We start from the raw sequence: 72089 nt of genomic DNA, 5'->3' as shown, positions 1-72089 counted from the left end.
TTTGCAGTTTTTGGTGTTAAGAAAATACTTTCATTTTAGCTGATTGTTGTGTGTCAACAATTTATTTCAGTTACACAACAATAACAAAAGTTTGCAGTTTTCTTGCTTGGCTAGCAACATTTATGAACAATATATTATAGCAATATTTTCACAATCGTACACATTGATCACATAAATCACAATCGAACACATTGATCCTATGTCTTCTAGTAACTTGAAAGCCTTTAATGTTTACAGTATTTTAAATATAAAGTAATACAAATAGAAAGTAATACTTTCTGCAAATACCCAATCTATGAATTTTTCTAGATCCTGTTCCTGATTCCGCAAAATTCTTATCATTTTCTCAGTTGGGGGTGGCCCGAAATGCCTCTCTTCAGCCTTCTTTCCATGTTCTTTAGCATACGCAATCACACGTAGCTTATATGCTATATTATGGCTTGCCAAGAGATTTAAGAAAATTGAACAGTAGAAATTTCACACACTTAAAAGTCGTTCACAAAAACTGGAAAGTTTAAACGAATCCTGCTGTGATCGTCGATGAAAGCGCATGCGCATTCACTGAACTCTACGTAAATATAATATTCACACATTCCGCAAGGAAACAAGAAAAAATCGCATAACTCTAAATAGAGGAAATTTCCAGAAATGAATGTAATCAAAAACTGAGTATCGACGTATAAGACGCACCCCGTTTTTCAGACCTACTTTCAAAGAAAAAGAGTGCGTCTTATAAGCCAGCAAATATGGTAATTAAAATGAATAGTTATTTCTAGCTTGAAAAAATAGAAATATTAACGAAATAAAAATAGTATATATATATATGTGTGTGTGTGTGTGCGTGTGTAAGGTAATTAATAAGAAAACATTAATATCAATAAAGTATAAAGAATCGGATTTTAATTAACTTTAAAGGACAGACTGCGACCTATAAGCAAAGCGAAATTTTAAGGAAGTATTATCTATTTTCAGTGCTATCCGAATAGTTAGATAATACATTTGTTAGCTGGATCATGGCAAAGTCTAAGAGGGCTATTTGCCTCAAACAAGGGTCCGCAACCTTTTTTTTTTTTTTTTTTTTTTTTTTTTACTAAAAGGACGTATTTCAGAAATGTGATAGTTCGGCAGGCGTCGTGGTTTGGTTATAATAATAACAAAAATAAATATGTAATAATAATGTATATATATATATATATAAATAGTTAATTTGTATAGACTGTAAAAGTTATAATGTTCTAACAATGTTTTTTCGTTACTGCGAAACCATTTATGAAAAAATATTGCTATAATATAATTGTTCATAAATGTTGCTAGCCAGACAAGAAAAGTGCAAATTTCTGTTATTGTTGTGTAACTGAAATAAATTGTTGACACACAACAATCAGCTAAAATGAAAGTATTTTCTTAACACCAAAAACTGCAAAAGCAATACTGCTCGAATCTTTTCGTTATCTCTTAATTTAAAGAGCAGAATGCATACTCTGCTTACAGCTCGAAATACAAATTCATGAAATGACAAGTTTGTACACGAACAGTGGTTACGGATGTAAAGGATAGCACGTCGTGTTTGGGTACGGAATACGAGAATAAGGGGGCAGAAAAAAACTCATTGTATGCTGAATTAAATGTTTCTAGCAGTCGAAAATTCCTTCATCTCCGTCATCTAGATGCCGCTAAGATTCGGTTTTTGTTAAAAGTTTAATTGCGCAATTCGTAAATTTGTTAAAAGGGCGAATATGAAATAAGAATTTATACTAAAATTATTCATTACAATTTCGCGTATTTGTTATCTAAATATCTAAAATTCAGAATTTAGTTATTTGAACGATGGCACCGCGTTGCTGACCCCTAGTCTAAAGAATGCCTTCCTGAAGAATTTTTTTAAGGAAAATTGCTCATAATTCAGTTTATGCATGCAAAGAGTTATGAAACCTCCTATAACACCAGCCTGTGTGTGGTAGTCGTGATATGAATTTGATAATGTGTATTTCCTGATGATTGCATATTTTCCTGCTTTGTTCTGATAATGTGCAGTACTCTGATATGCAGTATACGTACAGTTTTCTTACAGGGGAAAACTGATATTGGGAACTTTGTTCCTTCGTATGAAAGCCTTCATTAGCATATTTAAAAGATATCTGCATTTTACAGAAAAGAGTATTCAAAACGACTTTTCGAATTCCCTTTATGTGTTATCTTATAAATAGATTTCGGTGTTATTGTATCTGCAAACCTGTATTTACAAAAGCTAACTTTGAAACGAATATTAACTAACCGCATCTTGAAATAAACTATGTTTATTATTATTCTTTCTTTTTTCTCCAAACTACATTGTGCGGGCCGCAGTGTCAACGCACATCTTAAATTGTTTCTCACACGTTAATCGATTGTTCCCACAGCGATTTCTGTACACAGGTACAAGTACAACTAGGCGTAGTCCCACTGCACTAACTGTACAGTCCCGCCCCAATTTTGATAGAGAACAACACTTCATTGTACGAGTCTCTCCCCCAGCTTTCTCTACCACCAAGTCACTCGAGAGGACTATCAGCTCACCAGTATTTCGAGATTTCAAGTGCTCCCATGCCGCACAAGCACTATACACTTGCAAATACCCATGTCATCTCCGGAATTCGAACCTGGGCTCATCGGTGTGAAAGCTAGAGTTGCTAGTCATTGTATTGATCAAGGCGGCGATTTCTGTACACTCGAAAAATATGGCAGGCATTTCTCATTTCTTTAAAAAATATTGTGCGTCAAAGCATATCTTAAGCTGGCCCTGGGAGTGTATAGAAATCGGGCCTCTCTACGTTAATGGTTACATGATTAACTAACTACAACAAAGCAAGAAAGGATTAGACGCTTTAGAAGAGATAACTAGAAGAGGATTTTGTAAGTGTTAGGTTACGTTATTTGAATTCAGCAGAGCAGTCGATAGATATCTGCTTAAGCCTTCAAAGAGAACGTCTTAATGGAAACTGACTCGTAGTCACTCTAAACATCCAATCAAACTTCCAAGCAGCCAACTCGCTCACCGAAGGTTTGAACCCGGGTCGAACTGTATGCTGTTGTAGTGCTCAGAAACCGGTTTTTCTACAAATGATTTGAATATACATGATCATGATAGGTTTTATTTAAATAACTGAAGTTTTTCTATGATAGTTTTTTTTTCAGACAGTTTGAATATTATTTGAGCAGCAGTGTAACCTGAAGAGCAGAAAAATGGCAAACTTTTTAAGTTTTAAGACAAAAAAAAAAAAAAAAAAAAAAAAAAGAGAAAGATTAACATTTTATGTTTTTTCTAAATAATGTGAATTTATCACGAAATAGAATTTAGATAGAAAATCCTACATTAACTTCAGACTATATGTGATGCTGGTTTTTTGAAATAAAACTCTCAATGTATATACGAAGAGAAATTTTATATTAGCACAATAAATAGTGTTTTAAACTAACGGTATTAGGCGTTGATGTATCATCCTTAACTAAGGTCTTTGGAAAGAGATGTCCTCTTTTTTAAAACTTTCTGCCGCTTTTCTTAATTTTTTTAAATTATCGTTAAATATAGGCATAAAAGTTTACGGTACTTTTCCGTTTCGCCGGCGCAAATCTCGCCAAGCAGACTTTATTGGCGACAACATACAGTATACACATAAAAAATATTTAAAAATTTTTAGTTCTAAGAAATCTTTTTTTGAAGGCATAAACATTTTAATATCGCTTAAAACTTTATAAAAAGCCAATAAAAGGACAATAAATTTGTAAAAAGACATTAATTTAAGAATTTACTATGCTTTCATGGTTCAACATCCTAATTCCCCGGTTCATATCACGTGACCCCAAGCGATCTTATCTCACGTAAACTACTCTAGAAAAATCTAATGCTCTCAGTAATTAAGTTAAATCTTAATTTCAAGTTAAATTTTAATTTGGAACACAAGTTTAAATGCAAGAAACATTTCAATGCGTACGAATAGCTTACTCAGAAATTATGTAAAACTGCAGTGCTTTACTTCGCTAATGCATTCTTATTAGAATTGATGAATTTAACCCTTGACTTTCCTTTCCTATACTTTCGGCTTCGGGTAAGCGCTGTGATTGCATCCTAATTGACTTAATTACCGAAAATGGCTTTAGACATAAAACTGAACTATCTAATAAAAATTCTATGTAATTATATGCCAGTATTGAAAGAAACAATCAATCTGATAAGAAAAAGCTGCGACTTGTTTCGAAAATGAGGCGTAAAAGGTTAGCAGCGAGAATATTCCGTTTGGCATCGGTTGTACCATTATTGGCGACTTTATCGCTTGCGCCGGCAAAACGGAAAAGTACCAAGTTTACTTTTCACGAGATTTGGTGCTAAAATACTGCAATTCAAAGTAAATTTATTAACTTTGAAAAAAAAAATATATCACTGTATTTCAAAAAAATATATCACCGTAATTTTTAACTGAGTTTAGTCAATTGCTTCCAGAATTGAGGCTATTTCTTAACAGAAAGCAATTAGAACTGCAACAAAATTTAGAAGATGCATACCTCCAAAATGGCTGGAATTGCAACGAAATTGTACCTCTTCTTTACTAAGGTACAAAATAAAAAAGGAAAACTGTTTTTGAAACATTTTGGAGTAGCATCAACTGATAAATTAGCGACTAAATTTTTACCAGTAATTTCATTGAAAAAAAAGAAGTATCACGGATTTGAACGATTTCATTGCAAAAGTGTTCATACCGGAAAAACGAAGCTAGATTAATTACCACGATTAAAATTTTTAATATATTTTACACTCTACATAATTAAACTAAATTTTTTTATCTTTAACTTGAAAATTATTGAGTTTTTGAGTAATTTTACAGCCACGGTTTTGATATTTTATCCTACTGTCAACAACTCTTGCCAAAGATTTAGATTTAGAGTAAATTACAAAGTATTGGCAGTTTATATAGCCGGTTAACTGAGAATGGTAAAGCATGCGAGAGCTACAGTCAGTGTCAAAAGTATTCCTACAGTAATAAAAATTTCAAAATATCTTTTCTATGTTTCAAGAAATGCTTCTAAAATACATTTTACTGTTATATATATCTATTATGAAAATATTTTGGTTCAAGAAACCAAAATTAAAGCCTACGCAGTTTATTTTTCGCATAAAATATGCAAAATTATATTAATTTATACTACAGACTAGTGTCAAAAGTATTCATACGCCTTCTATTGTGATACAAAAAGAAATTGTAAAGAGATGTGATAGCAGTTTACTATTGCAATTAACTATTTTAAAAACATTAAATGTGATTTTCTTTTTATTTTGACGTATTTTGCACTTATGGTTGAAATAAGGGAAACAATGGTAGAAGAAAGATATTTAGCTCTTAAGTTGGTGAAAGAAAAAAGGGAAAAGCTACCGTGAAACTGGGAAAATTCTAGCTTAAGAGTTTTGTTGGAAACCAAAGTATAATGAAAAATTATTATGCAGAACTCTTGTAAATAAACCTCGCAGTGGACGTCCTCAAAAACTAACACCGAAATGTAAAAGATTCATTTTGAGAAAAAATAAGGAAAATAAAACTAAAAAGTTCAATGTATCTGCTCTCAGTACAAAGAAAAGATTATCTTTTTCAAATAAATACCAAAATTTACCTCTAGAACTTTGGAATGAGGTTATATTCAACGATGAATCTAAATTTAATATTTTTGAACTTGATGGAAATTTAAAATATGGTTTAAGAGACAAACACAAAACCCTATTTATCCGCAGTAAAATAAGGTGATGGCAATATACTTACTTGAAGTTGTATGTCTGTTTATGAAATCGGCAAATTAACATTTATCAAAAGTAAAAATGGATAAATTTCAACTCATAGAAATAGATCGGGATAATGGTGAGGCAAGTGTGTTACTTTCTTCAGGTGAATGGCTAGGAGGGGCCCGAAATTACGTGAGAAATTTTAGAAATACATTTCCAAAATAAAAACTGAATTATTTATTAATGATTTTAATATTTAAAATGGGACAAAAAAGTTATTATCACACATTTTATATAATTTTCGACTAGTTTCTTTTTATTTATTAAACGTTCAAACTTATCTAAGGCATCGAATAATAAATCGTTACAATGGGTTGAACTCAATTGTACTTATAGTTGAACTTAGTCATCCTTAATAGTTAAACTTAGTCAGTTTAAAATGGTATTCATGTCTTCGGGTAATTTAGTACTGTAAGAAAAAGAAAGGTAGGTAAAGCATTGCAATCAAAAACTTTCTACATAAAGCTGCCTGTTTAATAGAGAGATTAATCTAATATCGAATGTTTGCGAATGGTTTGGCTGCAAGAATGCTTTTGTTATTTTCTTCAAGGGAAACGTAAATACAAGAGCCTGTTTCTCTTAGAAAATCCCCCACTAAGGCATTCATTTCCTTAGGGAAATATGCCTTGAACGTTTACTATATTGAATTAAACAAACAAACATAATAGAACGATTCTCTCTTTGTTTACGGAAAATGAGAGAAAATATTTTTGAGAAATGTGAATGTTTAGCTTTGAAGATGATTATAACACTAAATCATGACAAGCAGTTAAAAAGAAATATTACTACATCAGCCTATCAAAAATCATTTAATAAAAGATTCAGCTTTTTAGAAAAATGTATTTGCATGCCAGAAATGGAAGAAGTACATATTATAATCTCATAATTAAAATGAAGATATTAAAAATTGTATGAGATTGCTTCCTATTTCCAGTTTCTGTAAGTGGTGAATAATTAATGGCTATTTAGGTTAGGTTAATTTGACCTTGGCGAAGCACACGAGGACTGTCTGCCTGAGAAGAACGATGCTTAAAGATAGAAGAGGGATGCTTAAAGATAGACGAAGGATGCTAGATAGAAAAAGGATGCTTAAAAAGACAAATTTCTAATTTAGCATTTAAATATCCAAGCGATACAAATGCTTCTTATATTTCAACAGGAATATCTAGTTTTAAAAATTATGCTATTTCAATAATTCTAGTGGCTAAACGAAATCAAATCTTTTGTAGATTATTCAAGAATTTACTTTAATCATACTTGTATATGAATTCGGAAAGTGTGTTCAAAATATTTTTAACGTTGGCAGTTACTTTAATTAGGGTAAAAATCTATCTGATCAAATATAAATTAAATTAAAAATCAAGAAATTATGTGCAATTTTAATTGTTTTGAATGTAGTGTTGTAGAGACATTAAGTTTTTTTTTTTTTTTTTTTTTTTTTTTTTTTTTTTTTTTTTTTTTGAAGCAGACGAGATGAAAATTTAGCAATCGCCTTCGCCGGGAATCGAACCACTGGCTTCTGAAATACCGGCTCAGTGTGCTGACCACTACACCACGAAGGCACGCTAGGAAGGCGGGAGAAACACCTTATATACTCCCCCTTTTAAAGGGCTACTAGGGTTTTTAGAGGACCCAATCGCTAAATCTGGGTGCGGAGAATCATCATCCAACAACCCTTTTATTTCGAGCGCACCTGTAGATACATTAGGTATTCTTTTGGAAGCAGGAGAGATGAAAAATTAGCAAATGCCTTCGCCGGGAATCGAACCACGGACCTCTGGAATACCGGCCCAGCGTGAAGAACCACTACACCACGAAGGCACGCTAGGAAGGCGCGAGAAATACCTTATATACCGCCCTTTTAAAGGGGGACTGGGTTTTTTTTAGGGGTCCCAATCGCCAAATCCTGGGTGTGAAGAGTCATCATCCACAACCCTTTTAGTTGGGGCGCCACTGTAGAGATATTAAGATTTTTCGGAAGCAGGCAAGATGAAATATTAGCAAACGCCTTTCCCGGGAATCAATCCACGGACCTCTGGTTACCGGCCCATTGTACAGAACCACTACACCACGAATGCACGATAGGAAAGCGGGAGAAATACCTTATATTACGACTTGTCAATTGCCAATTGAAGAAGAATCTGCCATTAAATTTCTTCAAGAAAAAAGGTATTATCCGTAGTAAAATAGAGTGTTAAATGATAGGTTAAGTTATTTTTTATATAGCAAAGCACACGAGAGCTATTTGGCCTTCGTGGAGAACTTTTCAAGGGAAACTAGCTAGTACTTACATTGCACATGAGGAAAGCCACGAAAACTCCTATGTATCCAATTCGCTCGTCTGGTATTTGAAGTCGAGTCGAATTACAGGATAAAGCCATGTTTTAAATTTTCACCCGGGTTGAACTGCTAGTGTCCGGCGACTTTACCTCTCGACCTCAAGAGGGGTTTTGTTTGGTACGGTTTATTTAATTATGACAAAGCAGTCTAGGGCTATCTACCTAAGGGGGGATACCTTCGTGGAGGACTTTCTAATGGGAACTCTCACGAGTACGCCCAAATCATCCAGCAATAAAATTATGCTGCAGCCGACGTTCACGTCAAAAGAAGAAAGGATTGCGAATCCAGAACTAAATTGATAGAATTACTAACTTCATAAAACTGTATAATATTTTTCTCAAATATTTTATTATTATATTTTCTTTATTTTATTATTTATTTTATTATATTGCAATATTATGTTTTCAAACAACGATGCATCTTGATGATGTAGTTAAGGTTGCCATTACTTTTCAGGCTATATTTCGCACCAACACTTATATTAAATCACGACACTTATATTAGGTCTGTTAACTGGAAAGTTTCTTATTTTGCTACCTGTGCCAATGTAGTTAAAATTTTTGAAAGTCATAGATAATTTTGGGGAATAAAGCATCGAATGTTTTGCCTGGCGGCTCAGCTAGATTATTTTCAAAAGCTAATCAATCAGAACACATTTCCAATACGCCGCAAAGTAAGCATTCCCAATATGCAGTCCAAAGTATTTTCAGTTTCCGAAAGAAGTAAAAATAATTATTCGTATTTAACTCTCTTTTAGTTCTACATTCCAGACAAAACACATGAGGACTATCTATGTTAAAAACCTCGTTTTATGAAGAGTTTTGTAAAACTATCACAACTATTTCTGGGTTACACATGGTTAGAAATACTGAAAAAATTCAATACTTTTCATCAAGAATTCTAAGCCCGGAAGAAATTCCCGGTCTTGAGTGAATTTAATTGCCGAGTTACCAACTTACTTCTAGAGTTTTAAAATTAAGCAGAAAAGCGACTTATTTTGACGTAGAACTTTTGAATAAAACTCTATCGATTTCGAAGTCTTGTTCAGGAACAAAAACTTTGGGTCAGTAACATTTTATTCAAAATCAATGCCAAATTAAAGTTTTCTAATTATACATTATAAAACTTGGAAATCGTATTCTTATTATACATTCGTGTGAAAAAATTAAGAGAATTTGCACATTATGTCGAATTTCTGAAAAACGAATGGACATACTGTAATGAAATTAGATATGAGTATATATTTATAAAAGAGAAAGAAATGTACTATTCAAAAGATATTTTATATACGCAATAATTATCAATAAAACTCATAGTTTAGGGATGTCCAAAATCCACGTTGTGATATTCGAATTGAAAATGAGTCTAATATGGGGTATAATTCCCTCCTCACAGCCGGACAGGTCACACAGCGTGACGGCATACTGGACCATGGAGGTTGGACAGGAGGGAGCTGAGGAGTCCCTGTGGCAGTCGATCCCTCTCTTACACCAAAGCAGTTTTAAACTGCGCAGTGGTTCTTGGAGGGTAATGGCGAGATGAAATTATCCTCCCAAAAGTGTCTTAGACATGTACTGTTAATGTCAGGTGATCTGGCTGGCCAGTCCATGCAAAGAATATCCTCATTTTCTAGGTAATTGACGACTCATAATTGTGCTTTATGAGTATTTGGACAAACGGTGTCGTCATTCACAGGAACTCAGGACCAATTGCACCCTTTTTTTTTTTTTTTTTTTTTTTTAAAGTCGAATATAGAGCTGTAAGATCTCTTTTCTATACCTCATAGCAGTCAGGGGGTCTTATTTTACATGATACCTTATAAAATTTACCCAACTCTTGCGAGAAATACGGTGAATGTCGTGAAGGAAGAATAGCTCAAAAATCGCCGAAAACCCATACTACGCTTATATCCTCTCCACAATCACAGCTTTGTAGACACGCATGTATACGCTTGTTTACATAAATAACTTCATGCGGTAATTTTATGTTTATTCCATTTTACAGACCGCAGGTTGCATCTAAATTTTCGTTCACGTACATAAAGCAATTAAGTTTTATCTCTCTAAACAATTAAAATTTCGTAGATTTTTGTAAATGATCCCAATTTAAGGAAGCAAAATTTTCCTTTCTACGTTTACGGAACAATGAGAATTTCCTGTCACGATTATAGATGCAGAAGGTTGTGAGTTCTGCAACCACAGATCCAATTCTATTTTTACGCGGTTTTAATGTTTCGATGGTGGGTGGGTGAATTAATGCTTGGTGCATAACTGATTTTCAGGTTTTTTTTTTTTTTTTTTCGTATTAACGTGAATACGAACAAGTTTTCCCTAGAAAGTCCTCAACGAAGGAAAATGCGATATGCCTAATACGTCTTTTGCTGATAGTCCTCTAGAGATTTGTCATATCTCAATAACGTAACATAAACGATTTTCATCCAAAAACAATCAGTTAACCTCACTTATAAATTGGCCAGCAGCGGCCGAGTGGTAAAATCACTGAACACCGGTAGTTCCGACCTGGATTCGAATCCAGGCGAACGAGTTGGCTGCATGAGAGTTTTTTTAGGGGGGGCTTCCCCATGTCTAACGAGCCAGTTTCCCTTATAAAATCCTCCACGAAAGGCATCCCTGCCCTTAGGTGAATGTGCTGCCCTAGAGTAAGGTATATTTTAATTTTATAACAGTTACTTTAATTTCGAAACCCTTTCCTATCAATTCTTGTTTCCACTTACAACTCCTTACCAGAATGAGATTTTAGAATCGCGTTGAATGCAAATGAGTAGAAGAAGTATTTAAGGAAGGTTCAACTAACTTCGACAGAGAGTACTAGGAGTCCTTAGTAGCGCGTGTTTTTCTTCTGGCTAAGTCACTCTTGAAGCTGTTACGATCGGCCGTATTATACGTGCCTACTGATATTCGCGAGCTAATTTAATTTAAGGACCAAATACGTTAGATAATTGTGTCTAGCTTCGACTAAGTCTCGTCTAGTTAATTATAGTTTAGTTTCTCATCTTCTTATTCTGAGCTAAAGCCCTAAGCTCGAGAAGGGGCCGACTGTTATTCTTATTTGAGTGAATATAAGGGTAATTTAACCCTTCGTGAGCGTATGTCTTAGTTGATCTGAACTACACTAGGAGTCACTACATATTTCACTAGGTTCATCAACGTTTTATCACAGATAAAGGGCGAGGGACCCTTCACCATAATAAACTAAACCAAACCGATCTCTCATAAGCTTTGTTCCAAATCTGTTGTTTATGCCTAACTAATGATAGTTCTTTATTTCTAAGAATATTAACTTTTTATAGTTGTAAGAAAAGACATGTTTGTTCATTTCTCATTGAGTTTAAGTCTTGCGTTCATGAATGAGAAATTATGTAGATAGTTTAAAAGAATTTAACAACTGTGTATGTCCTTATCGGTTCTAAGAACGAACGTTTCTGCAGATTTTGAGTAAGCCTTGACCATGCTTAAATGTCTCTGTATTCACATGTAAGAGTGATCTCTTGACATTTTCCAATTTTTAGCGCCACTCGTGCATGTCCTCTTTTTAAAGGGCATTAAATTTTCAGTAGCCTAAATGATGAATTCCAGCTATTGGGAATATTATCACATCTGGAAATAAGGACATTAAACTATCAATAGCCTTAATGGTGAATTCCACCTATTGGGAATATAATCACATGTGGAAATCAATCTCTCAAAAAATATATTTTCATCAGTTTTGGGAATTGAACAATGCTATAAATCAAATATTGATGCAGTAAAGCAATTAAAATTCACGTACTAATCATCCTTCTGTCCTACCGATAACAAATTAATTAATGCATATCAGCATATAAGGCCAGATGTTCTATAAAAGAAGGAATTTTAATGAGGCAAATGATTGGTATGACTTTTCAGAAGAATATCCGTAACACCGATTTAGCAAGCTGACTGTTTTAGCAATCCAGTGACGCTGTTTAGTTCTGCGGAATGATTCCGCAAAACTTAAGAAAATGCATTCCTGTATTCTCTTTCACAGCTGAAGAAATGTCGTTCAAAATCAGCTGCATCACATTTTTCAGTTTAAAAATGCATCAATTAACGAAGCACAATAATGGAATAAAGTTTACAGATAGAGGCTTAAATTGCTGATAATTACCAACAAAACAAAATCACTTACTGTGACTCACTTTTAATGGATAATTAAATTAGGCGTCAGCAAGCACTTGGGAAGTTACGTAAGCAGACTTACGAAATCATTTATCTTAAAGTTGATTAAGACTTTTCTCCATAATTTCATAAGAAAAACCTGTATCTGACATTCCGACTAAAAAAAAGAAGAAACTTCCTGGAAATGAAGTCTGAAAAATAATTGAGAGTTTAGCAATATGTTATTTGCCTAAAAGAATGTTTTTGAATATCAAATTAGACGGATTTACAACACCGTCTAATTTCTATTTCATGTACAAGTGTTTGTATACATTCAAAGCATGATAATTACCTCGATTCACAAGGCTCCGAGCCTAGACACCAGCTTTCAGATAGCCTGGAGTTCGAACTACGACACCTCATAACCGTGGTTTCCTCTTACCAAAAGGAGTAAAATGAGTATTTATGGGGCCCTCAAAGATTTGCCCCGTGTACAATAACAATAAGCCTAACCATTACCTAAGTTGTTTTTTCTCGGGTGTAATGTGATTATCAAACAGTTTCCCTTAGAAGATCCTCCACGAAGGCATCCCTCCTTTTATACAAATGTCCGCAAAAGGCCGAGTGGATAAAACCGTTTGACACTGGTAGTTTGATTTAAACTCACATCCCGGGGAACGGACTGGCTGTGTGGGCTTTTTCATGCGTCCCGATGTGTAACGTGAATACAAATTTGCTTGCCAAAGACTTCCACGAACGCATCAAAACTCATAGGATAAGCTTCTTTAAACACTTATTGAATTAAGCTAGGCTTTTAACTCACCAGCAGCCGGGCTATAAGACTGCTAAATATTTGTAGTTCCCCTTGGATTAAAATTCCGGCAAACAGGTAGGCTGGAAGGTTTTTTTTTTTTTTTTTTTTTTTTTTTTTTTTTTTTTTTTTTCCCCGTCTTCCCCGTGTATAATGTAAACATGAACCAGTTTCCCTTAAAAACTCCTCCACAAAGGCATTCCTTATATGTAGACGGTTTTCGATCTGATTTGCCTTACTCGGTTAACCTAACTTAGCCTTTTAAACACATAGCCTCGAGAATTTGCCATAATTAAACATAGATTACTAAAGTACTAAAATTTTCAGCTTCTGTTGTGGGGTTCACGTTCCACGAAATCCACAATCTCTGTATATACGGGTAGATTTTGTGAGAATTTAATGATTTTTTATTAAAATTTGAGAGATTTAAAAGGTTTGTGTTGCAAATCTGCAAGCGCGAGATAGTTATGTTTCAAAATTAGTCAGAAAACTCAAAGCTCTAAAAAAGATGTGTTACCACTTGTCAAAATACTATCTATTTGTCATTCTGATTTAATAAACAAAGTCAGCGATTTAAAATAAATGTGTTACCACTGCTCTTGTAGAGTCATTAGATTTTTTGTCGAGCATGATAACCACTACACCACGAAGGCATGCTAAGAAGGCGGGAGAAATACCTTATATACTCCCCCTTTTAAAGGGACTTTAGGAAAACCAGTCGCCAAATCCTGGTGGTAGAGAATCATCATGCACAACCTTTTTTTTAGTTTGGGCGCCACTGTAGATACATTTGGTTATTTTTGAAAGCTGGAGAGAGAAAAAATGAGCAATGTCTTCGCCGAGACTCGAACCACGGACTTCTCGAATACGAGTCGAGCGTGCTCACCACTACACCGCGAAGGCATGCTAAGAAGGCGGGAGAAATATCTTATACCTTAATTTAAAAAACTTTTATCTCCTCGCGGCGGTGTGTTTAGTTCTGCAAAGCATAAGCTATTTAGTTTCATTCATTTAATTTCTTTATTTTTTTCTTTAACTTTTCTTTATTTAATTTTTTTTTCAAATTTATTTTGTTATTAATTAATAAATTAAGTTATCTAAAAGCACTAAACACAGATTCATTTCAATTATTATTAACTACTAGCTGGACTCATGAAATAACACCAGCTAGATTCATTAAAATCATGTATAGTATGTATATAAAGAAGAGTGTTTGTTTGTGTATACCTGTGTATGTAATTCATGCAAATCTACAGTTTTATTGCGTTGCACGTTTAATCTGCGAAGCAAGAGAAAGATCACTGTATACATAAGATTTCAGAAAAGGAGTTTATATTAGAAAGTAGCGCTCACGACACCCATCTTGCCTACTCGTCATCCACCATAGAGACGCGTCTTCTCTGTTGCTTTCCGGCTATCAGTTCTTAATAAAAACCGTTTAATGTCGCTGTGTTCGTTTAGCCTTTAAAAAGTGTAGAACTTTCCAGAACAGTATAGAATTTAAGTGCAGTCTCTATCAATAATTTTGCAGATATTTCGAAAATGGTGAAAAAAAATCGGCCAAAGTGGATTCGGATTTTCCGAAAATAATAATAATAATAAATATAAAAAAAAAAAAAAAAAAAAAACAGATACCAGTTCTTAGTAAAACAATCACATGGTTCCGTGTTCTGCAGTTTCATTCCAACTTGGTAAAATTTTGAACAAATCACCTTGAACCAAACTAAGAAAAAAGTCACGAGATTTCGAAAAAAAACCTACCCCGATCCCCTTAAATGAAGCCTCTTCGTACTGCTTAACGCCCGAGCAACCCCGGCTATTAATAATAAAGTTGAAAAGCCAAAAAATGTTGCGTTAGCAGGGAGCAGACTGGTAAACTTCAAGCTCAACGAGAGTACAAAAAACCTTAATAAACCCTCTAGTGCGAAATGAAAATATAAATCCTCCCAGATTTTCTTTTAATTGGCTGACTGTTTGATTACGAGAAAACACACAATGACGGCCTACCTAAAAAAAGTCGCCTTCCTAGAGGACTTTCAAGGGAAATGGGTTCGTATTTTACGTTATAGAGGTAAATACCACGAAAATCCATGAGCCTTTTCGTGAGAATCGAACTTGAGACAAATTACCACTCTCAGCGATCTTATGTACTCCACCATTGGTGGGGTCTAGCGTTCTATGATATTGTTAGCTTTACCTGTGGTTGATGATTCCGTCAGCCATGGCTAGCTGAGAATAAGATTAAAAGAGGTATAATAACCTCAGACTTGCAGCAATCGATATAAATTAAAATAGAGTTTCTCATACTAGGGACCGCACATAAATTATTGGGAGCTGCAAAATTTGAAAATTTGATTTTTTGTGGAAAACTGAGAGATAAGAATTTTTATTTATGCTAATAGCATTATGTAATCCTTTATGTTGCTTAAATATCATGAACTTTCTAAGTCCTATTCACTGCTTTAAATGGTTCAAAATTTGCATCTTTTTTTGATGAACTCATAGAATGGATTAAAAATAAAGTTCAGGTTCCGAAATTGAATTTTTGTTTAACACGGATTTCGCAAAACGAAATTTATAGGTTTGTTCGTCATTGCTTAATATATTATTTACTTTTTAAACATCATGAAATGACCTGTTTGCTCATTTCTCGTTAAGTCTAAAATTTGCGTTCATGATCGAGACTTTATGTGGATAATTTACATGATAGAATTTAACACTATATGCTCTTATCAACTACATAACAGACGTTTATGCAAATTTAGAGCTCTTGATTGCGCTATAAAATGTCTCTGTATTCATTACGTGGGTGTAATCTCGATGGTCTCCAACCTTTGGCGCAACTCGTGCGTGTCAAAAGTTGGAGACCTTTGAGATTACTGCTACGTGTACCAAATCATCATTCAGCGATTACTAATTTAAAACAATCGGTATTAATTTATCTATCGCTGAATGATGAATTCCAGTAACTGTAAATATAAGTCACATCTGGAAAATATCAGCCTTTCAAAAAATAAATTCTAATAATTCTCCGGAATTGAACGAGAGCGACTGAATGAAGCAAGGGCTGTCTTCACGAAGGTCATTTAAACAAAGTAGTCGATACTAATACACGTAGAGAAACCTCAAAAGTAACATACAGCCAACCTCTTCTCAGTTGATCCTTCCGATATTATCTGTCACTGAGAATAGTAGCTTGCATAAACTACTAGTCTTCCGCAGCTGTAGGCACTTAGACGGACTGAAAAAAAGGCTTTATTAATGTCAATGTCATTATTCATTTTTAACGTTCGAAACACTGAAAATGAATATAAAATTATAACATCGGGGCTATAGCTATTCCTGTGTTTTTCGAAAAAAATCATCCCATCTTTATCAACGTATTTTTAGTGAAAGGAGGTTACAAATTCTTGGCGGGATCTGTGGTCTTCCGAAAAAAATTAAGTTCTTCGTATTGTCCACACTGTAGCTTAGTGAGCATACAAAGACAAAATTAATTGGTAAAACAATGGCATTTTCTGAGGTTTGTGAAGGCAGTCCATCAGATCACAATAATATCAGTCAGTAAAAGTCAAATTACTTTAATCTCGTAGTTAAGTAGAAATAAATTATCCGTATTTGGTTATCGGCTCCGGATAACTAATTTGGTGACACCCGCTAAGCGTCGAAAGCAGATGCTGAGTTCGGGTCCCATCCGAGACTCTGGTCGTTATGAGTTTGAAATCAGATGCGTTTTCAAACTTTCTATTCTCGGGCTTTCACATTCTCTATAGTATATTCTTGCAAGGTACGGTAAAGAGTTTTCTATTAACTGCAATCTTTACTGTTGCTAAAAATCTCACGACTAGGTATTAGGTAATCAACTGAGGTACGTTAAAATTCAAGCATATGTAGAATAATTTTCTTCTTAAGAAAAAAGGCCTTTCATTTATTTCGCAAAATAAATAAGGAAAGGAAAAATAACATTCCTGAAACTCTTAGCCAAGTGTGAACATGTACTTTGGATAATAAAAATAAGAGAGCTTCTGTCTGAAATGGATTTAAACGATCTCTTTACCAACAGGATGCGACTGTAACATTTCTATTAACTATTTAATTACTTACCATTAATATTAATTACTTATCTATTCTTCATATTTTACTTCTTTTTAAGCATTAATTGCTTTATTCATTTATTGGTCCACCTGTTTGACGCCCTTCTGTAGGGCTCCGGCAGTTTTAATTATAGAATATTAAGCCCTTATTTCTGTAAAGATTTTATTTTGTATTATTTATACTTAGATTCGAAATTCCCATGCATTACTATGTCATCTTAAACTCCTTCATTGTTCTCCAATATTAATGCTGCTGTGCTGCCATCTATTGGCTCCAAAAACAACAATCAGAGCTATACACAATTTCACTGTAGCTTGTAGTAGCTTGAATTTATGCAGAAATTTTAAATAACGATAAATATCGTTTTATTTGTTTCTTGTTGTTTTTGGAATGGCAACAAAAAGATATTCAATTTTTTTTTTCTAAGACTTGTTTATAGTTGCTATGAACTTTAACCCAGATATGTTGAGAACATCTGGGATATCGTAACAAGTAATTCCACTACGAAATATTCAGACTCCAAAACAAGGCTTCTGGATTCATTTATAGAAAGTGAAAGTACTGGAAATAAAAAAACTTCTTACAGGAATCGATTTAGGCAACTTCAAACCAAGTCAATTATTACAAAAATTAAAATCTGTTGTAACATCGGATGTGTCCGAAAATTTAATCTAAACGTTATGTTTGGAGAAATTGCCGGATTCTATGCATAATATAATACTTGTTAGTGACGAAGAATTACCCAAGCTGGCTATCATGGCTGATAAAATTTCAGATATGACACCTTCTAACGAGATTTGTGGTGTATCAACAGCTAGCAATTACTCGAATACAGAACTGTTAATGAAAATTCAATCTCTTGAACAGCGAATTGCCGAAATGACTGTTCATCATATATCGAGACCACGATTTAGGAACAACTCTCAGTCCTGCAGATGATCTCGCAGTACTTCTAGGAAAAGATTTAATCCTAAAGGAAAATATTGTTTTTATCATTTATGATTAATATCGTTTTATTTGTTTTTTATTGTTTTCGGAATGGCAACAAAAAGATTATTCAATTTTGTTGTTCTAAGAATTGTTTATAGTTGCTAAGAACTTTAATAAAGATTATTTTCGAATAAAAAAATATGGATTTTAAAGTTATTTAAATAAATGGAGGTCTTATTATAAAGATCAATTTGGAGTCAGAAGCCTATAAATCATTCATGTGATAATAATTCCTTGGGCCAACAGTAATTATTATATGTTCAGATATCGACAAACTACGGCCCACCGCATGTTTTTTAATCCGGTCCGCGGGATGCTATTTTTTACATGAAAAATAAATCAAATTACGTTTTATTATGCAACGGCCAAAGTTGAGATGAAAAGCTGAGAATAAATGACTACCACTGGCTCTACTATTGTATTTCTCTCATTTGTCGTTGTTTTTAAAAGTATTTCCCAACAGGCGAATGTTTGTTATTTTTCATGGGCTTGTTTTGCATAACTTTTGTATTATTTATTTATTTACATTTCTTAAAAATTTTCTTTTCTTTTAACTTTGCAAAATTTTGCTTATATGTACTTGTGTAGTTACATTCTTTTCACCCTTACTAGCACAGACATTTACATTACAGTTTTCCTAGATTTTACAGTTTGTACTTGTATATTATAAGTTCACTTCCCCGCACTGTCGTGCCTTCTCTGTTAGTTTTTATGCTTTTGCCAACTCCAACTCCCGCTGACCGTCGCGATTATTTTGCGTTATGCACGGCATGTTCCGACTGTCGAAAGTCGTTGCCTCAACGGGCACTTCAAGTAATTGGATTCCAAATATAAGTCCCGGCAGACAAAGTCGCAAGCTTGTTTGTTGCAAGTTTTTATGGTCACCTTCGTCTTCCTTTCGGATGGCACGATCATGACTGCCTTATACGTTAGGCTCCCACAAGGCAATAGCTTACTGAGCCAGAAGTCTGGTCTGCACAGTTATTGCCGAAATATCTCGCTATGCGTAATTTGTCCGGCTCGTGAAAATAAAGCCCAGTGGGCACGTGACATTAAGATTTCTTGACAGTTTGATAAAGGTCTGAGGTGGTAACAGGGGGCGACCATGTGTCGCAAAGTCTTCGAAAAGCAAGAGCAACGAGAAGCGCGAGATTCAGGAGCTGTGAGGATACTGAACTGTATGTTTGTGTTGTTGAATAAATAGCAGAAACACATCAGACAAGTGATTCAAAAACATGATAAATATAATACAAAGGTGGATAACATAAAAAAATACAAGCTATATACAATTACAACACATTAGATACAATAAATAGGATATTATTCAAAATACAAATTAAGGTAAATACAAAATGTAATGCAGAATACAAAAACTTATGTACAAGCAGTGGAGCAGTTTATGTAGGAAAATTTAAGTTCCGAGTGAGGTGGGCCGCAAGCGGTCTGTACATAGAATCCTCCTCAAGAATAATATAATTGAATACATTTAGATCATTCTTGTGGCTACAGTCCTGTGCTTTCTTGAAAAAATTTATGTTAGCTTTGTGCAAATACTCTTCTACAGTATCTAACTTTAAATCTCTGTGCAGGGTCTGATTTGAAACATAGTAGTGGGCGTTGGTAATCATATGCAGTAGCTTATTTTGTGTCACTTGCAGTTTGTTTAAATCCTTCTTGTGAACTTAGGCCCAGGCTGGAGACCGCATAGGCAAAGATGGGCCGTATAATAAAGATATAGTAGATGTACCTTTTGCGCTTTAAGTCTAGCTTAGAGGTCAAAGAGAGAAGTGGAGTGAGACTTTGAATAATTCCCACTGTCTTGCCTCTGATGTGATTGACATGCTCCTTCCATTGAAAATTGGAGCTGTATTTGAGCCCTAAGTAGTGAGCCAGAAACGTCGCGCTTTGCGTGATATCGCGGCGATATCTGCGCAGAGCAGAACAGAATGCCTGTGCATTGCGCACCGCGCAAGCACATTGACAGTTTTGCCATAGCGGTGAGAGTTGTATCGTCTGTCAAGGTACTCTGCGATATTTTGTTCTTTTTATTTTATTCATTACCTACCGTTAACATGTCATTTCTAAAATCAAATAAGAAGAGAAAAGTATACCTCGAATGTCATGATTTTAAAATAGAAAATGGAATTCCAATTATTTTTTCATAGAATTAAATGATAACGTTTTATGCTTAATATGCAATGACGTAATAGCTGTGCGAAATGAGTACAGTATACATCGTAATTACCAAACTAAGCACGCGACACGATATCCAAACCTCACAGAAAACCAACGTTCATTAAAACTGGAAAGTTTAAAATAGAATGGGTCATCACAATGCAATTTATTCGTAAAAAAAATAGCTCATTTAATAGCTACGAAAGGAAAACCATTTACTGATGGTGAATTAATTAAATCATGTTTGCTTGTTGCAGCTGAAGAATTGTACCCAAAACAAAATAGATATGTTCGATAGATATGTTTCTGTCAGTCTTTCGGCGAGAACAATTATTAGAAGACCTTGAGGATATCGAGAGCCGCATCGAGATAATTAAAAGACTAAAAAATTTCAAACGGTTTTCAGTGGCTCTTGATTGAGTCGACAGATATTACTAATACTGCCCAATTGCTGGTGTTTAATCGAGGGGCAATGCTGAACTTTAAGTGATTGAAGAGTTAACTTCAATGAATAGTCTGCGTGGAATAACTGCGGGTGAAGATTTCTTCAAAGAAGTCGAAAAACCGCAAACGCAGTACAATTTATAATGGAATCAGTTAAAAATGTGTCACAATTGATGGTGGAAATAATATGTGGAACGGAGAAAGGAATAGTTAGACAACTTTTTAAGGTTTGTGAAGATGCTAAATGTTTAAAACTTTTGATAATTCGTTGTATTATACACCAGCAAGCTTATAAGGTTCGATTCCCGGCGAAGGCGTTTGCTAATTTTTCATCTCGCCTGCTTCCAATTAACCTAATGTCTCTACAAACTCTTTGTCGGAATTACCTCAATCTGTAGCGTGTTATGAACCATTTGTAATAGTAGTGAACTTCATTCGCTCTCGTTGACTTAACCGTCGCCAGTTTCGTGAATTTTTATTAGAAACGAAAGCTGAATATCCTGACTTGCCTTATCATACAGCTGTTCGATGGCTCAGCTACAAGAAAGTTCCGTTGAGATTCTTCAAATTTAAAGATGTCATAGATACATTTCTTAATTCGTAAAATTGGCCACCTTTATTATCAAACAACAAATGGCTATGAAAAGTAGCATTTGTCACAGATGTCGTGGGATATGCCAAAGAATTCAGTTTAGAATTACAGGAGAAAACAGTACTCATGTGTAAAATATATTCTATAGTAAAGGCATATCGCCGAAAATTTAAAATGATTGAAACGCAAATAACATTAAACAAATTTGCCCATTTTTATGCTGTAAAAATTTTCAAAAACTGCCGAATGTCCGCGTAGGATATGTTTCATGAACTTATACTAAAGTTGCGCCTTTTGTGGATCTTGATGCAAGTGAAAAACGTATTTCCATGTTTCAATAGCTATTTCATTGTATAATTCAGGAGCTTCCATCAGACCTTCAGTTGTAAGTGGCAGATTTGAAAAATGATGATATGTTAAAAATGATGTTTAAAGAAAAGGATTTAACTCAATTTATAAATATCTTTCGTAAAACAAATACGCTCAATTGAAATCATATGCACGGAAATTGATATCCGTGTTTGAGAGTACTTACCATAGCGAAAAGACATTTTCGAAAATCAAGTATGTAAAATAGCAATTCAGATCATTTTTAAAGCATAGCATTTGCAAACAACTTTAATGGTAGGAAGTACTAATTTCGGACCCCAGTATGATGAAATCTTACCTCAGGGGGGAAGAAAAAAGTTCTTCGCGTTAGAAATTTTAATCTATTTAATTATGTTAAAATACTATTAAAATTTTAACATTAATTTAACATGTACACTGCGGGAAAAAAATGGAACAGTTCTATATCTCCCGTTCTACTGGACCGATTGACAAAATTCAAATTGCGCTTTTCATGTCGCGAAGGCGCGACTTGGGATATATATTAGATTTAGGTACTTTTCCGTTTTGCTGGTGCGAACGATAAAGTTGCCAATAATGGTACAACTGATGCCAAATGGAATATCTTCACTGGTAACCTTTTACGCCTCATTTTCAAAACAAGTCGCAACCATTTCTTATCAGATTGATTGTTTCTTTCAATATCGGCATACAATTACATAGAATTTTTACAAGATAGTTAAATTTTATGCTATAAGACGATTCGCGGTAATTAAGTCAATTAGAATGCAATGACACCGCTCACTCGATAGCGAAAATATAAAAAAGGCAAAATTAAGAGTTAAATTCATTCATTCTTAATTCTAGCGAAGTAAAGCACTACGGTTTCACGCAATTTCTGAGTAAACTATTCGTACGAATTGAAATAATTCTTGTATTTAAACTTGTATTCCAAATTGAAATTTAACTTGAAATTAATGTAGATAATTAGTGAGAGAATTAGATTTTCGTAGTGTAGTTTACGTGAGATGAGACCACTTGGAGTCACGTGGTACGAGCCGGCGAATCAGGATGTTGAACCATGAAAGCATAGTAAATTCTTATATTAACGTCTTTTTACAAATTTATTGTCTTTATTTATTGGCAGTTTGCAAAATTTTAAACTATATTAAAATGTTTTTGCCTTCGGAATAAAAAATTCTTAGAGCTAACATTCGTTAACATTTTTTATGTGTATACTGTATGCTGTCGCCAACAAAGTCTGCTTGGCGAGATTTGCGCTGGCGAAAAGGAAAAGTACCTAGATTTATATTGTTACGAAATGTACAGGCGCCGTGAGATAGTTTTTCCGCAAAGCAGGTTTAGGGTTGCCATAAAATAGCAGGGGAAGGCAGGGTTGCCACATTTTGAGAGAAATCGCCCATTTGGCGACAAAATTGACGATATACCATGGACGGATGGAGAAACTTCTGGAACGAATTCTTATCAGTTTAGCCCAGAATGTTCTCGAACACAAGCCGAAAGCTATATAAACTTTGCTAGCCCGCAACAGAGAGAGTGCCTCGTTGAGAGAGCGAGTCAGAAAGTGCCTCGTTGAGAGAGCTATTCAGAGAGTGCCTCGTTGAGAGGGCGAGTCAGACAGTGCCTCATCTAGAGTTGCGAATTAGTCAGTAACACGTTGGTGTCTCGTCTAGCAGGTCAATCCCTTCGGAGTCGATCGACTTGACAGCCGGGCAGCGAGTGCCGAGTGGGTCGTCGAGTGCACCGAAAGAGTCTCGTAGTGTATCGCGCTTAGTGCATCGTCGAGAGAGCGTGTTGAGCTCCGGGAACGACTGAACCGAAGAGTCGGCAGCTGTGCTCTGTGTGTCGTCGAGTGCATTGTGAGTTGTAGCGGGGAAAGTTTCGAGAGTACGTGGAGTTCCGAGAACGACCAAGCAGAGTCGAGAGCTGTACTCTAGTGCTTTGCCGTTAAGCTGTCTCCACCGTGATAGCCTGATAACCTGGAGGCTGTGTCGCTGATCGTGTCAGCGTGTTTATAGTAGATCTTCGACGACTGTAAATGCGTTTTGGAGCTGTCCTGATTAATATTGGTAAATAAAGTGTGTTTCGATACTTCATGAAGTATCGTCGTTATTCACTCCAAATCTACGAACCTCGTACGAACGTGAAGGGAAAAAATCCCGTAACAACTGGTGTTAGAAAAGAAAAACGTAACAATATATAGCACTATTTCTAACATAGGTATTTTGACACAAAATCGGACTTTTTCTGAAATAACATACCAATTTTTTTACATATTTCGATCCTACTACGCAAATTATGTCTAATTATTAAATTTTGTAAAATTTGGTGTGATACTTACGGAGAAATTCAAAAATTTATATTGGCGCTTTTTCTTCAGTTTGCGCCAAGAATAGTTCACTTGGCGAACTTTTTAACATATGACAACCTTTTTTCCTTTTCCTTTTTACATTGTGCGTAAGAGGATAAAAAGTCACTTGGTTCTTTCCTTCAAACAATGTTCTTTATATTATACTTTTATGTTATTATTTCAAATATTTTTTTTTTCGAATTTCATTTTAATTGTTTAAGTTGCATGGTTTCTTTCAAATAACTGTTTTAAAAATTTCTATTTACTCATTAGAACTGCGTAGTTTAAATAAAAGGTGCATCTTTTATTATTTTTTTTTCAAATAGTTTTCTTTATACTATATTTTAGTCATAGTTCATATTTTGTGTGATTTTTTAATTTTTAGACTTTTATTTTAATTTTTTTGTGTTGCATTGTCTCCTCAGATAATTGTTTTAAAATTTCCTATTCATTCATTCGAACTACGCATTTTAAATAGATTTTTTAATATAAATTTTCCAAAATTTGATTTTATTTATTTGAATTGCAAATCAGTTCTTGAGAGACTTTATTAATGAGAATTAAGCAATAGAGGAAAATATTATAATGATGTTTGTAGAAGTCTGTGACTGTAAATTTTGTGCAAGAAACTGTCTCAAAAAAACTTTTGAAAATCATTTGTTTCAGGCTTGCTCGTTCGTCACTCAAGAAATTGTTCGTTACCAGAGACTTTTTTTTTCAAGCAATTTCTTTGTAAGTCGATTCGTCTATAATTAGAGGCATTCCTGATTCGAGGTTCCACTGCACTTTAAATGCAATACTTTTTGTTAGAACTAACTATAAGTTTCCTTCCCGAGTAATTGATGTAGGTTAACTTGATGTAGCTTTTAAATGGTAATTTGCATATGAAAGCCTACATAGTTTTTCATGAAAGTATTTTTAAGAGGGATTAAAAGCTCTCTGATACTACAGTAGTGGCGTAGCAGGGGGGGACAATGGGGATATCGGTCCCAGGGTACAGCGTCCAAGTTACGCCAAACTGATGATACAAAACTTTAGAATGAAAGGTTTTCCATTTTTGGCAAACAGTAGAGGGTGCGATATCTTCAGGCTCTTCCCGGGCGCTGAAAATCCTAACTACGGTTCTGTTCAATGTTAAGTGCTTTCAAGAACGTGAAAATGGTACGTTTTAACGTGGAAATGGAAAAGCATTCCTAAAAAAGAAAAACTAAAACAAGAAGAAAAAAGTAGAATTACCGGTTAATTAATCAGATTGTTAGAAAATAAATTTAAATATTCTAGAAGTACTTTTATATTTCTAGAAATTATTACTGACTGTGATATTTTAATGCTTCTTTTGTCAGGAATTAAAAATTGTTTCCTCACAACTATACTAATTGCACTTAACTACGTAGTTTTGTTTTATTAGTCTAATTCTAAATATTAAATGATGTCTTCAATTTCTTCAAAATAAAAGATGACAAGCTATTTTCTGTCCTTCTATTTAAATGTCGAGATGGGGATTTTATGAGGGAAAAAAGGGATATGGGGAAAAACGATTTTGGTACACTCTGGTTAGATCCAGATATCACCAGTCCTCAACCGGTTTAGTTGCCCTTTTTCCCCAGACGGGGACATCTTATATCTACTTTTAAGTATTATTGTTCAGAATTCAGCGGTATTCCTCATATTTTTTGTTAAATTCATGAAAGTGTAATACTTATTCATTTGTGTTATTATCATATTCAGTAAGTAATATTCTGTTATTCTGAAGTCATTTTGCACACCGTTCTTACAATTTATCGATTTGCGGTAGTACAATATTCTTAGCTCTGGTTGTGTGAACGTTAGGCATAATAATGAATAAAATACAAACAAACATATGTGAAATTTAAAAGTTAAGAAAAGTTGTCATTTAATTAAGTAGCATAAACTAACGTTAGTAGGGTTGGAATTTACTTTGTTTGATGCATTTCATTTTGTACTAGATCTGCAGATTATTTTTTCGTAAACCCTTATCTTTCACAAATCAGCTGGGAAATCGTTGGTTGCATTTTTATTTTGTCTATATACAGCAGAAGGTATTTCCGTTTTATCTGACTTCCAATACGAATGTAGTGATAACTAATGAAATGGCATGCATTTAATGGTAATTTTGCTGAATGCGTTGTTTATAGTTTACCCCTCTCCTCCAATCATTTCAACAATAGTTTTGTAACTTGAGTTTGCGGAATGCAATTGTCCCCCCCCCCATCATTTCAACAGTAGATTTGTAGATTGAGCATTTCATTCTATTCAATTCTTTTCAATAAATAGAGAAAATATTAAAATCTCTGTGCCTTTCATGTCATACAAACAACTGTCAGATTCATTTTTTAATCTTCTTTTCCCCTACATGTTTATTAAAAATGTTAAATGACTAATTCAATTTAATACTTTTACATGTAACAGTTAAAGATCTATAGTACTTATCCTATTGCTGCTTATCTCAATTTATTTTGTAAAAACACTGCTGTGTGTGTCTTCATTATGTGTGGATGTTTAACTCTTCATGCATAACTTTATAGATCATAAGTAGTTGTGTAGTTGTGATAAAATCTGATTAGAAAACTATCTATTTAAACTCGTAATTTTATTTCAGACATTGAGCATGCCAAGTTTGCTAATTATATGCATAAATTGTAGTTTTGTGTAATTTTCAGAAGTGACAGAAGTTAAAGAGGGCTAATGTTTGTTGATTAAAAGAATTTCAGACAAATGCCTAAGATATTAAACAGTAGAGAGATATGCTTTAGTATTGATAGTATATATTAGTTATATGTAACATACTGTAGGCATGAAACTGGTGCAAGTAAAACCTTGCATTTAATTTTATATGAAACTTTTATGAAGAAATTTAGGTAATTATATTCAGACTACTTAGTTTACATTGTTTAACTGTAAGTTTCTTATGGTAATATCTGCAAGTCTTGCAGTTATCATTTATCATTGGCTTCATCATCTATACTTATTTAATCCCAATAAAAATTTGTCAGCTACATGTGGTTTAATGCTTTCCTTGTGTATATGGATATGTAACTGATCTCACTATTGTAATTATGTCGTAGTATATCATTATAGCAGCACTTGAATATGTAGAAATGCAAGTGAAAGAATGTTTCTCAGAAAAGTCAAACATGTGCAGAATTTGCTGTATTTTAGTCCTTATTTTTTTAAATAAGATTGGTTTGGTTTGGTTTATTTAATTATGGCAAAGCACACTAGGGCTATCTGCCTAAAGGGAGGGATGCCTTTGTGGAGGACTTTCCAAGGGAAACTGGCTCGTGTACACGTAACACATGGGAAAAACCACAAAAACGCCCATGCAGCCAGCCCGTTTGCGGGATTCGAACCTCAGACCGAACTACCAGTGTTCAGCGACTTTACCGCTCGACACTGGTGGGCTTTTAAATAAGAAGTATAACAATTATTTGTAGGTCTTTACATTGAAGGCAGTTTATGAAGATCAGCTATAATAAAATAATAGTAATTTAAACAATGCATAGTGAAATGTAAAATTGTAAAAATATTCATAAATAAGTAATAAAATATATTATTATTTTAAGTGATAAATTAGTAAATGATTAAATTAATGATGGTAGATTATGATGAGAAAGATAAAATTGTCAAACTCGTATAGCATTGTTTCCTTTTTTCCACTTCAAACTTTAAGCCTTTTTTGGTAACACTGGTACATTCTGTAAAATTGTTCCATTCCTGAAGTGATATGTGAATAGTTTTCTATGGTGGTTTAAGATTTTTAACTCTTGCCAGGAAAAGTGAGACATACATGCAGCAGTTGGTTATCATTGTCACTCTTACTAACTGCTATAAGAAATGTAGCATGAGTGACAGAACTTTTCTTTTTGCCTAAGTGCAGCAGGAGTTACTATGTCTTTCAAATAAAGTACCAGAGATGGCTTCATCCAGGTTTGGGTTAAATTTAAGCCTTGCTAGGTTAAGATTGCAGTAAGAAAAAGTTAGCTGGCTGATTGAAGAAATAGCTTGTAATTTTTGTAATTTTTTTTTAATTTACAGGCTTTTTTCATAGATATCAATTACTAGGAAGTTATTTGAAAAATGTGTAATTTTATGAATATTAATTTTAGAGTTTGTGAAGTTCTTGCATTAATTGATGATCGGGATTTTTTGCTTATCGGATGAGTGTTTTAAGCCCTTGATCTGTAATAGTTATTCCAAAATGTTCAATAAAGGAACTGAGAACCTTGATGTTTCTTCTTCTGTTTTGAGTAAACGAGTTTGCTGATGGTGTATATCTTCTTTGCTGAAATCTCAGATTCATCAAAATTCACAACAGTGATCTAATATTTTGAAGACATTTCAGTTACAACCACATTTTACAGCATTTTACAAAATATACTATGAACTCAAAAAGTCTACGTGGCTACAATTAGAAATCAAAACTTAGAGTTTGTTAAATTTATAGTCACAGAGGTAGGAGAACATTTGCAATATGCTCATGATCTGAGATTTATAACTGAAACCGAATAATTTTTCAAAGTCATAGGTTTATTCACTGTGTCTTATTCAAGGGACGCTCAAGTCATGATTTTTGAATGACAACCTCATTACTTTCAAAGCGTTCAGGATCACTTGAAGCATTCGCATAAGGAGTTGAACTACAATCATTGGTCACTACATTGGGATCGCCGTTCTTTAACAGTTTGTTATTGACTTGTAACGGATATAATTTCTGGACAGGTCTCCATAAGTCCAATGTTTGGTCTTGACTTTTGCCGCACATACTTTTCCGTCTTTACCAGGATACATTTTGACCACTTTGGCTAAGCACTAGTTGTTTCTTTTCACGTTATCTCCAAGAAGGATAATATTGCCTTCCATCAAATTGTATTCTTTTGAGGTCGTGTTATATTCTCTCAACTGCTCTAAATATTTAATTCTAAATTGTTTTTCGAGTTGTTCTGATTCTTTGTCTATATGCATAACGCTTTTTAGCCTTGATTGAATCGATTAGATATAAATCTGGAACTCTCGCTTTTTTTATTTCTTGCAAAAACATTATAGGAATTAACTCCTGTAATTCTTGCAGCGAAGTCGCTCAAACGCCTGCTTCCTTTTTCTACCAGGTGCTTTCCTCCATCGCATGAAAGCATGATTTATTGGTTTTGGGAATTGTTAAATGACATTCCAATCATTCTTTTGAAGCGACCAAAAATAGCTGTATTATTTAAATGCACCTTGTCTCTTTGTTTAGTGTCAGTGTTTAGCTATTGATGCTCACATGCAATCCTATCCTGCGGAGAAACTGCACACAGTGGTTCAAACCTATGAATGATCCCTGAGAGAAAACTAATTGCTTTGCTTATTGTATATGATGTAGAATTCTACTTGGCATGGGGAAAAGAAATCCATTCTAACAAAAATTTGTATATACAGCTGTTTTAGATGTTGGAGGGTAACAGAATTTGGCCTCGACCGATGCAAAAGAGTTAAGGGTATAAGGTCATTGCTATCTTCAGACATGAAGGTCAAGGGTCTATTATTCATGATATTTTCAACATCGCAGAGTACTGTGTATAGGTCTTCATAATCTAGATCAGCGTTTCCTGAAACAACCTCAGTATGTTTTGAACATGCATGTTAGATGCTCCCCAAAGCTATCCCACCATGTGTTACTTCTAGTAATTTCAAACCCAATTTCTCAGCCACAGATTTGCTTACATAGCTCTTCTGACATCCTGAGTCTACTATTATAATGCATACCAAATATTCTTTCCTGGTTTTTGGTATATTAACAATCAAAGGATGTAAGTACACTTATTTTGTGCAAGTATTTGATGAAACAGCATGTTCATTTATTTCGTTTTCACATCTAGCTTCTGTTGTATTAAGGCAATTATTTTGAGTTGAGATGGCGCTAAATTTCTTTGCTAAAATCTCATTCATCAGAATTCACAACCGTGATGAAGTATTTTGAAAACGTTTAATAAAGCAATAAAGTTACAAGCACATTTTACAAAATCTATGCGATAGAGTTTGTTACAGTCACAGTTATAGAGGTAGAACATTCACAGTAACAATTATTGCCCTTGAATATTTAATTCCAGTATGATTGGAAGTGTAATGTCCTGGTTAATCTTTGGATTATGATAACTTGGCAATTTTACGGCAAAAATTTGGCAACCGACCCTGCTACAGCAACCTGCTAGTTTATGATTAGGTGCGAAATTGGGAGAAAGGGCAGAATCGCCCACTGCTTGCCGCATTTTTAATAATTGCACATATACGGTATCCATGTACACGTCGACCTATTTACACTTAAAAAAACATCCCATAATTGCAAAAAAATGGCATTGCGCACACTCTTGACTTTATCCATGTACACTACTAAAGTCCTACCTAGTAACCTTCATCGCCTTACCAAAATGTCGCCAAACTACCTGTTACCATATTCCAAAGATTAGCCAATGTCCTTACAGCATATTAAATTACAGAGTGTTTTATAAAATGCTGTTTCCATATTTAGTTTGAAAAGCAACTTGGTTTAACCCCTTGGGTACGGATTTATTTCAGAAAATATTTGCATGTGGAACGGATATAATTTTTGGTTGCTTGGAGTAGAATGTAAAAGCAGTACATTTTACATAAGAATTTATTTATTTCTAAAATATTGATGACATATGTAGTATTAAGATGTCTTCAAGTAATTAGGATTGCAAAACAAAAATAAATTAATAACAACAAAATAAAACTAAATAAAATAAATTCAAGCTATAACAGAAAACCAATTACTAATAATTATGCAGAGTGTAATATTTTTCAAAGCGAGTAAGTAAATGCAAGTGCTACTTTGCATTGTTTGCACTGCCACGTAGTCTCTTTCCTAATATTATGCTTATAACAAACATGGCGCCTTTTTCCAGGGTGTTGCTTTGACTTAGTTGACGGAATATTCTCAGGAAAGTGTGCCCAATTTTTCGCTGCCAAACGAAATGGTGTATCGCTACTTGACGGGTGTCCACGACGTTTACAATTTGGCAATGACAATTGCTCCAGCAATTCTGCGGCAATAGCTAAGCGAAAGGAAGTAATGCCTGCCTTGGTTGTACAGTTGATTTTAGAATATAAAACATGAGCATTATAAAATGCCATATCTATTAGATAAAAAAATGTTTTCTTATAACCCTTTACACATTTTCTCATAACTGGGAAGCACACTAGCATGCCGGTTTTATAATATTTCCGCTATCACCACCTTCATTTTTTCTCCTTTTGCCTGTGTTTATCAAATAAGCATTTGAATGTTTCGTGCTAAGTATGTGAATCATCCACTCCTAGGGAAAACAAGTGAATGACGTCTCTTAGACGTCAAATGTACCCAAGAGTTTAATTTTTAGTTTGACGTCTTAGACACGTCATCCGCTCCTAGGGGGAAAAAAGTGAATGACGTGTCTCAGACGTCAGATGTATCCAAGGGGTTAATAATGGGTAGAGATGCAACACAAAAGGAAAATGATCTGACTTTTCCAAAGTCGATCCAGAGCAACTATTCTGGTAGTATTAAAAAAAGAACTTTTTGTTTGAAATATTATTATTTTAAACTGTTAACGTAAAAATTCTGTCAAGCATTCTCTCAATGCTATTATTCAAAATAGCATTTGGATTCTCAAAAACAATTGCTTTCCAAATGATTTTACTTGATAGTTTGAGAGATTTGAAATTTTCTTCAGTAGTTTCTCATCTATCAGTTAGTAGAACTCTTCATACTGTTTCAGTAATATAACATTTTGTGATTATCATGTAGATTTAGTTTTTAATTGCTTTTGTATTATCTATTACTGAAATATTTACTTTTGTTGTTGCATATATTCCCAGTAAGTACGGTGGAATAAAGTAAAATTTCATCACCAAAAGAATGCTTCTTTATCTGACCCATGTTGATATGCGATTTTTCATTATACTATGCAAAACAAAATATGCAGCAACATTGCTACATCTTGTATGAATGCTTCAGCAAATATTCCGTCTTATGAATAGACTCAGGGAATAGTAACTAAAGTAGGCAGCTCATGCGTTAAAGCTCATTCATTTCATAATATGTTAAAAATCTAACATCAGGACAGTTTGCAGAATGTTAATCATAAAGTTAACACCTTATTTGCTTTTCAAAACAAAATAGGTTTTTAAAACTTAGGATTCTATTTTAAATTGCTTTATAAATCATTGCAAAAACAAGTAATAATTAAATTAAACAGTTTGATGTTTCCCAGTGTTTTTAAATCCTTACATAGATTTTTGGGGGGGGGGTGTTGACAAGAATAATAGAATTAGTATAGAATATATAGAAGTATTGTTTTGTATACAATAAGAAGAAAAAAGAACAAAATAGAAAAATTTTGGAACTTTTTTTACAAGCAGTAAATTTTTAGAGACAGAGTTGTCCAGATATTTTCATCAATTTACATCCCAAATATAAACATGAACTTTGTTCAGGTGGTTGTGTCCGGGGCATATACATTTTTTTCTCTCTGCCTTTTCTAATATAAAATCCGTCTACTACAGTACAAAGTCCAAAATCCGGACTTGTCGAGACTTCAGTGATTCCAGATTTGAGATTTTTCTGGATAATAGATCATTAGTTTAAATCTAGTAAGATGGTATGTAGAAATTATAAAATTAAAAATATGAAATTGTGATTCATGAAATAATGAAGTATTTATGATCTAAAGAGTATCAAAATTTACCCCCCCCCCCCCGAAAAAAAGCTTAATATTTATTTGTTTATCTTATTAAACATTTCTTTCAATGAAGTTGTTTAAAGTTGCTTCATTTTTTGTGCTAATACTTTCTCTTTAATTCTTTAGACAGACATAATCTCATGTTTAGTTATATTCTTGAAGTCCTGTATCTGCTGTTTCGAGAATTCCGACTAACTTGTCAATCGAAATTGTCTCGTTTTCAGTAACTTCTGTGCCACTTTCTTCACTATCAGTAGCGGTATTTTCTGGATTTAGAACCATACTACAGATTTCGCCATTCATGATATAGAAACTTCTTTTATATCAACTTCATTTATTACCACTTCTCCACATTTCTTTACAGAGTCCATTAATTGGAAAATTTCATCTTTGTTTTGCGATATCTAAAAACCTTTAAAATTAGCGGCTATCATCATCAAGTTTAGCTATCCTTCACTATACATATTTGGCTATGCATCGTGAGCTTGGCGACTAACGACAAGTTGTTCCGTTAAATTTCATCTTGCTTCTATCACGCACTAAGACAATTAAGCCTGAATTGTGTTAGTTTAGTTATTTATTATAGTTACTTTATTACTGACAACTTTATTATAGTTGTTTATGTCTATTTCGGGCACATGCTTAAGGGTTATCAGAGTTCTGAATAAATAAATTCCCACATATACTTAAGCCTTATTGAGGGCCGGCGCTAGATATCCCCACCTGATACAGTCTCTATTCTTAATTCAAATAGCTTTAAATGTAATCTTTGAGTCTATGAGTATCATCAACAAAATCTATTTTTAGCATGTGGAAAGAAATTTTTGATAAATTATAAATTTTTTCTCGTCAACATTTTTTAGCGCATTTAACTTAAATCTGTAATCATCGCCAAGTGTAATGTCAACATAAAAGATTACCATACTCCTTTATTATTCAATTACTAACATAAAAAAAAATTGTTTAGGCATCGCTACATGAGTCATTAGTTGTCATGTTTTGATAAACATGCGGTGATGAAAGGAAAGTAAATAATTAATGATTCGTCAGATTGGCGTCAGATCAACGATGTATCTATGTGGAATGTTTCGGTCCGAGATGTGTGCCGAGCAGATATGCAGCAACCGAGCCAAATTACTCATTGTACAAATTTATGCTAAAATGATTGTTTCTTCAGTAACAAGGTATTTTATTTAGTGTCTAAGTAAAATTAAGAATCGGGACTCTCCAGATGTTTTATTATGCTTGGAGGGGGGAATCAAATGTGCATGCATGAAAGCATGTTTGTAGGTGGTTTGGAGTTTTAGATTTTAGATCATTCCAGATATTGGACATCAGGATTTCAACTTTTTACTGTATAAGTTATTTGTGCATGAAAGTAATAGTCTCTGATATATACTCAGAGAAAGGGAAAAAGTTTGATACATTTAATATTTCATGTAATATGTATGTTGTATCTTGTAAACTTTTGATTTTATATGAAGTATAATAATAAAAATGTTAGCCGTCATACATGATGCTAAATGTCTTGTGTTATTCTTAGACTAGACTCCCAAAAATGAACTCCTGCTTGTTAGCTTGTTTTATTATATCATCATGTATCATACTCGAAGCAGTTGGCCATCTTCATGATGAACTTCTTCATGACTCGGATCATGAAGTAGTGTATAGAGTACCCCGCGGCATCCATGGAAAGAAAAAAGGTAAATTACAGTTTTTTTGTCTTGTAACTCGGATTAAAGAAGTTTTCTCAATTTAATATTTTATCTGTGTTTACATCTAGTACTGTTTCTTTTTACTGAATATCTTAACATAAAAAGTAATTTTTGGTAATTTTTGTACTTAAAATGCTAAAGTGGTGTAAGTTTTTAATTACTTACATTTGATCTGAAGCAAGAGAAATATATTAGAGATGGGCAGAATCGCTCCTTTAAGATATTAGATCGGAACCATTCACTGACTGAAGTGAATGTTTTTTTTTAATGATTCACTGCTAGTGATGTATGTGATTGGAACAAGTGTGAATCAAGAGCAGTATGCAAAAATGAGAGGAAAAGCGGAAAGAATCAAACAAGGAGTGGAATCAACTCAATCAAACCACTCACTCCCTAAACTAATTTCTTTCAACTGTACTTGAGATTCCCCCAAAACACCTTTCTACATGGAACTGGCAATAAAATTTGGGAATAAAAAATGCTAAAAAGTTTTAAAATAATAAAAACTAAAACTCGTATTTGTTAATGATTACGTTATTTTATTACAGTAATTGATACTTTATTACTACTACAAATTACAGTGTAAAAATAAGTTTTTAGATTGGAGGCAGATCCCAAAGGACAAGAAATTGTCTGCTGACAATACCGGCATTTGCTTTTATCTAATTTGACAAAATGATACCAAATATCACCTGACGTTCATCTATGCAGTAGGGTCGACATTTTGTTCTGCAGCCTTGAAAAAATAAATTAGATGGGAAAATTTATGAAAAAATTCAAATTAGCCAAAATATTATAACCACCTTTTCATTCTGTGAATGTGCTCACAGGAATGGTATTAAAGGCATATACAACATGGAAATGTTAGTTCATGTCTGCCAGGGACACTAAGTAAATGTATCACTTACTTATGCATGCAGCAGGGAAGTCTGCTAATTTAAATGACTTTGATAAAGGCCAGTTTAGGATACTGTGAGGGTTGAAATGTGTATGTTTGAAATGACACTGCTTATCAAGTGTTCATGAATTATTATTAGTATTAATGAAAAATGGAAGAAGGTGGTAAAACCGATAGTAGAGGCAGCCAAGGCATTGAATGGTCATACCTAATTAGCAAATAGACCCAATTCGCAGCTGAATGTGGCACATATTAATGTTTGTATGAGCATACAGTTCATTGGACTCCATTGGGGGATACTCTTGTGCCATTATTAATCCAACATCATCCATGTTTGTAACTACAGTAGTTTATCACAGTGCAAGAAACATACATTTATGCAGATGCTTCTTTATTTTGTTTCTTTAAATATAATATAGGGCTTTAATATTTGGTGGCAACAATTTGAAAAGTGACCTGACATTTCAATGCAAAATGCCAAAAATAAATTAATAGTCCTTCTGGGCAAATTGCCCCTTTGAACTAAAAAAAAAAAAAAAAAATGTGTTCATTATCATACAAAACATTGATGAAGCTCAGAAATAAGAATATGTATGTTTAAAATAAGCAACTTTAAACTTAAATTTACATAGCGGTATGAACTTCAAAGCAGAAAATTTGCCTTTGAATAATAATAATAAATGTCTAATAATAATGCCTAAACTGTAATAATGAATTGCATCTAGTTAAATGCTAAGGAGTTTGCGACACAGTGCACTTCCACAGTATGCGATAAGAACAGCGCATGCAGATAGAGAAAAATTTGGGGCTGCGTTTTCTCGTTGTCGAACAATATGAGCAAAATGGTTTTTTTTTTTCCCCTTTCACCTTGGAAAATGCATTATTTTGCTGATGATGCTTGTATTTAAACAGTATGCAGAAGCAGAAAGGCAACGTGATAGTACGTAGTTAGTTTTGTTTTAAATTTTTTATTCTAAATAAAATCGACACTACAATGCTAAGCTGCATATTTAAAGTAATTAATAAAAATTTTACTGTTAGAGTAAGTTAAAAAATAGTAATTCCTTTTTCACGGTTTCAAATTTATAGGCATGCATCACATACCCTTGCCATCTATCCTTACATTATATTTAGTGAGTGAGGTGTACTTGCATTTTTTTACTCAAATTGTTAATTCAAGCTCTATAGATATCTGCAGTTGAATTTCATATCTACATTTAATTTGTTTGTGTTTTCCCATACGTTGAAAAAGATTTTTCACTTGAAATACATTGTTCCGAATAGCATTAAAATGTTTATAGCTGTGATACACTTTTGGGTGTTCCGTGTGAATCTGCAACCAAAAATTTAAGAGCTGCTCTTGCTGAAATTTAGATTTTAGCATCAAATCTTTTCCTATGTCAATAATTTGTTTCCTTTCCTTCATTTATTTACAAACCTTGTGATTTATCGTAGCATTTAAGCAGAATTTTTTTTGGGGGGGGGAGTCGTACTTAATTTTTTATTCTGGGAAATATTCTCTTATGATCTTCAATTGAAAAAAAGTGCTGTATTGTATAATTATATAGTAATTGATTGGAAGAAGAAAACAAGCAAGTGCTGACACGGTGTGAGTTGCCTTTAGATACTCATGGTCACACAAACTCCATAGTGAACTTGAATTTATTTTGCATACACATTGACTGAACAATCGAAAAACCAGAGCTATTCGTGCACATACATTACTGATGTCATGTTACGGACATCAGCTGTCCACACAGAAAGTTTCTGATTAATGTTCAAAGATAAACTAAATGTATCTTTTTATTTTTTAATTAATAAACATTAGTCTTTTTTTTTTAAGTCCAAAAGGGCAATTTGCCCAGAAATATTAATTTTGTTGTAGCATTTTGCGGTGATAAGTGTTGTTTCACTTCAAATCGTTGCCACCAAATATTATTGCCCTGTATTGTATTCAAAGAAATTAAATAATGAAGAATCTGCATGTATATTTCTCGCATTGTGAAAAATAACAGTACCTAGAGCCACCAAAATTTGAATAACATAATCTTCCATAGAGTATAAGCAAGTGGAAGCGCTAATTTGAATTTGAAATTTGTTTTATTATCGATTTCATATTTTTTAACATTTATCAAATTTTTAATTAACAGACTGAACGATTTCAAAGCGAGCAATGGCAACACTGTGCGGGGAAGGAAAAAAAAAACATTTTTATCTCCAGCACGCAAGACTCTGTATCAGAAACTCATAGTGAAGATATGTTCATTTTAAAATTATTTTGTGATGTTGCTGTTGAGCTGAATTTTGTGGTTTGAGTACGTAGAACATGATATTTAATAAATAAATGTAACACACAAAACGTTTTAAAAAAAACCCTTTGGACGTAATTTAAAATCTGATACCTTTCAGATTTTTTTATTTTATTAAACTTTTTTTTTTACTTATGGAGAACGGTTTGAAACCCGCTGATCTGATGATCTAAAAGATAGCATGACCTGTGCAAATTTCATATAATCTTTGTCTACAAAGTTTTACTGAATTCACTTTGTGGGAGATTGCAGCTGTTTTATATCCCAAAGGTAGATAGATATATGGTATTAGCAGAGTGTTCATAAAATGTTTTGGGTGATCAGTATATATTCTAGAAATGGTGATACTATTAAAAGTACTTTATTCTACTAATGATATGTGTAGGAGTCAATATAATTCGATCTATATTTTACTAACACTTCACGGCTATCCTGACTTTGTTCATATAAGTCAAATTTTAATACTCTAAGATTACAAAACAAACTGAGATGCGAGGGAGAAAAATATCTTTTAATCAGTTATAGTTATTTGTGTGTATATATCGGGAGGCTAAACTTGCCAGGAGCCACAACTAGATTTCCAAAAAGCACAAATCCATATTTACATTATTTTAAAAGTAGCAAAACAGGTTCCAAATGGAAAGAAACATTTGATTCTAAACGATCATTTAGTTTCAGTTAGCCTAATTTAGCATGTTGTGACTTTCCTTAGACAGCAAGTTGTTTTAGTTTATGGCACTTCATGCATATATTTAATTTGCATAAGAGCCATGCTATGTCCACTCCTGGTATATATATCTTAAAACTTCCTTGGAATAATTTTTCTGTAAGTATATTGAAATAATTATGTTCAGAATCAGGAAGAAATACTTATAAATCTGCTGATCGTGATTTGAGAAAGCTATAAATTCCTTATTTTTAATGTTAGACGTCGCGAAGTCATCCACGAAGGCATCCCTCCCCTTAGGCAGATAGCCCTGTGCTCTGCCATAATTAAATAAACCAAAACCAAAAAACCAACCTTATTTTTAATCAGTATCTTAGTTGATATGTTTTCAAAGTGAGGAAGGATATTCGCTCTTATATAATTTCTTTTTCAATATAGATGGAGAATGCAGATACAAGAAAGGTCCATGGAGTGACTGTGATGCTTCATCAAATATGCAGAGGAAAACACTTAATTTGAAAAGGGGTGATACTTCTTGCGAACAAACAAAAGTTATTACTAGGAAATGCAAAAAAGGTGAACTATCTGTTTGAATCTCATTAATGTTTGCTTTAGTGATTTTACAAATTTCCATTTGGTTCTTGGATTAGCTGGTACTGGTCGATATACCACCTATTGATGTACAGTCTGTTGGCAGTAAAATATATTTTTGTTGTCAGCAAATTGATTAAACATATTTTTGTTTCTTGTGGATATTATTTTGCGACTGCATTCAAAATCACATCAATTTGTTATTATGTAAAGCTGTTTCTGTCTTCATATCTGCTGTGCTGAATAAGAGGCCAGGTGACCTTCCTGAAGCCAATTCCCAATTCTTATTCTGAAGTTCTGTCAGCAGCTGTTGATACAGCATTTCCATTTTATATCTTCTGTCATGTACAATTTTAGTAAGGGGAACACTTGCAGCTTTTTGGCAAAATACTATGTGCCTGAAAGTAATGAATTGCTTCTGCTTCATTTCTAGGTAAATCTGGTGAACACATGATGCAATCCCCATGGCCAAAAAGAATAAATAAAAACAAGAAAAATGAAAAAATTGCATCTTACTAGAAGAATTTAATGACCACCTGTGGCCGAGCAGTAAGACTGTTGAGCACTTATTGCAACTTGGGTTTAACTCCTGGAAAACAAGTTAGTTTTCCTTAAAGAATCATCCATGAATACTCAGGGTTCGTACGGTCCTTAAGAGTCCTTAGATTTTTTTTGGAATCAATTTTTGGTCCTTAAAGATCCTTAATTTTGGCCAAAATCAGAAGAAGGTCCTTAATTTTAATCATCCGAAATTTCTGTCTGTGTTTACGATTTCCATTTTGAGTGTGAATTATCATTTTGGAGGAATATTTTTGGTGATTCACTGACACACATGTTTACTTTTGAATTTGTTCAATGGGTTATAATTTATTTCTAATATAAATGATGGGATACTCAAGTTTCTAAGAAGTGAAACATAAGCATTTTGGAATTCATTTTTCCTAATGAAGAGCTCTTAAACAAATTTTTGCTTTTGGGAATGTGAATTCTTTTATTAAACAGTTCTAAATTTGGCGATTTTAAGATCAGTTTTTATAGAAAATTTTTAATTCAGAGATCTGAGAATTTTTCTAAGATTTTTTTTAAACATCGTGACAGTGATAAATTTCATTAAAATAATAGAATATAATGAAATTATATTTAAAAAATAACATTAAAATAAAACATTTTTATTTTTCACTGTCATATTATAAATTTTCATTTTGGCAACTTATTATACAATATTTTGAATCTGAAAAATAAACAATGTATAATGCTATAAAGCACAATTAATGAAACAGTTCTTAGCAAAAGCAAAATTATCTATGTAATTAATTAATAATGTCTTCTTTTTAATTTCATAGTAAAAGTTTTTCCCATGTAATTGTGTCAGAATGTGCATCAGTTTTCTGTATAAAATTAATTTTACACTTTTTCCCCTTCCTTTTTTTTCCCAAAATATTTCTGGCTTTTTGCTGTTACAGAATTGGTAGGGATAATTTTTATTGAGTATTTTAGACATTACAGCTTGGAAAGTTTAGAAGGATTTGAAGGCAAGTTTTATAGACCTACAATTCTAGAATATTCGAGAAATATGTGACAAAATGAAAAATGTGTCCATAGTATCAACACATAATGGACGTATTTTACAGAAAGTTTGCGATGAATTTCTTACTTTTTGGAGAATGTCTGGAAGAACAATGAAAACATAATATTTGAATGTTTTACTCCTGATACTAGAATCTTTTTTTTAACATGTTTAACTTCCTCTTTATTTTCTCTACTTTTCACTAGACACAAGAATGGAAAATATCAAAAATGCTTCTAATCTTATCACATGATTAAGCCTCAATGCCTGCAGAGGCATTATAGAAATGGATTTTTTAATTAATAAAGAAACTGAAAACTTAAAATTTAAAACATTTATCTAATATGTCTTAATGCATCATACACAGAGTTGGTGCCAGCCATTTTCCTACCTAATGCAATCTCTGTAGATCATAAATTCTGCTGCATAGTGCCTTTCTAAATTCTGCTTCCAGTGCCTGCTCTAAATTCTAAAAGTTTTGCCATTTCTAGATTTTGTTGTTCTGTATGTAACTAAATTCTAAAAATTCTGCCACACCAGCTCTGTAACCGCCCTTTACCATATCTATTTCATCTTTCTTCTAAATGTTCATATTACTACAATAAAATTAGCCACTTTTTCTATACATTCTAAATGCATTCAGTGTTTTTTAGGATAACAGAAATCTTTAATTAAATCCAAAAATTCTAAAAATGAAAAGGAAATGTGTTGAAGAAAGAAACTGAATACATAAAGAAAATTATTCAAATTTATTATGTAAATTACCCAGTTGTTAATGATTTCAGTCTTTACTATAATTTCCCATTTCTATTTCCTCATATGATAGAATTACTGAACCAGATTAAATTGTATAATCTTTGACTACTAGACCACATTTTTAGTTTGAATTTGGCTGTTCTTGTTTAATTACGTGACCGTGAGCTGTAATTGATTTTGTTAGCATCAGAATATGCCTTTATGTTCTGAGTACTTTTTAAATAAGAGGCTTATTTAAACCTTTGCCTGATATTGTAGTTACTTTCAGACATAGTAATAATTTGCTTCAAGTCTGTCAGGGGTGTTTGGGACTATTTAACATTTACCAGATCAAGTAATTCCTCATAGGTACATTGTGGAGAGGTTGACAAGTTAGGAGATAAAGCTTGCAGAAACTAGTGAGAGCATTGGTTTGCAAATTGAGACTCTCTAATTGTTAGAAAAGATACTTAAAGAGAAGGATAACTAGCCAAAATGTTTGGGAGGGCTTCAAATTAAAATGATGGATAAATATTTTGTTGAGTGTTATTGTTACAAAACATAAATGTTTTGTAGCTTTTAATGTGTAATCATCTTATTGTTTAAGAATCAATGTCCTAAATTACATGTATTTTAAACTGTGAAATTTTATTAGATTTTAATAGGGCTTTTTTTAACAAATATTGTTAAAAAATAAAATTTAATAGTGTCCTTGTAAATCCATAATGACTAAGGTTATCTAATTATTTATAACTGCTTACCCTTAAAAATTATCTCTTCATATTAAAGCGAGTTATTGCCTTTCATTAACACTCACTGTGGTCACAGGATAAAACACAAAAATATAAAAATTCAAGTAAAACTTATTCTTTGCATGTAGTGAAACTTAAAATGATAAACAACATATAACATAATGGCTTATTGGAACCTTAAAGTATATTAACTGGGTTACAACCCCTGGAACTCTACACAAAGCTATTACACTAACAGCATTAAACAGAACCTAACTATAACATTCAATACTTGCCAACCGTGCCTACATCAGGCCTTTCAGGTTTGTTCTAATCGGCTGGTCTCTCTCTAGACAAGCAACAGTGGTGACAACATTCAGTCTTTTGTTATGCTGATTATGATCTTACTTCTCATTTTAACATATGGCATTTGACATAAAATCTATTTGCTATTTGCTAAACCTCTAGACTGATCAAGTATGCGACAAAATGAGAGTAAAAGAATCAGCATAAAGCTAACTGTTAATAAAATGTAAATGTCACTTCTTTCAAATATGTCCAACTATTATAAGTGTAGAATATTTAATGCTACTTGATAAATTGCATAAAGTTTATTTTGTTCTCAAACTTATTAATAATTATATTAATTCATGTTTAGTAATAATGCATACTATTTAGGGATCTAGTTTCTTTTTAGAATGGTATTACAAAAGTGAAATTCAGGCATAGATAATATTTTTAATTGAATTTATTCAGTTCCCATTTGCTCATAGGTCCTTAATTTTTTTCTTTAATGGTCCTCAAAAATACTTAATTTCCGTCTGCAGAAATGTGTACGAACCCTGATCCCTTAAGAAGATAAGCCTTAGTTGTTCTTGACATTTTCTTGCTTATCTTTGTCAACAAGAGTATGTTAACTGATGTGAGAATGCAGATTTAAATATAATTTTTTATAATAATGTATTGCAAAGCATATGCTTTCAGTTAACCTTCAATGGAAATTGTAATACTTTCTCATTAAAATTTAGTAAATTTAAAGAGTTACATATACATATTTCTGTCTAGAGATTCTTCAAGAATTGTGCTGTTTTGTAAAATCGGGGAGTTACTAAAAGTCCTCTTGCACCACTTGGAAAGCAATATTATACAGTGTTTCAAGCATGTGATATGCAGAATTAAAGGCTAATTTGGTAAATGGTGCTTGATAAAATTACTAATTAAAAATTATATACAGGTAATTATATAAGCTAATTTTTAAAGTCTAAAGCAGTTGCTGTGTGGAGGGGAAAAAAGGACCAGCAGCTCTGTATCTCACATACTAGTTGGCTTAAATGGATTTAAAATGCATTTCTCGTGTCTTTGAAAGGTTAATAAAGTTATATATTCAGTTAATGACTAGCACTGCATGAACTGAACTTTTCTAAAATGATTTGCTTTTTGTTTTCATAGTTCAATTCTGTATATAAAATTAGCCCAAAGTTGCGAGTTTTATAAAAATTACATGAGCACTTTTTTAGAATAGTCCTCAGAATTTTTTCTTTGTTTTAATATACACTGTGTAGCATCATTTTATTTCCCTTTATTTATATTTTAAAAAATAATAATCTTGGATTATGTGTACATTTTAGAAAAAAAATTCTTATTTCTCATATAAAATTATGCTTGTCATTTTAGAGTATTTAATTGATTAGGTATTTTTTATGAAAACTTGAGTTTTTTATTTAAAAGATTCATGTATATGTATTAAAGCATTTAAAATAGTTGGCAATGAATTCAGACTGGTATAAAATCAAAAATGATAATGAAGAAGAGCTGTGTGATATGCTCCGTGGCATGTATTCCAGCTTAGCTAGAGTAGCTGTGAACTTATAGAAAATCAGTACTGTTAATGGGTACTCGTCAGTCAATTATAAACAAATCTGTTGATGAATAATCCCCTCCTGATGTGTATACGTATTTGTACTGTATTTGTAATACAGTCAAAAGTCGTTAATCCGGACTCGTCGGGACTTCGGCGATTCCGGATTATAGATCATCAAATTAAATCTGGTAAAATGGCATGCAGAAATTATAAAATTAAAAATGTGAAACCGTAATTTACAAAATAAAGAACAATTTTGATCTTAAGGGTATCAAAATTTACAAAAAAAAAAGCTTAATGTTTATTTGTTTACTTTATTAAACATTTCTTTCAATGTAAGTTGTTTAAGTTGCTTTGTTTTTTATGTGATAATACATTCTCTTTAATTCTATAAACAGACAATTTCTTGTTCAGTTACAAAGTTCCGCTGTTCAAGTCCTATAATTGCTGTGTCGAGAATACCGACTAATTTGTCAATCGAAATTTTTTCGTTTTCAATAACCTCTGTTACTTTCTTCGCTATCGGAAGCGAATTATAATGACGAGGCATTTGATTTAAATCATATCAAAGACGAAATACTACATTGAGTAAGCAATTATAAGCCAAATAAAATAAAAACATCTGCCCTTAAGATAAGGATAGTGCTGACAGATCAACTTCCAATTCATTGCACGCCGCCATGGCGTTAAAGATAAACAAAGTTTAGATAAACAAACGTTAAAGTTTAGATAAACAAAGGATATGCCTTTATCCATTTTTTGCAGCAATTCCACTTTTTGTTTAATGGACTCCGAAAGATACTTTCGCTTTGTATATCCTTTACATATTAGTAAATATATATCGGAAATTCTATTTGACATAATCGAAAGTTCATGCTTACTTTCTATAAAATTGCTGTAACAGTCTGCAAAAAATAATAATCCAGATCCAATTCGAAGATTAAGGAACAACGCAATCTGTAACATTAAATGAAATAGATAATTAGATAATTTTAGCTTAGCTTATCCCGTCCGTTATACATTAAACGCGCATTCGTAAACGTATTTTGCGCACACGCAAATTCGCAGTGGTAAAGGTCTTACGTCTTAGTGGTTCGTCAACGCGACGCATGCGCAGAAAGTTTGTAACTTTGAGGTCCGGATTATAGATCATTCCGGATTATGGGTGTTCGAATTAACGAGTTTTGACTGCACAAATTTATATAACATCATCAATATCGCAATAAAACTAATACAAATTTGTAGTTCATTTGTACTAGTTTTATTGTGATGTATTTGTAGTTAATTTGCAGGAAACAAGAATGTAGTTTTAAGTCATAGAGGATCTGAAACTCAAATTCATGTATGTTGGAAGTTTTAACTACTTGTGATCCAGTTTTAGTTATTTAAATATGTACTGTGTTTTAAAAGTATGCCACCTGAAGTAAGCAATGAATTTATTCATGATAGTATAATTACTAACAATATCATATTAAAAATATCTAATACCTTTTGTTGCAATTTTGTTTGATGAAGTGACCTGTGGCAAATAAAATCTGTGTGATTATGAAAAACATTACCGAAAACCATATTTGCATTTTGCTTTACCTTCATGGATCGAACTGCATTGGCATTATTCTGGCATGCAACTGAATTGTAGAAAATTTATACTGCATAAACATAAGTGATTTTAGGAATTTTACTATTTACTCAACATAAAAGGCATTCTAAAGCATAAAAAATATTCAGATTAAATGTTTCTCAAAGACTTCAATTTTCTTGGAAAAGGCAGAGCATAAAATCTGTGGGCAGCTAAACTGCTGGGATTTGGCTGCAAATAAATTCATAAATAACTGTTAAATAAATTTTTCAATAAATAATTAGTAATAATGGTTATTATGAAATGAATCTGTTCACATATTTTGTATAGCTGAATGATTTAAGGTATTTAACTAGTGAGACTAACTTCCTGATTTTAAAAAACAATAATAGACTGTCAGATGGGGTGTGGTAACCTAGGTATGCTATTGCTCATGATGCCTTATATTATTGAGAACTAGCTTAATTAGCACTCTCCTGATATGTTCAGTTTCACTTATCAGTGAAATTTTAATTATTTACATACATGGGTGTAATTTTTTAAAATATTTAAATACAAAATCAAAAACAAATTTCAGGATTAGAGAATAATTAGTGGTTTCTATGAATGATCCGTGGGAGAGGTAGGTATACCATCAAAGTTTTAAATTTAAAACCAGTATTTATTTTCAGTCTGTAACATTATGTCAGTTTTTGCCTTTGGTTGCTCCCCTCTTCCATTCAAGTTACTGTGTTCCTCTTGTACAGTTTGAAATTGTATTCTTATGAGATAAAAAAAATTAGCTAACTTAGTTGATTCTTAGATTTTGGGTGCGTATTCTCCTCCTCAAATTTTTAATTGTGGTTAATTTTAAAATTTTATGGCATGTGGTAAAGATTTATTTGTGTGCAACTTTTTAGTTGCTTTGTTTACATTCCAAGCAAATATTAGTGGTAGACTCTTGAAAAAAAAACAGACATTTTTTTGGTACCTTCTGATCATCTGCACGCCTCCAAAAAGTTGACAACTCATTAGGGACTAATTTGGGGGCAAGTTAATACCCAAAAGTCAACAACCATTCTGAAAATAGTCACGCAATAAAAATTCCATAAAAGAGCTATGCATCAGTAAAATTTGGAAAGAAAAAAAAACAAAATGTAATAAAATACTCTATTTTCAAAAAATTCTTATGTAATTTTTTTGCACATCGTATTTTTGAAGAAACATAGCACTTCTTCATCAGCTGACAAACTTCACAGTTCCTTACAAGGAAAAAAAATTTACTCATTGCAGCAAAGAGAAACACAAGAAGAAAACCGCACATACCTACTTTGCCACATAAATATATTTTTGTGATATAATGTGTGGCTTTGAGAATGCATTTTCGGGGGTGCAGGTAATCAGAAAGAATCAATTCTTTTGCAGTTAAAAATGGATAGTAAGGAAAAACGAAAGCTTAAAAACTTAAGAACGGAGAAATGTTTTAATAAACCATAAAATGTCAATTCTAGCCCATTTTGCAGCATTATGAATCAAAGTGCATATAGCAAATTTGCCTAGGAGTTTAAGAAAATCGTTACTTTTTGGGGGGAGTTTGTGAGCAGTGTATTTATTTTTTCTTTTTCTTAAAAGCATAAAAATTACTTAAGAAGATACCAAAGAAAATAAAAATGAGGTATCATAATGTATAATTTAATGCTTTTTTGTATGCTGTGTCTCAGTAACTGAGCTTTTTACAGTTTTTATTTATCTTGCTAGGAAGAATTCATAATGAATGTAATTAGCATTAATATTCTGTATATATTGGAAATTAATTTGTAACTTCGAACATTCCAACCACGTTTCATTATACCTAAATATGATGCAAAGCATTATTTTTAGTTCTCACCTCCCACCCTCAAGCAAAGGAGAACATTATTTCTATGTGTCTAGTTTTTTAATTCAGTATTTTATATCTTATTTTAGCTTGCAAGTATGAAAAAGGTGGTTGGAGTGACTGTGAAATTAGTACAAATATGAGAACACGTATTGATAACTTAAAACCAAAAAGTGATTCCTCATGTCAGCCTACAAGAACAATATCAAAAAAGTGCAAAAAAGGTATATTTGAATTTTTATATTATTAGAAAATGCTTGTATTTATGTTTATTTATGTACAAAAGAGAGGTTCCATCTGTAATATTAATATAAACTACCCCAGCATCTATGTTAATTTTTGCAAACCATTCATCACATTTTTAATAGAAAGCTTTTATTTTATGAGACTTCATTTTAGTTGTTTTAACAATTCTGACTTACCTCTTGATTGTTTAATCGCAAAAGGGTTAATTTTTTTAAAGAAATTGAGTATTTAATACGTGATTTTAAAATAACAAAATATATTAAATATGTTTCAAGTAGAAGATTTTACATAGTCCCATATCCCACCCTCCATCTTGTGAGTTGCATTCATCTTTTCATCACCTCATTAATCGGTATCAATCAATGTTTGATTTTAGCTTTATTTTAAAATTTGCGGTTTTTTTGTTTCATAAAATTGTTATCAGTATAATTTTATATTCTTTCATTATTATTATCACTTTGAACGATTATAATTTGATCACATCTGGCACTCTGTAATCTTTTAGAAGTTATGTGTCATGAAAAGCAACTAACTAGCCATCTACAGTCAAGACATGAGCAATTGTTTCTTTGCTATTATTTTGATGTACTTTTGCTATCTGACTATCTTAATAAAGTTGCTTTTCTTGATGACTCTGAGGTGCAATGTCTGGTTTGAGGCTGGACCATCTTTATGGTATCTTGTTGGGTCTCTAAGGGTTCACTCATTGATTAAAGAAATCCATGTGATATATGTTGTTACCCAGGCAGTAACGCATTTTGTAATTCCACCTTGAAAGAATGCACAGATTAGGCTTCTTGATGTTTTCTAATATCCTAACAAAAGAGGTACTAATGAGTGTATTAGAGGGTAGCTTTTTCTTCCACATGTATCAATACATCAGTTATATTTCCGTATTTATATGCAGGAGAAAGTTTACTGATTCATTAATGTATTAAAAGCTTTATAATAATTTTCTAATACCCTGAATTCTGTGTTACTTGATATTGTAACATTAAATGTAAACTTGAAAAGCCATAGGTCCCAAATCCTTTACTGTTGGGTTCTCAGGTATGTAAAGACAAAAGGAAATGATCTAGCAGGCATCACTACAAAGTCTACTTTTGAGTTAACTAGTCAGATTATAATTCTTAGAGATATCAGGGTCGTCAAACAAAAAAATCATGGAACAGATGGGGACATTCGCTTTCATATTAAGTTGAGAAATGTGAAATCTAGAGTAGAATATTGGGAGTCTGCTAGAAACTATGACTTATTAACTCACCTTAAAATCAGTCACTCTTGATTTACGTATTATTACCGTCTGAAAGTTGATCATGAACCTATTTCTTCCATTTGTAAAGTGATTCTGCCTGTACAAAACTTTTTAATTGCTGTATTTAATATCTGTGACCTACCTACTGACCTAGTTGAAAAAAAGGTGAATTCAAATTTATTTCAGTATCTAAAAGGCCTAATTGAATAATTTAATCTGAATTTGTTTTAGTGTGGTTCATTTACTAACTAAGTGATTTATCTTATGTACTGGAATTTTATCTGGTTTTATAATTGCATTCATTCTGAGAATTTCATTAGTCTGTTGAACATAAAATGAGCAAGTTCTGTATACTTTTATAATGTATAATTGAGGTTTTACCTGTTTTTGTACTTTCGTTCTTTTGTTTGTCTGTATATTGAATTCTCATCAAAATATTATGTTTTAATAACAAGCTGAACTCAAATTACCACTTGTTTGGCACATTATGACCCTGTGACAATATGTGCTATTAAATCCAGAATCCAATCCGGTAGAAGCCAGTTTAGAAAGTTCTGTATGAATGTGTATCTTCCTAAGGCCAGTCCTTAAGTATTTTTATGCAATAAATTGTTCACTTCTTGGCAGCGGTTAAGTGGCAGTCTTGGGCTATTTTCTGAAAGCTTTCGAAAGCTTTCATTTGATTCAACTAAAGAATTATTCAGAAAGCCCAAGTGTTTTTTCTTTAACACAATTATCTTTCTATCCTAAAAATAATATATTTTTATTTTTGTTTCTAATTTGAAACATTTTTCTTAATTTATAATTTCTGCTTGTTGTGTGATGCTCCTGATACACAGGCTTTCATAACATTAAAAACTGTAATCATACATCCAATAGTATTAAAGATCAGGTTTTCAATAAGAGTAAAACAGTGTGATAGTAGCATCCATCCTCTTGGGAAAATATTTTATTCCATGACAAGCTCAGAAAATTCTTTCTCTTTTAAATTTTTTCTTTGAATTCTTTCTCTTTTAACGCCTGGCTCTTCAGGTGAGCTGGGAGCTGAAGAGCCAGGCATTCAAAATTTTGTATGATGGACATGTAGTGTTTGCAACTGCCATGTTTCACTGTAATTACAGTAAAAAATTTCTTGATTATCAACTGTCTCCATGTTTCATCAGTGTTTATATTACAGTACGTCAAATCTTTTAAAACACAGGAAAACTTAGATTTGGAAATTCTTATGCTATTATGCATGCTTAGATGAATATATTATGGTAGTGCAGTCAAATACCAAAAATCCGGATTGCCTCTCAGAATATAAACATTCAGTTTATAGGTTTCGGAAACCGTAACATTGAGTACGAAATATGGAAGAAAAAAAATACTTAACCGAATAATGATGTCATAATTACCGAATAATAATGAGTCAAAACGAAAATACCAAATTATTGATGTAAATAAGTTTTAAAAAAATAAGATAAAATAAATAAGTTTTTCCCCCTCTAATCTGCATCGAGGTAAAAAAGCAGACGATTCACTCAACTCTTTGTTCAAGTTCATGATTCACGTTGTTGTATTTTCTGAGCTTTGTTATTTCATTTCACGAGATTGTTTAGCGCTGCCTTTTTTTTATCCGGATATTTTGTGGACAAATTAAGAATATTTTAAATTTCAGCCCTTTTTAATACAATGACAGATAAGAAACGCACTCGTGATTTTACTCCTTGCAACGTTGAAAAACGTAAACTCGTTGCATTGACGGTAACGCAAAAAGTGCAAATTCTGCAAAAGATTGAAGCAGGGGCTACTCCTCGATTTATAGCAGAATGGTATGGAATTGCAACACAATTGTGTATAATATACACAATAAAAAAAAAAATAAAGAAAAACCGTTTAAATTTTACAGCAACAGTGATTCTAACACCCGAATCCAAAAATCTTTGCATGAGGCGAAATCGGCAAACCTCAATGCTGTGTGCATATAATACAATGAATAGTATAATAATTTTATATATGTAATAATAATTTAATGCATATAATAAATTATTGCAATAATGTATATAATAATTTAATTAAATGTATCTAATATGCCTTATTCATTTTGCACTTTTAGTCCGAATATTATGCTTTCTTTTCTGTCCTAAAATCCGCACAACCTCTGGTCCCAAGCTTTGCGGATTTCTGGAATTTAACTGTACTAATATTAAGTTGTGAGGGTACATTTCCATTAAAACCCTGCTGAGCATTTTTGCTTATTTCTTTCTACATGCCTTTGGCTCTATGCTCGATGAACTGGAATGATTAAGAACACAACTAGGAAACATTCTCTGCTTTCTGGATAGAATTGTCCAAAACCCATTGTGAAGGAAATTGAGGACTTTTGGGGGGTGCATGTGGGAATAAGTTTTCATCACTTTCCATAGTTTTCTTGCATCCATTGATTTTTTAAAATTAGGCTAAGACAATGAGAAATTGGCACATACTTCTGTCATGTAATTATTCAACCAACCATTGTGTTTTGATTAACTTAAAATAAGCTTTGGTTAGCAAACGTCAATGTACATTAACATCTGACACTTTAAGTGAATGAATCTTGCAGCAGTAACAAAAGCATTGTGTGTTTCAACAAATTTTGTGTTTGGAACATATTTTTTGCCCAGCAGAAATGAGGGCTGCATAGCCATTTTGGCTTTCAGTTGCATTTTAATGTCATTTCAGATACAGTCTTTTTTTTTTTGTGAACACTAGAAAAGAGGCAGTCGTATTTCTTCCACTTAATCATCTCTCTACAAATCCCAAGTGATGCAGAATCCCCTGAAATCCATTGTGAATAATGATTATCAAGGCAATTATCTACAGGAAAGAAGCTAAATCAAATTGTAACACCTGGCACCAGAAAATAGGCCAGAACAAAGGTGCTGAGTGGTATAGTTTTAACAGAAAAGTACCTGGGCAAGTACATTCATATTACTACAGATTCGTGGAGATATCTTCAAATAAATTGCTCCACTTGAGTGGGAAGAAACTGAGAAGTTATTGCGGTGGATAAGAATACACAACAAAGCTAACATTAAAGAACTCAAGAATGCAGATAAATATAAGGAAAATTCTCCACAACATTCAAGAAATATCTTAATATCACTCACATTGTAAACTTGGCTTATTCTGAACTGCACTAATCTCTGAAATAACTCGGAACAGGACACTGACTACTGGCTGTCAAGAGCTGTATTGATATAATGTTGCATGGCTTTTTGGAAGCTTCAGGAAAAATTTATTCTAGAGCTTCAAAAATGCTCCCCCTCTCCCTTTTTTCCCCCACAGAGGTGCCAAATGTTGCAAAGGCACATCAGGAGAATTTCTGCCTCTACATCAGATTCTACTTGAACTATTTTCACAGTTTAAAAATTGTTGGATTCAGAATCATAAGTTTTACTGTTCTGTTCAAGAAATAAACATAGTTAAATAAATACAGTACATAATGTAACAATACACAAAACAACAATACAATAAAATGAACTCAGATATTTAGAGACAATTCCATTCACATTAAGTATGTATAAATAAAGTGCTTTTGACATAATTTAGCAATATGTCATTTTTTTATTGCAAATTTGACATAATTTACCTTTTTTTGATTGCACAGTTTTTTGAAGGTTATCAATAGTTGCAAATTCATCCTCAGATTCGAGAAAAGCTTTGAATATTCCAGTAGCTTTTTCCTCCTGTTTTGTTAGTAATTATTTGGAAAGATTTGTTTTTCTCAGACTTTGTAATAATCATTCTCAGACAGTTTTCTCATCCTTTACAGATTGTAAGACAGTGATTTATGATCTCTACAACTATTAACATTCTGTGCGTGGCCATGACTAAAATAATGCTTGATCAGGAAATAATGCACTTCAACTGCTGTAGATGCATATTAAAACACTGAACTGCTCTGTATCAGCTCATTGCAGACCTTAAATAAATAACTCATAAGTTAAATTGCACTTCGAGGGAGAGTACTGTGAAACATAGTAGATTAAATTCACATCCAAGACTCTTGTCATAGCATTTGTGACACTGAATCCCTGTAAAGAGTATTTCTAATCGAATTTAAAAATTGGAGAAATGAAAAAGGTCCTTGCAAACCCTTGTGTGTATTCTCAAGTTACAAGCTATAGCAAATAAGAGAATATGGAAAATGACCTTTTTTTTTAATTAAAATACTACTAAAGGATTTTAAATCATTACATTCAAAAACTAAACCTCTTACAAAGTTTTAAAGCACTTACAAGTTGGCTGTAAGTAGGATGGCTAGGGATTGGAGGTTAATCACTTCTACTAAATTCAAGTTAATATGTGTTTAGTAAGGAATAATAACCATTTTACTGCTCTCTGCTATAAGTATGAGACTTCTTTTTTCTGCCTTCAATACTGCGGGTTTGAATTCAGGGGAAAATTTCTGCAGTGAATAATAATGTGAAACTTAATGTATCATGATTGATGAGATTTTGTCTTCTTTAGCTAGTGGGAAAACTAGGACAGTAACATTAGCTTCAGTATAAAAGTTGAAATATTGTTAAATTTTATAATAAAATGTTGATGCTTTTATTATGATATTCTTGGTAATTATAAATGATTCTTAAAGATTGCAAGTGTTTAAAAGACGTAAGTGCTAAATAGTATATTTTTTACAGAATGAATACAAAATAATGTTCAGCTCAAATGTTAAATTTAGATATTAGAAACAAGAACTCGTATGTAAGCATGCTAAAACTTTCTCAAACGAATTGTGAGTGTTCTGAAAATAGGTGGGCAGTTAATGTTTTTGTTTATTCCATGGATATAATTGAAGAAAAGCAAATGTTTTGCTTTACTCAAAAGCCAGAGACTGTGTGGAAAAAATATTTGGCTAGTTTTTATTTAGAAATTTTATTGAGCACTCATTTTCTTATGTTTGAAATTAGTTAAAAATATCTTTTTTTAAATTAAATAAATCAGTAACTTTTTACTAGCATTTCTAAACGGTAATTCCTAGCACAATGTGACATGCCTTAGCACCAAGTTTTGTTAGCCAGCAGTGAGGTTATGTATAAATAAGTATGAAATTCTAAATAAATTATCCATGCTGAACTTTATGTATGAGAAATTTATAAAGAAATGTAATGTGTTTTAGCATTCATTATGACCTGAATTTGCAAACCGGTTTGGCTTTTATTCATACACTTGCTTTGTAATATTTTCAGCCAGCAATTAATGAGGTGTAATCGCTGAGATTGCAGCAGATATGTTTCAGAATGTACTGAAATTTCACCCTATAATTAAGCATTGCATATGCTTAATGTGGCAATTTCAGATTTAATTTAGAATAATGTATCATCTTCAATTGCAGTAATTTAAAGCAAATAATTAGTGTGGGTTAAATTATTAAATTAATTTTATGTATACACGTAAACATACTTTCATAATTTTTTCCTTATTTTTTAAGTATGCAAATACAATAAACAAGCTCTCTGGGGTGAATGTGATCCTGCAACTGGTAAGAAGACCAAAGTTCTAGTTTTAAAAAGTGGAAATCCTCAAGTTTGTGAACCAAATAAAAAGATCACTAAACCATGCCACAAAGGTTCTGGCCATGGTGGTCATAAAGGAGTCAACAAAGGTCGTAAAGGTAATAACATATTGCATTTTCAGTATTATTAAGAAGTCAGAATGTTTTTATTCTTATGTTCTGAGTTGGATGCCATTTTATATGTATTGAGGAAAGTCTTAATATTAATATGACTCAATTTTCTGAAATTCACTTTATGATGGATTAAAGGCTCTAGCTAAAGGCATTCATATTTAGTGCCAAGGTTTACAAACCAATTTTTAATCTGATTTTTCTTGTTCTTCAGGAAGAGAATTTTCAATTATAAGACTAAATGTGACTGCTGTAAAATTTCCTTTAACTACAGAGTCTCATCTTGACATAAGATAAATTATGTATAAATAAAGGATTCTGATAGCTAGATTCCAAATGAACCCTTATGTTAATGAAATTTGATGTAATAAAGTTCTGTTGACATATAAAAAAAAATAAGTGAAGAATTCATGAATGGACAATCAGTTTCTTTTCAAAGAGACAAGATGGAAATTTTTATCATATTCAGATGTAAATGCAAATAATTTTGCTATCAGAATTCTGTGAGTAATTATTTATCAGTGCTACTGATGTCTTCAATTAAAGCATGTTGTAATGCTATTGTTAGTGAATAATTTTCTCAAATTATTAAAAGTTTCTGTTATCTTTTTATACTTTTAGCTGATGATTATGGCGATGAAGATGAGACAAATGGAGATTTGGTCTTGTAAATGCCTGCTGTTTCCTTTTTTATTCATCAAATATCAGTGTTCTTTTTGTACTGTAATTATTGTGACATTAAGTGTTCAGCTAGATAGGTTAACTTTCCAGTAACTTGTAGTTTATGCTGGTATGAATGACTTTCTTCTAAATCTGCCTGTATATTCTGCTAGTCTTTCTAGAGTTATTTTTTTTCTTTTTCTTTTGTATTTTATTCTGTATGTGTAATTTTTAATTGTTCTCCCCCCACACACAAAATCAGTATCTTGAAAATTTATAAATGTTATCTGAAATTTGTTCACATTTTTAATTTAAAAAAATATTTGCAGCAGCTGTTTAAGTGTGAATGTCATATAACGTGTCAAGAATTTCTTTGTTTTGTGTGATTTTTTATTTTGTATTGAATGGTAGTGCATCATAAAATGTACTGACGTGTAGGAAATGTTTACTATGAGAGCAAGAATAATAATTTTAATTTATAGAAAAATGTCTAGTGTTTAAAAAAAAGCATACTTTTGAATGCTGTTTTGTTTTTTAATAAGTTTTTAATTAGTAATGTCCTATGTTTTTAACAGTTGTATGAAACACTTTTTAATCACATAGCTGTTATAGGAAATATTCACAAATGTTTGTAAAAGAAATGATGTGCTTAACACATTTGTTATTCTGATCTCATACATATTTCCTTTTTATCAAATAACCTGCAGTTTCTAAATATTATCTTGAATTACTTCAAAATACTTTAATACTGTTTAATTGTTGCATCTAATGCTCATGTTATTTTTTATTTTCATTTATGCATCTTGTTAAGTAGTTTGTTTTCTGTCATTTTAGACTCAATTGAAATTTAAGCATCCTGCGTTCAATTTTAGTATTGCATTGTGTATCTTAAACTGGACAACAAGAAGAACATAATTAAAGCTATTTCTGATTAGTTGAATTATAAATTTCATTTGAAGAATTTATAGAAATCCATGCATTGGTTTAGAGCAGTGTTTCTTAAACTCATGTGTTTCATGGAACTCGGGTATCTTTGGACGCTCAAGGTTTCAAGGGTACTTTTTTTCATAACATTCAACAAAAGCAACTAAAAAAAGCAAAGAAAATTAACAGCTGTAAATTTTTTTTAAAAAATAGAATAAGAATTAACCCTCACTTCCCCTTTACTAATCTTGATGTATGCAAATACAACAGTCCAACGTGGCAAGTTGCAGTGGCTCCATCAGAACAGTATTTTACTGCAGCTGCACTGAGGAATCAGGTGTATTTCTGGTGGGAGTGACTTCCGAGCTCATTTCTTTATTGATTGCTACACATGTGAAATTCCTCGGTTTCAGGGGAATCTCATATACTTGAATGTGAAAGTGTGTGAGTAGCCAGGCATAATAGTCACTTATTGATGTGTGTCTTATAAAATATGTTTTGATCTTTTTTTTGTGCATATTGATAATCTTTATTGGTTCTTATAACATTACATCACACATACTTTTCCATAAGATTAGAAAAAAACATCTTGGGCATAATGTAAATTATAGGGAAATCCAACCATGATAACAAAGATATATTACATACAAGAAGAATCCACATAGTTATATTCTATCACACGCACCTTCTAACTCGTATATTCTCCTTTCACATCATCCACAGCAGGTGTTAAAGTTTGCTTGGTGAGTCGCTGTTGTTTATTAAATACCATGGTATCCAGAGCAGATGCAGAAGGGCTGTTATGTTCTGCATTTAATGTCTTAAAACCTAAAAATTGTATTTATAGTTTGTGTTTTATGTTCCACTGTTAACAATGTTGCTGATATAAGTAACTGCGTAAACTTCACTCGTCCTTAAAAGATACCTGTCATTCATTGTATTTGTGGTCTTAAAATACTTTTCGATATTTAGATGTGTGGTGACTAGAGAGGTGTCTTAAAAAGAGGCATTCTAAAGTGTACTACTGCAGAACTTGATGCTTCTGTTTTAGGCTCAATAACCAGCTCTTTTGCTAAAGGTAATTAGAGTGATACAAATAAAATATTGCCTCAAAAGAAATTAGGCTACTGAATGCTTCTATAAGTGATCAACTCGGAGTGGTTACTAAAATACTTGGAAATAATGAATGTTATGTGGATGAAAGTTAGATCTCATTAGGGTTCATGTACATTAATACTAATGATCAGTGTATTACATACAGCTAAGTTCTCCCTAATAGCTGTATGGCTCCATCTAAAATGTGTCATTTGGAATCGTTTCATAGTGATGTAAAGAAAAAAGTTGAATTCTTCATTTAAAAGTGTGACAAACTCGTAAAAGTGTGTGGTTCAAACTACAAAAGTGAATGAAAAAGCAACTGAGGCTTTGTACTTAGTCAGCTGTCAGAAAGCTCAATGCCATTGTAAAATCAAGCTTCAAATCGCACAATATTAAAAGATAAACATTTATTTACAACTAATAAAGGGATTTAACATAAAAAAAACATGTTCTAAAAATGCCTAGTTGTGATCTGAATATACACGAAGCTAAAACAGAATTGCAAATTTATAAATACAATTTATGTTGCCAGATTCCTGCACTTGAATAAGTAAAGACTCATAAGTAGCATTTCTAACAGTGGTGAAGCATACTCAGAAAATCTTAGTAAACCTTTTACTGTGGAAATTTTAAAATGTACATTAGATGAAAAAAAAAAAAAGTAGTAGCTAAGTTCTCACCTTTTCAAATGACACAGTAGCTCCACATCAGAGGTTCAGCATATATATTAAATACTGCAACAGATTTGATACTAAATTTGACCAATGAGTCCAACTTTTATCCATAAATTCTAATATTAAATATATCTGCAATAAAGGGAATACCACTCATCTCATTTTAAATTTAATTTAAAAGACCTGTTTGAATATGTTATTTTAAGAACTTTTGGGCTAATTTCAAAATTACTTTTTGAAGCAAATAAATATTATTTAAAGTAATTGTTATTTTTCTTGCAAACAATTCATTTACAGAATGTTGCATTAAAACCATACTTTTGAAGCTAACCAAGGATTCCATGATAAAAGAGGGCATTAGGAAGGGTTCCACTTATCTAAAAGTTTAAGAAATGCTGTTTCGAAGTATCAAATTCTGAGTTAAACTTTTTATTTTTTTAGATCAAAAGATTGTGAGTTATATAAGTTTCTTACAACAATAAGAATTGTAGTTTGTTGCAGTGTTCTCAATAATCTGTTTTTGCAACATGTCACTTGTACTTTTTTGGCAAGATATATGAAAAAAAATTAAGGTGAAAGTTATTGCCACGGATACTTGCAGAACCTCCTGAAATATGTATGTGAATTATGTAGACATTGAAATGTTTGATGAATGATTTGAAAGCACAGCTTTTAGTTTTACTAGTAATTGGTAATTTAATTGCTACCATTCACAATATTTCAGATGTTATTATGTAACAGGTGGTAATTTTTAATTTGGTTATAGAGCTATGTATAATTTTAGTGTGTAATTCTAAAATAATAATGGTATCAATGTGGAATAATTTAGTAACCATTTATCAGAATTAGCTTGCTTCTGGCTGAGAATAGGGACAGAGTAAAACTTGAAATGTTATGAATACTTATTTCATTTTTTATATACCAAGCAGTGTGTGTGTGTGTGTTAAGCTTTCAATTTTTAAATGCAATTTCTACTTAACATAAATCATTAGCATAATATTCACGCAAATGATCATTTATAAGTTCAAGTAAACAGGTGTATACGTTGTATTTTACAGGATACAATTGCTGCTGTTCCAATTTATTGTTGATTTTGTTCATAAATGTCTCATAATTTTTTGTTAATCTTCTTAAGGAACTAATCTTTATGAAAGTATCAGTTTATGTTTCAGCGAGTATTCATATTTAGTTAAGTATTGAGTTTAGTATATGGAAAATGTTTTTCTAAGAACTAATTCCTTAAAGACTGTTGATCTGAGTTGCATTTAGTGCCTGTGAATGTGGTGATTATTTATATGCTGTGATTAAACATGTTCTTTCAAAATGAACCATTTAGGAATGCATCTATCCATTCATGTGCATATTTTTATTGCATTTATATAGACATTTTAATAAAACTTACTTTTTTAGATTAATTTCTTTGATGTTATTAAGGACTTGGCACATAATCCTTTGTTATTTTAAGTGTAATTTAATTCTGAATTGAATGTAAAAATTATGTTTTGGTTTATTCCTGAAGAAATCAACTGAGTTGCTAGATGTCATTGTTAAAACCTAATAGTATCTGTATTGATAAACTCCTGGAAGAGTCGGGAAGATCTCTGATCACTGTAGAACTGAGCTGGCTCAGAAATAAAAACTATTGTCCTGTCTTTCAAGGACACTGCTCAATTTGGAAAATTAAGTTTGTTAGTTGCCATAGGTTTGATTTTTATGGCCATTTAGAGTGATTTAATACTTAATAGCATTGTTTATAATTAAGAAGCTTGTGCATTTGTAGTTTAAAAGAATTGTTTTAGAATTTTTCAGTGTTCTTATGTAGTAGTCGTAACATTTTATTTGGTATGCTTTATGTGTCTTTGATTTTTTAATTCCTTAGAAGACTGTTGTTGGCATACAGATATTTATTGAACTCTGATTTACTTGAAAATATCATTTTAATGAATCAAGCTATAGTTAGGCCTTCTCACAGGGAAAATTCAAAATGCTCACTCGATGGCATGAATGATGGTGAGCAGTCATTATATTCTGTGCTGATCCCTGAATTCAAGCATTTAAGCAAACTATAAACATTTTATTTCGCAAGAAATGTGTTTAAAAATGTTTTGATCATCTTATTTATTAGTATTTCAACATTTTGTTGGCATGTGTTCTATACATCTGAGTAGGCTGTTATAATATTTCAGTCCTATTTAAGCTGCTGTTTCAATATAGTATTAAATATTTTGAATTTTAAAACTCTTTGAGTTTGTAATTTTTTCTCACAAATTTGTGTGGTGACCAAAGAAATTAATGATGTTCTGAGATAAGCAACTGTTGTGTATGCCCCTACCATTGTGTAAAATATAGTTCTTGTAATTGAGTCATTATTCCCCTCTCCCCTCCAAAAAAGTATGTTTCTGACTGTAATCTAAACTTATTTATTGACTTACACAAATTCAGACTTTCAGAATGATATTATTGTTAGTAATATCAACAAGAAAATATGTGCTGGTTTCCTTCAGAAAGCCTTTTGCTTAGGCAGCTAGCACTAGTGTGCTTTGAAAATCTATGTCCGAAAAAATGCAAATCAATGCAAGTGTTAAACACCTGAGTTTAATATTCATCACTTCCCTCAATTCCCTGCAGCATGATTTCTATAGTTCTCTTCGTACTGTTCGCTATCCTTCCCAGTCTCATACTCTGTGACCGGCATTAGCCAATGAATTTTTTTTCCATTATTTAAACACTTATCACAAAATGAATATTCTAATATCATTATCATCTTTTATTGATCATACCAAAATTTTTACCTCATTTATATAATTGTTTACCAAGACGTAATGTAATGTGAATCATCAGTTGCTTAAAATATTTCTTTTGTTTGAGCAGTGGCATGTGATTGATGATGTATGAATTTCAGTTTGTTTCTCACAGTCTCTCTTAGTAATATCCATGAATGAGAACAGACTTCTGATATATATAAAGCATTCATCATTTGCAAAATCTTTTAAAATATTTAATAACTAGTTTTTATTACAAGAAAGAGCAATTATATATATATAAACAGCATTTAAAAGATCTGAAAGTGCTGTATTGTTTTAAATATTAAAGTCTGATTAAAATTACATGGTAAATTCACAAGCGTGTTAAATGCTAGAGTTGCAGTTGGAACTTCTCTTTGATAGCTGATAGATGCAATTTAGGGTCTTGTAGATGGTAATACTGAGATGAAGTTAGCCTTTTCTTGTTTCATTGTTCAGTGGTTTTACATTGAGCTGAATTAAAATAATATAAAAACCCTAAACTAAGTGAAGGAAGAATAAATAAAAACTTAACTCTTCCTCCCCTTTTTAAGATTTAATACTTTTTTTTTTTTTTTTTTCATTAGTGCTACATAATTTACATTTATTACATTGCTGAAAATAACCTTGACTAACTTGATAAATGATGCCCTTTTGACATAAAAGTATAGTTTAGGAAAATATTGCATCACTGCTAGAAATGTTCTCTCTCTCTCTCTCTCTCCTTTTTTTTTTTTTTTTCTTTCTTTCTTTCTTTCTTTCCATGAGTGTGTATTTGCATATCTTTATAATGGCCAGTATTATTTATAAACTATCTAAAGGTTTTATGGGGTAAATAATCTGAAGCATTTTATTCTGTAAATTTTTTTCAATGACTGTTTTCTTTAATAATTTGTTTAAGTAAAATTCAGTGCATTGAAGTTTATGTTTAATAAGAACAGTTAGAAACTGACATTTCACTCCGATATTGCAACTGTGAAAGTGAATGGAATCAGAATTATAAAATGTCTCATACATTATTTGTAGTAGTTGTATTTTAGTTGCATAATTCGCATTATAAAATTCAAGACTTTGTTGGAAATAGATACATAATGGCAGATAAAATTCAAGACTTTGTTGGAAATAGATACATAATGGCAGACATCTTTCTCATTATAATACAAACCATCATTCTTAGACTTTATGACAGCTGTGTGAAGCAGCTGTATGGATAACAGTATTAAAAGTTTCTTGTATAACCATAACTGTTAAAAAATTAGTGTATTGGCTGCTGTTCATGGTTATTTTAATCTTATCCCTCCCAATCTGTGGATCTTAAATGCTTCGTAAGTTATGAATATTATTAAAGAAAACTGTATTTGTGTATCCACGTTCTTGAGTTAGACAAACAAGTTGTCATGAAAGAATAAAAAGAAGTGCAAAAATGTTTCTAATGCTGTATTTTACACAATGATTTTGTGCATTATTTCGAAAGTTAGAAAAATAATCTTTATTTTCTGTATGTCTCTAGTGCCAAATTTTCAATTAATTGGTCGAGTGCCAAATTTGATTAATTTATATTTCTGATGTATTTGGTATTTTCATACAAGTTATTTTTTTAATTATTATTCTTTTGGAATTTTTAATAAAGTCTTGGTTATCTTTCAATTGCTTTGTGTATGAATTTTTAATACTTAAAGAAATCTTAACATAAACTGCATGAGGAGGTATAGTAACTTGCATTAAAAACACAAATGATGCATTATAATTAAATTAACGGTATATAACAATCATCTGATTTTTTCTTTTGGCGTGTGATGATGCACACTCGTATATGTCCTTCTCGTCCCACAATTACTTTTTCAACCACTCCCATATCTCAGAGTAACATTAGTTTAGGTCCTTCTGCTAACAAATTTCCCATTCGAAGGTTATTCTTAGTTGTAATCAGGAAAGCTATAAGTGTTTCTAAGGTGTTTTGTTTTATATGGGCGCAACCCTTCCAACAACAAACGACATGAGCGGGCTGTGCCCAAATAAAAACAAAATTAATTTAGCAGCTTAACAAAAAAAAAAATAAATAAATAAATAGAATAGAATAAAAAACAAGCAGAAAAAATCACATTTAAAGAACGCCCCGGAAAGCTAAGCCTGGGAACCGAGTAACATAAAAATTAGCATAATGCAAAAATAATGAAATTATAAAAACGACCGTGAGAACTCTTCCCTACGGACCTCAAGACATCACAGAATAAAAATAATAAAATCAAAAGAAAATTGGGTTAATAAACTAAACAGAATAACACTGCACATAAAAACACAAAAACATTTAAGCTGTCCCTGCACCTTTGCACACAAAGTCTTTCTCTCCTGTTAAGGGTAGTTTCTATAAATTGAACGCTTTCAGTATGTTAGCTCGATCAATCAGAAATACAGATCACATGTTTATGAGAATTGATGACTTTCATAATGTCTTGTGCAAATTTTACTCCTTTTTTATAATTTTGAATCATTTCTCTTACATTTCCGATTCCATGTAAGGCTCTTACCCCCGGTGAGTGTACAACTTTCAATAAAATGAATGCAGTCACCGTCAGTATCACATTCAAGACATAAATTTACCCCCTGGAGGTGGAATCTCTGTAAGTACATAGGAAAGCGTCCATGCCCTGTTACTAATTGATTATAGTCTTTATCCCAAAATATAGGCATATTCTTATTAATTATTATATTTGGCAAGGCTTCTGATTTTCTAGGAGACACATTCCATTGATCAGACCAGGTTTTATACATGTGATCTTTCATTTTGCTAACTGTAACTTTTTTAGAATCTTTTAGATCATCATCAGAGATCTCATCCCCCAGGGCAGCCTCCTTTGCCAGAGAATCCACCCTCTCATTCCCAATGATACCAATATGGACCTTTACCCAATGAATATTGATTGACATTTTATATTTTAAATTCATATAATCATTTTTAATTTTATTCATGATATCATTTTTATAGTCCAGCCGAGAGAGGGCGACAAGTGCTGAATAGGCATCTCTGTATATATGAACTGTACATTTATAGATCAAAGTGGATTTAATCCATTCCAAGGCTTTATAAATTGTGTATAGCTCTGATTGATAAACTGAATTATGTTTATCCAGTATGTATTTTTGATAATGTATCTCCAAACCATAAAAATATATGACAAACGCACATCCCACACCTCCCTTGAAACCGGACCCATCTGTATAGATTTCATATTCGCTGGTAGGCAATACATTGCAATCAAATAAAATACCATGTCTCTGTCTTGGATGAATCGAATTATTGTCAATTTGGGCAAATGTGTTGCTCTCAACCTGGATTCCATCCAGAATAAGAGCTTTCTATTGAATATTGTAATAGTATTGTAATAAGAATTTATTGTTTATAATGAATGGAGAGAGGGGGAACCCTGGCCAAAATACATGCAACTTCAGATGAAACTGTTCTAGAGCATCTAGTGATAATCAGAAGCCAGCCTCTTTGTATTGAATCAATCTTGGTTCTCAACCTGACAAGCTCCGATACCGTACATAATCTTGGGTATAATAACATTGTCACACACATTTTTCAGAATATCACTCTTGACCTGTAAAGTATTAACATTAAATTGAATACTGTAAAAATTTAAGATCTTGTCGGTTTCTCTATGGATAGTCTTAAAATGTTCTATAAAAGTTAGTTCTTCATTCAGTGTGACACCCAGATATTTAATTGTACTATAAAATTGTATGTTTTTGTCATGAAATTTGAGTTTTGGATTCCTTACTTTTTTCCCTTCTTTTGGGAAAAAAATTCCACAAGTTTTATCCATGTTAAATAAAATATTTTCTTCTTTAGTCCAACTATTTAGAACGCAACCCAATTTCCTGAAATGAGACTCAATCTTATCCAAAGAAACATCATAGGTCTGCGTAACAATAAGTGGAAATATTAGGTATATTTAAATCCTTGAGCAAATTATTTACAATAAGACCCCAGAACAGGGGAGCGCTACAGGAGCCCTGGGGACAACCTTTATTCATGGCATATTTAATGTTGAATTCTTGAAGTTCTCCCTTGTAGACCAAATACCTGTCTCTGAAGTAATCCTTGACTGTGTCAAACATTTGACTTGAAACATCAAGTTTCTTTAATGTGTAAAAAACAGAAGACCATTTTACTGTGTCGAATGCACCCTGGACATCAAACGAGACCAGGGCCACATGATAAAGTATTCATTTATATCTTATTTCTTCAACTACTTTATAAAGTGCAAGATCTGCCCTTACGAAAGCCATATTGGGAGTCTCAGATATAATTTTTGCTATAAATAACGAATTGAAGTCTATTAGTTTTCAGTATTTCAAGTAACTTACCCATAATATTCAGTAAACATATTTGTCTAAATTTATCATTTGTTTTTGGTATAAGAATCAGTTCTCCAGTCTTCCATGCTTTAGGAAATGTATTTAGATTTAGATATTTATTGTAAAGAAATAGCAATAAGGAAGGGCAGGATAAATATAATGTCTTAACAATAGTAACCCCGATCCCGTCCGGCCCCAGGGCAATAGCAATATCAGTTTCAGTGTATGTAAAGTCCTGTTCTTTATTAACCTGGGATTCATGTAGAGTACGTTCAAACTCAGTGTCTCTAAAGTTTTCATCCAAATTCAATGTCTTTTACAAGTCCTCTACAGTGGTCTTCCAATGTAATATCTTCCTGTCTTTTATAGAGGATGGTCTTTTTTTCTCCTTTTCTCTTTGGCAGTTTTGTAGAATTGATCATAATATTCTTGGCTTTGCAGAAATAATCTCTGCCTAAATTCGTACTTTGTCCTTTTTATGGTCTTTTTGTATAATACCAAGTATTTTTTATAATTGCCTTTCCGTGTTAATCTCAAAGACTCTGACAGACCCGGAACCTGACTGCTTTTCCTAAAGGCTCTAACCTGATGTTTCAATTTCTGAAGAGTCGGAGTCCACCACGTAACATCATTATCTTTTCTCCTGGTTTTCACAATTAGTCTTCTTGCCATCTCCCTCTGAATACGCATATTTTTCTAAGGTGTAGCAAACATTGCTCTTTCCTCTTAATCCATGTTAGATTTAAGAGCATAGATTGGTAAAGCTTCAGTCTGGTTAAAAGTTTCTTTGTCTGGCACCTTCTTGGCATTACCAGAATAAATCACCTTCCAGTTCCCTCTTTTCACAATAAAATGTCATAATTTCCAATACTGTATTTGAAACTGTTTCCGCTCATGAGCCGACCCTTTCATCCACCACAAACAAATTTCTGAGTCTGTCCACAAAACAAGCTTGCCTACCAAATCCTGAAACAACACTCTCAATAACTATTTCTCTAACCTAGATGCGACTGGAGCTCCCATCAGTTCAAACCTGAGGAGGGACAACTTTAATGGCAATATCCTATTCTTTGACATTATAAATAGGGACACCTCCCCTTTTACTCTCGCATTTAAAATATGCTACCATTCCCTAAGCAACAACCGACGAATCACAAATTAAATGAATTTCAATTGAATGTATTATCTCTTGCATTACCGGAAAATGATACCTTCGTATTTTCACCTCGCTCAATCCCTTAATCTCCATGCCTGTTTCTCCACTTGTCACTCCCAATCAGTCTGCCCCTCTCTCCCATATTTCTGAATAAACTTCTTAATTCGAACACCAAACGGTAAGAAAAAACCCATCCCAATACCTTAGCTGCTGTATGTACTACTGATATCTTAAGTGTTTTGCAGGAATTCTAAACTAGTGAACAATGATGTAATATCTATTCTCAGTTCATCCTCTTCCAGATTAACTGCAATACCTTTTATTTACTGTTTTTCTCACCCTTATCAACACACAACCCAGCCTGATTTCACAATTCATAGAACTTTTGAGAGTTAGTATTTAATTTCCTTAAATTAAAACTTGCATCACTTAAAATAGATATTGCTTCGGAAGAAAGATTAAAAGCTGACTCAAGATTATCCACTCCGTGACACAAATCATCAGCATACAAAGAGTCGTGAAACATCTCGAAACAGTCTTTATTCGTTTTTGAATATTTTTTAATGTAAAACTTAATTGTGGCACTAAGCAGAAAGGTTGAACAGGAACATCTATGTCCATAAGAGAGTCATCTTCATGAACAGCCACTGTGAACTGGACCAAAAATTCTTAGGATTTTAACACATCACCCTTAAATTTCTGTTATGCAATACGAGGGGATTTTATATTACAAGTACCATTGTTTTCTTTAAATTCTGGAGTAACACCAACAGTTTCGGGTTTATTTGATTTAGCCAAATTCTTTAAGTACATATTTACTCGTGATTTACGCCTAATAGATTCATTGTTTTCCATCTCTGTTTTTAAATCCTGATCTGGACTATTGCAGAGACATCATCCATATTCAACAACTTCTCTCTCTATTAACCACTTGCGCTAAAAAGACGTGCCACGCACGTCAAGATGCTTTTGTCTCAAACCGCGAGCGACGTGAACATCACGTCGATAGGCATTTATCGCAAAAATGGTGTGTATTGGTGTATTGAGAATACGGCAAAGCACACTAGGGCTATCTGCCTAAGGGCAGGGATGCCTTTCGTGGAGGACTTTCTAAGGGAAACTGGCTCGTATACACGTTACACATGGGGAAAACCACGAAAACGCCCATGCAGCCAGCCCGTTCGCGGGATTCGAACCTCGGACCAAACTACCAGTGTTCAGCGATTTTGCCGCTCGGCCGCTGGTGGGCTTATCGCAAAAATGAAAATAACGTGGTGCATACGTCTCGTAACAACGAGATTGTTTATGTTTAGGCAGAGTCGTAGCTAGGGTTTTCAGCGCCCACGGACAACTGAAGATTTCGCGCCCCCTACTGCTAGCCAAGGATGGAAAACATTTAATTATAAAATGTCGTAACATCACTTTGGCGCCACTTGGATTCTGCGCCCGGGGACAGATGCCCCCTTGCCCCCTCTAGCTACGCCCCTGTGTTTAGGAACGTGCACGAACTCAGTTAATACACAATAATTTAATATGTTCATTATAATGTAGATTTTTTGTGGCAACAGTTATGTTTTTTATATATTGCTTTGAGCTTGATAACTCACGGAATGTTATTCTTTTTGTAATGTTTAGAATGCTAAATAAATAAGTTCGTTGTTAATTAAAAAGGTTTTCCCTGCGAAATATATTACCATTCGTTCGAAGTTATTAAATAAGTCAAGAAATTAATTTCAAACGGTTTATTTCTCGAGTTACAGCTCTGGATAGCACTCGCAGACGCGTAAATGAAACACTTTACCGCTTGTTATATTGTAGCGCACGGTACCGCAACCAAGTTTAGTCGTAGCGCAAGTGGTTAAACAGCAAGCGCTTCTTGTAAATTGTTTATATCACACTGCTCTTCAGAAAGATCATTGTTAATTTTCTTAATTAGTTACACTAGCTTTAACGGTACCTCTCATTTTTTGTTCTTAATTTTATCCATAGTAATCATAGCAATAATTTTAAATTAACAAATTACTTATCTCTGATGTGAAAGTGTGACTACATGAAGACATTTTCTCGGATCGCTGCACCAAAAAATATGATATAAAACTTAATCTGCATCTAGCCCGGTTGGGAATCCTTGATAGTTCAGGTAATTAAAACGCAACTTGGTCTCAGGTGCAGAAAATTTAATCTCATCACACTTCAATGACGAGATTGAGATACATTTGATAAATATATTTACAAGTTAAGTAAAAAAGTATTACTTGGCTTTTATTTTTAAAAACTATGCCTCTCACAACCTCTTGGGCCATTTTCCTTAGAAAGTAAACTTAAAAGAACATAATCACGAGAACTAAAATAACTTGCACTCGTGTGAAAAACCCATCGAGTGATGTATCGCCACCTTTTTTTTAAACTATTCCCACGAAACCACCAAACATTGATAGTTTGACCTGTGTCCATTCATATTCAGGCAGAAAGTTGGGTATATGGGTATTTTCTTTCACCATGTGTACTATAAATACATATGGTCTTTCCGTTTTAAAATTTCTCATGATTGCATGCTTCCTCCCAAGCAAATAACTCAGTATGTTTATATAATAATAACTTTACATAAGCTCCTTTTTATTATTAACGTTAGTGAGCGTTACACACCATTTTTATATTGGAGTATAGGGCTGCGTTCAGATCGTTGTATAAATGCCATAACTGGCTTAAACCGAGCTTCGTTGCTTGGTAACCAGACCTTGCTGCTACTTTCAGATCTGATAGAACTACAGGGCGAAGAGGTGGAATTATTACTTTCATTAAAACGAGTATAATATTGGAGATTATGAATTTAACAAATTCATAATCTCCAATATTTATATTCCACCGAACCGTAGACCAATTATGGCTGAAATTGAACATCTTTTGGACCCACGTTATCTCTCTTGTAGGTGGTGATTTTAATGTGAAACATCAATGTTGGAATCTTGGTGCAAGCAACAGAAAAGGTACTGAAATTTTCAATTTGATCCGAGATAAAAATTATATTATACATGCTCCTGATGAACCAACACATTTTGGCTACCATTCCTCCTCCATCATTGACTTTTCTTCTTTTAAATAACCTCAGTTACAATAGTCCAACTTCTGTTATTCCTGCTTTATCTTCTGAACATAATCCTCTCTTGCTTGAAATTAATATGAACTGCTTCCTTCTTGCATTAGGTCGCAGCATTGGAATTACCAATTGGAATAAATATTCTCAAATTCTGACTGAAACTATACCAGGAAATCCTTGCATTAGCAGTAAAGAAGCTTTAGACACGGAAATTCAAAATTTTACCAACAGTATTGTTTTAAGTTCTGCTACCAATAAATTCATCAGTAATCACCATTTTTTCCTCTTCTGAATAATATTAGTGAAAATATTAAATATAAAAATTGCATCCGGAAATTATAGCAATATAGCCCTGGACCACTTAATTTCCCCTTTCTCACTTCTCCAAGAATTGTTGTGGATTTTATCAGCTGTTTAAAAACTAAAGAAGCTGCTGGATGTGATGGCATTTCTTCCAAAGCACTCAAGCATCTTCCAATTAATGCAATTACGTGCTTAACTAAAATAACTAACCCAGTTATCAAGATCTCTTACTTTCCAAAAGAATGGAAACATGCAGTTGTTGTTGTCTTCCCTAAGCCTCATCAAAGTTCTACATTTCCTCAAAATTATAAGCCTGTCAGTTTACTTAATCAAATTTCTAAAATTGCTGAAAAATGTATTCTGTTTTATATTAATCGAATCATGCCTCCTTATACTCCTGATGAACAATTTGGATCCAGACATCTGCACAGCACCCATCATCAGCTTCTCCGCGTTATCACTTACATTACTGATGGATTCAATTGCAAATTTCCTACCGGCGCAATTTTCTTAGATATTGCCAAAGCTGTTGACAGAGTGTGGCACCAAGGACTAATATTCAAATTAATTCGGCTCAATTTTCCGAACCACTTTATTCGACTTATTGCCTCTTACCTCAGAAATCGCACTTTTGCTGTCAAAATTGGATATACCCTCTCTACTACAAGAAATATTACTGCAGGTTTCCCTCAAGGCTCCGTTCTCTCTCCTTTTCTTTACAATATATATACTCAAGACATACCAAAAGAATCTCATATTACTATCGCCTTATTTGCCGACGATACCGCTATCCTAACTCAAGCTTCAATAGTCAAATACTGTACAAATTTTTCTACAAAACTATTTGGATCTTCTTGAAAACTGGATGATGCTGTGGAGAATTGCCGTTAACACTGACAAAACCAAAGCTATTATTTTCAGAAAAGGATAAACAAACTTCCTTCCGCCTAATCCCATCTTCTTTGACGACGAAATTCATCAGCAAATAATATTTTCTCTAAAAAGTGGTCATATGAATGTAAAGCTTTTTAAGATTTTAAGATATTTAAAAATCTCTAGATGTTTAAAAACTGAAAAAAAAATTCTATCTAAAGATCATAAAACAATACGTGAATTAAAATAGAAGAGAAACACGGCAATGTGACAATTAAAATCGCAGTAACAACCTTCTATTTAGCGTACGTATGTTAAAACACTCAATCGATTTCGAGGGCAACTAAAGGTCCCTCCTCATCAGGAGAACGAAATTACTAGAAAGGGGAAAAAGAAGAAAAATAAAGCATTGGCAAAGGAATCTCAGAAACACGTGGTCGTTATCAGCACACACATGGTCGTAACCGAATTTTCAATCAGATTTACACTGGCCGCCTACTTTTACTGAGCCTGGCTATCTGATCAAACCTATAATACATAGACTAAAACGCAAACAAATCAAGGAAGTCAAAAATTTGGGAGCGAAGGGCAACTGCACCTTCACGCATCAAGACTGAACCTCGAATAAAGGGAAAGTATCCTTTCCTTTTTCCACTATTGCCGTGTGTAGCTTGCGGATAGCAAGCTGCATACCGACTGGCATGAATTAATAAGTACACTGCAGGTATACCAAATGCATGAGTCCTGGGAATTAAAGTTGCGAACTATGTTTATTTGCAATCGCAGACCAGGTTCCTGGGCAGCCATACAAGTAGTAATGCATTGCGCACGCGCAATAGCAACGCTTGTCGAGACATGTACCAGAGCTTCGCAAGGACGGTGCAAACTTGTACTATTTCTGCTTGCACGGATTTGTTGAATTCGTCAGTTATAAGCACGAGTGTCAGAGACAAACAATGCATTTGTTTTCAGAATTGTGAGAAGGAAAAAATGAGCAAAAATTTTCAAAAATATAAGTGGGTAATTAGGCACATAAAAATTAAAGTGAAATCTGCTTTAAACTTTGAGAAAAGTGAGTTCCCCCCCCCAATTAAAATATCCTTTTTGTAGATCAGATTGTACAGAGACGCCGATCATATTTACGATTCCGCGTAATTTTTAAAATTCAAAACGGATGAGTCTAAAAATAAGAAAACAGGTAGTTCTGCTAATTCTGTAGCTTCAATTTCGATTTTCGAATTTGGTGTTTTCTTGTTTTCTAATTTTAGCTTCACAACGTCAAACGTTTTTCTGATGGGTGTTTCACTTCCAAATGTAAATGCTGAAATTTTCTGTTCGAAAAATAGGAAGCTTCAACTTATCTGGGATTTCTTTTTTTTTTTTAATGAACGCATACTACCAATGTCAAACACTGCTATTAAAATTAGCTGCGTACTTATTCGGAGTATTACACAACAAGTGTGAAGCCGGATGCTTTTAATTTTATCCCATGAGAATACAGACAGAATTTGAGACTTTTAAAATTTTCTTTTTTTCTTTTAGCTTCTTCTCAGCCCGAAAACAAATAGAACGATTATGTTTGCGTAGCATTCCGAACAAACAACATCGCTTTTACATTTCTTTATGCGATGGATTTCAAGCATAAAAAACATCTTCCTTGCTTACGCAATAA

The 72089-nt window shown here is 32.7% G+C and overlaps 1 protein-coding gene across 2 annotated transcripts; it reads left to right on the top strand.

Annotated features, from left to right (window-relative positions):
- The first annotated feature begins 25654 nt into the window (after nucleotides 1-25654).
- On the top strand, nucleotides 25655-62273 carry LOC118185833 (uncharacterized). Of its 2 annotated transcripts, none has more exons than XM_035355747.2 (6): nucleotides 25655-25814; nucleotides 34369-34528; nucleotides 38853-38990; nucleotides 47423-47557; nucleotides 54293-54475; nucleotides 55109-62273. In XM_035355747.2, the coding sequence occupies exons 2-6, from the start codon at nucleotides 34384-34386 to the stop codon at nucleotides 55156-55158; spliced, it is 651 nt and encodes a 216-aa protein (XP_035211638.1). In that variant the 5' UTR covers nucleotides 25655-25814; nucleotides 34369-34383; the 3' UTR covers nucleotides 55159-62273. The 2 variants fall into 2 exon arrangements, with proteins under 2 accessions (XP_035211638.1, XP_085665562.1); XM_085809436.1 differs by lacking the exon at nucleotides 25655-25814 and adding an exon at nucleotides 26129-26147.
- Nucleotides 62274-72089: the final 9816 nt, after the last annotated feature.

The sequence above is a fragment of the Stegodyphus dumicola genome, chromosome X2 (genome assembly GCF_044657685.1).
Source record: "Stegodyphus dumicola isolate Sdum_Otavi_A_Nest chromosome X2, ASM4465768v1".
In the NCBI taxonomy this organism is placed as follows: Eukaryota; Metazoa; Arthropoda; class Arachnida; order Araneae; family Eresidae; genus Stegodyphus; species Stegodyphus dumicola.
This window is presented reverse-complemented; position numbering and strand designations above follow the sequence as displayed.

What these genes read in the sequence shown, in the direction of transcription:
- LOC118185833 (XM_035355747.2), top strand. Translation starts at nt 34,384, where the DNA reads ATGAACTCCTGCTTGTTAGCTTGTTTTATTATATCATCATGTATCATA. An exon ending in TACTAGGAAATGCAAAAAAG is followed by an intron (nt 38,991 to 47,422) that starts GTGAACTATCTG and finishes ATCTTATTTTAG; the next exon opens with CTTGCAAGTATGAAAAAGGT. An exon ending in ATCAAAAAAGTGCAAAAAAG is followed by an intron (nt 47,558 to 54,292) that starts GTATATTTGAAT and finishes TTATTTTTTAAG; the next exon opens with TATGCAAATACAATAAACAA.